A 72,089-nucleotide genomic window follows, 5' to 3' on the forward strand; every position below is an offset into this window, starting at 1 on the left:
GTAATATTTGTGAGTGGTTAACAAAAAAGGGAAATGTGTAAAAATATTGATTCGTTGAAATGTTTTCTGTTTGTGTCACTACATGTGACATCTACTGTATGCATAATGCAAATAATCCTACTCTGAAACATTTCCTCTTTCTATGCAACTGAAATAGGGGACAGGAAAAGCAATCTGTTTTACTGCATCCAGGAGTGAACGTTAGGTATTTTGTAGGGGGTTTGCAATATGTATTATCATTTGTTTACTTAAGTCACAGTGTATTGTTGTATTGCAATATGACTGTATTTTGATTGTGAGTTAATCATTGCTTGTTGCAAAATAAGGGCCGGTGAGTGAGGCTATGTGGTCAATGCAGAAGAGTGTCTATTATTATTACTGTTTATTTGTGACGCGCCAACACATTACGCACTGAAGAGGAGTACATTGATATTATACTGAACATGTACGAGAATGGCACATCAACCATTCGATTACATGAAGATGCAACCAAGATAAGGATTGGCAAGGATGTCTGTAGCAGAACAACTTTGTCACCAAAGCATTTAACAGCAACACTTCAATTGTTAGGCTAAGGCCCCACTGCACGCGCCCGCACGGCCGCCCTGCTTGCCGGCGGCGCGTGCAATTCACTGCACCGCGATCTGCGGTCTGCAGTGAATTTTTTTCGGTGCGGGGGGCGTGGCCAAAACAGGTGAGGGGGCGGGACCATCGCACAGACACAAACACAGCGCAGCACTGCAGACAGCCCCACAGCCCCACTCAGACACTCACACACACACACACTCAGACACACAAATACACACGGGGGAAATCGGAACGGGGGGTGAATCGGAGCAAGGGGGAAATCGGAACGGGGGGAAATCGGAACGGGGGGGAAATCGGAACGGGGGGGAATCGGAACAGGGAGGGAATCGGAGCAGGGGGGGAAATCGGAATGGCTGCTGGGATCCAATCTGTGATTGGTTCCCTTGCGTGCCACGTGATGCGGCACTCACCGAAACCACAAGCTCCTTGTAGCTCCGGCTGGCTGACTCATCACAGCACGCAGTCGGCCACACCGGAAGGAGCCAGCGGGGACCTCCAGACTGCCGGTAAGGGGCTGGTGGCGGCAGACGCAGCGGAACCCAAGCCTAAAAGACATTGAATTGGTAAGAAAAAGCAATCCAAGATCAATTGATTAATACTTGAGTCCCCTTCGATTTGCAGACAACATTGTTATTTTTGACACTAGTCCAAAAGACCTCACGCTATAAATAAGAGAAATCGCTGAAGCAGGTAACAAGGTGGGCCTCCATATTAGTCCCAGAAAGACCAATGTGATGATTGGCATATGTGTCAACTCTTTAAAGATTAAAATAGAACAAGAAGTCGAAAACTGTCTGCCTTGGCCAGCAAGTATCAATGGATGGGAACCTTTCTAATTAAAGCAATAGGAGAATGAATATGGCATGGAGCGCATGTGGAAGAAACAAGACAATCTTTCTAGGGAATCTTTCACTGTCCCTCAAGATGGAAGTGTTCAACCAGTGTATTCTGCTTGTGCTCACGTATAGATAAGAAACTTGGGGGTAGATCCTCAGAAATGTGCTAAATAAGGGCAAATAACATTAGGTAATGTAATTATATAACAGACAATATTTTTCTCCTTATTAACAGGTATCCTCAAGGCTAATGATATGTGAAAGTAAGGTCCGTTAGCAAAACGACCAAGGCAATGTTACCTGGATGAAAGGGGATTACTGTAGCCTAAAAGAAATATACTGCACATGCAGATTTGATAAGAACGTTATTATGGATAGTTATCACACCACATAGTAACTATCAGCATTGCCAAGTTGATGGGATCTGTTAGTGCCCTGACCTGGGCAATGCAGGAGAGCATGGACACATTGCCCGACACCTATTTCCCAACCACACCAGGCGTGCTTTGCAAATATGTTCATATATGTTCTCATTGTCTGTAATGTATATAGTTATGGGGGGTTTTTTGTTTTGTTTTTTTGCACACAGTCTCTGCGGATCTCCGTTGCTAGGTAAAGTGCTCATTACCATATGATTTGCATATGAAGGTCCGTTAAAATGTACGGTTCCCTTATTTTTAAGAAAAATGGCTGAACAACATTGCCTTAAGGAGCTTTGGGGATATGTGTTACGGATATGTATACGTTAAAATGAAATAACGTAACCTTAATAAATTAGTGACCTTGTGAGGATTTACCCCCTGGACTCTAAATGCAAAGGTAATTCAGAAGCTCCAGACAACTGGAAGTATGGAGAGATGTACGGTGTTCTGGGTGCTCAGGAAAAAGAATTAAAGCGTTTGAAAGCAAACAAAAGTCAGTGACACCACAAGGGGGAAGAAATTAAAACTGGCGTGGGCCAGACTTACCACAGGAAGAAATGACCATCGTTGGACGAAGATGGTGCTCAATTGCATTCTAAGGGATATAAAAAGACCAACATGATTACATTTAAGATGAGAGAATGAAATCAGAAAAAAAAATTAGGTTTGCAACCGCCCTAGTGTACATGGAACATCATTGGGGAGGGGGCTACATCCATCAGTGGATGCATATTGTACTGTATATTATTTATTTGTTATATATTTTATTTAGAAAAAGTCACTTGTCTTAAATCATAAGGACTTGGGCAATAATTTATTAATTGGTGCTATGCCCTTCGGTACTTTATGGCCCTTTCAAATGAATGATCTATAAGGTACCTTAATGCTTAGCACTGCTTAGTAATAATGGCTTTTTGAATATAGCACTGTCATTGGTTCCCTTCAGTGGGACTGGACCTTCAACATTTTCTTACATACTTCCATTGCTTTTCTTAGATAAAAATGAAAAATTGCTGCAGCTTCATTTTTATCCAGCTCTCTACTGGTTATTCATATCTGTGGATTGAGAACAAATAATTGATCTTATTGGTAGCTAGGCAGGGTTTTATTTTATTATTATTCTTCCTCATCCTCTGGATCAATATAGTGTAATAGAGAATTGTGATGTGATGTGGTCCCGATGACTAATCTCAGTACTCAAGAAAACTTTATTTTTTATTAAGTATGCTATACTATTATATAACACACAGACACAAATTTTGCAAGAGTTATAGTTTTAAAAAAAAAATTCAAAATTACATTTCTATCCACACAACTATTGTAAGCATAAACATTTGGGGACTTGAAAAGTAATTATCAGTTATGTTATATATCATTTTTTTAATGTGATCGTGTGTGTGTGTGTGTGTGTGTGTGTGTGTGTGTGTGTGTGTGTGTGTGTGTGTGTGTGTGTGTGTGTGTGTGTGTGTGTGTGTGTGTGTGTGTGTGTGTGTGTGTGTGTGTGTGTGTAAAAAAATATTTTTACATTTCATTTGATATGCAATGGCCTGCAAAGATACAATTGACATGAATAACACAGCTTAAATAATTTTACAGTCTAATAGTTATATAGTTACATGGATAAGGCTAAAAAAAAGACAGGTCTGTTGAGTTTAACCTTTGGTAAATGTAATTAGCTAAGATACTCATCCTATACGTATATTGATCAAGAGGAAAGCAAACAAAAAAAAAACCAGTAAAACATTTGCCAGTTAATAGGGAGCGAATGGTACATAAACAGTGAACATGTCTACACATAAAATGTAAGTAAGTGAAGCTATCCATTAAAGTGCTATGTAAGGCTCTTAGCAGTTAATACAATCTGAAAGTCTGAACTTCATTATGATAATGTAGTAGCTGAGTTAGCCCAGTAGTATATGTAGAAGACAATATCTTCCCATTTTGAATTGTCAATGTTTGGGATACTAATTATTTTTAAAAATATTCTTCAATTTTTAGGAAGAAAAACACACAAGAAAGAAATTAATACAACATACTTATTATTAGGATGTGCTGCTCTGGTAATAAAGTTTGATAACACAGATATAGTTCAACAGAAAATAATTTGATCCTGCAACACTGAAAATAAAAAGGGAGTTATAAATGTAAGAGTTTCCAATGATGTTTCTTCAAAGGCAGAAGGTACATTTACAGATGGCTGGTGGACTGTTTCCTCGAATGTGTAGAAAAAGAGGAAATAATGAGATTAGACGGAGTTCAGTAAGCACCAATGTGGGGTATTGAAACCGTATCCTGGGTTAGCTGCTATTGACTTGAATGGCAGTTCACCTGTATCTGGGTGCGATACTCCACATCAGAGCCCAGTGAACCCTGGCGGAAACTAGAGAAAACCATGTGAGAACCAGTGTGGTGAGTTATATATAAATAAATATACGGATCATTGAAAGAACATAGGCATTGTGGTAAATAGATTTCATTTGTAGATGGTAAAGTCTATGAACTCCAAAGCTGACATATGGGTTTTGCAATTGTGTTAGTGGCTCTTTTGGTAGCAAAGAGGTTAAAGGAGCATTCACTCTTGGGCCAAAATTGAGATAAAGGCCCATTACTGCTATACACATTAAATAACTGTAGAACTCATTTTGTTTTAATCATTTTTAAAGTTAAGCTAGAAACAAGGTTCTTCTTGTGGGTTAAATCATAGGATCTTTATTTTTAGTTCCGGCACCTTTTCCTTCGAATCAGTAAATAAAAATCTCACTTGTGAGCACATTCCTATGTCTCAGGCAGATCTGCAATCCGGCTTTTCACCGTTATCTCCTAGCATACAGTGCTTCCACTGCAGCCAGGGATTCTGGGAAATGACATGCAAATGAGCACTTTGGAATCAGTGTAATTCAGTGATTGTCATTATTAGGAACGGGGACGGAATACTATCTGGGATGAGCTAATTGCTTATTCTACCACATTTCTGTGTTTAAAGCTAATCAACATATAGAAGTGTAGATATTAAAAAAAAAATCGGTCCAACTTTCTCACTACAGAAACATCACTTTCTAAGGGACTGGCAGTTTCAATGGCAATTGGGAATGCTATAAGGAAATCTCCTCCCCCATTCCCTGCCCTCCTGCAAAGTCTATTCCAATGCAGTCACTGTACCTTGTTGCCACCCAGAACCAACAGAGCTAAGTGTTAGTTTAGCAGGAGTGTGCAGAGGAGGCGGAAGCTACTGTATGAGAGCCAGCATTTTATATGAGAGTTCAGAGTAGTACTGTATATAGTTTATGCTTTTAGCTAAGACTTTAACAACTTTGACACATAACAGTTGATTCAAACACACCTTCCAAACATTTATATACCTTGATTTACAAGCCCATTTGCAGTGACACAGGCAATGCTATGGAGAAATGGCATGATTTTAGCTGCACTTGTTTCAGTGCTGTGAGTGATGGTTTACTATGGAACTATTTTCTTTAAATTGCATATTCTTTAAATATGGCATTTCAGACAGATGTGTGCATGGCTGCCCTGCTGCCTGTAGGTTGTCCTTGCCACCCCTGACACAATATCCCCAGTATGCCCCTGCTTTCATGCTGGTAAGTGTGTCACTGTATGTTGACGAGCACTATTCTTTCCCTCTGGCTACAGCTGAGACAGTAAAGCGCACGCACAAAGACAGGCAGAGGAAGGCAGGCAGGTCCCAGATGGAACCAGAAGCTCCCTGACCTGTCACTGCTCTGCTTCTGCACCCTTTACACTGAACAGCTGGGATAAGGCTGTTGGCTTTTTCTTCCTCCTTCCTGGTAAGTGACTTGAAATGTTTCTTTTTTTTTTAACTTATTTTTCCAGATGGAAACCATCACAGAGACTGGGAAGGAGGAGGAGACACTTGCAATTTGTTTACTCTTCTTTTATCCATACACCTGTCATTGCAAATGAGTCAATCACAAGACCATCACAGAAGTGGCATTGATGTACAAGCTTTGTACTTGTTTATAGCGCATTTTGGAATATATTTATACAGCCTTTTTCCTGTTCCCTTTAAGTTGCGTGAAAATATTTGACATATAAATGCTCAAAAATACACATTGCATGATATTTGCATAATATTATACTGTAAGACTTACAGCAAGGGTTTTGCTGCTGTTTCCCATTAACACGAATTCATACACAATCTAAAGAGATATTCTTTCCTATGCTGTATATTAGACCATCATTAATACCTGCTTCTATTTTATTTAGATTTTGTTTTTAGAAGTGGTTCAAGTTAATCTGAGAAAGTAATGACGGTGCTAACCAATGCTTAAAAATGCTTAAAAATAAATAAATACATTCCTAAAATAAATATATATATATATCACAACAACACTATATAGCAGTGTTTATAAGAGTGATACAGTATCATCCTCTTCTGATTTTTCTTTCTATCACTTTTTAGTTGCAGGATACCCCTGTAGTAGGAGCGAGTCACGTTGGTATATGTGAATTTTATGTCTACCATTCTAAACCTCGCTAAACCTCTATGTTACTGAAATTGGGAGCTATATTTGGATTTAGTTAACAGCAGCTGCAGCAAATGACTTTCTCCTGTGTAGTAACGTTATGTGTGAAGAAATGCTGGGACATGGAAAAATAAGAGGGGCAAAAAGCATCTGCTCCTGCTGGTAATTGGCTTTACATTACTTCTCCTTGGAAAGACAATAGTGAGTGAGTATTTTAGCTGTAAAGCTTTGCTGTGAGTGCTAGGCTAATGGGGGGTTCAGAAAGTGTTTTTGTTTTTTGAGAAGTTGGTAGACAATAGATAGACATGGTCAGGTGTAGAACTGAACGTGGTACTTTCCAAATGGTTTTACACCTGCTACCTACAATATAACTCGTTTGTTTGGTATATGGTGTATAAGTGTTTGTCACACCGCTTTATATATTTTGCAGTTTGAAGATCACTATGACTCGCTGACTGATATTTTAAGCCTCAAGTATGATGTAAGTATCGATGAATGTAATATTAAATATATGCGTTAGTCCTATCTCTGATTAATGTTTAGTTATCTATTAATGTTAAATACATTGCAAAACATCTATAATACACACTGTGTGTGTGTGTGTGTGTGTGTGTGTGTGTGTGTGTGTGTGTATGTATGTATATATATATATATATATATATTTATGTATATATATATATATATATATATAATACACACACATCCCATCTTATTATTCTTCTAATTATCATTTATTTATAACGCGCCAACGCCAACATATACCGTAGTGCCGTAAAATAGGATTGGATGCTGAAAAATAATAAAATAACAACATTAACAAACATTGTAACATATATACAAACACATCCCATCTTCACGTTAAAGCCTATTTTTGCTGGGTTATCTGCAGTTTATGGCTGGCTTGCATGACCCCCAGCAATGAAGAGGTTAATTGACAGAATCATTCACTAGCCAGGTTGCTAGGTTCTGTTTTACATTTGGAGAATGTGACCTTCCTAATAACAGAGGAACTGTTGGGGCTTCACACATGCCTTCCGGAACAGGAAAACTCATTCCCTTTAAAATCCATTAATGCATCTTGCATGTGTTTGAACGTTACCCAGCTGCATATTCATTTCATTCTGTTCCTGACAGTCCCTAGGCAAGGCTAAGAAAACGTGATGTTGCCACAGGATCACTGTTCTAACATTATTTGCCAAAATATAATGTAAAGATGTATTGCATCAGTAAAAGAAAATAACAGATCATTTTCTTTGCGGTGCCAGGGATTAGGGTCACATCCTAGGCGACTATTTTGTTCAACTAAATGTACTGGATTAAGTTAAATTATAGCCGTTTGTGATACATGCTGTTCTTTTAGTTATATTCATAAATTAGATGATAGCAAATTTGGTTTCTCTTAATTATGTGCTTCTGGAGTCACAAGTGTACTATAATTCCATTGAACAAGGTTTATCATTTTGAAGCATAAACTATACAAATGTATATTTTGTACTGTTTATAAATGTATAATAATCATAAATATTAAAATACTGTACAGGCACTCTGAATTTGTGCCAGAACATCTCTTCGAGCTGAGCTAAAGCAGATTTGCCACTTGGAATGTTAAATCCAGTAACTCAAGAGTGCCCTCTACTGGTACAATAACATAGGTTTGTATGTATCTTATATTTTAAAAGCAATCAAGAAATATACTGTTTTCTGTTAACATGTTTGGTGAGAAAGACAGACAAAGGTTTCTTTATTGCAGTGTTTTGTTACCCCATAGGCAAGAATCCATGGACAATCCCCTGGAACACCTCTCATATTTAGTTGCTATACTGTGCAAAGCTGTCAGGTGCAAAGGGACAAACCCAATGTGATGTGTGGGTTTTGGACCAAACAAAATTATTTTAATTGAAAAGTAAATATAATATTTTTATTCTTATCAGTAAAACTCAATGGTATTCTACAAACCAGCGTATGCTAAAAACCAGTGAGACTACAAATCCGAGACTGATAGAAGATCAGGGACAGTTGACAGATCCTGCAGAGTAAAGGAGAAATGGGGGAAGGGCAAAGTGTGGGTTCAAGTGGCAGAAGCCATTCATGTAGATTAGATGCCACTTCACACTTACTGATAACAAACTCCTGTAATCTGTCTGCACTGTCACACATTGTGATTTGTGATATATTGTTCAGTGTGCATTTGCATATGAGGCAGTCAGTGTACACACTGCTTTGTGGGTGGTGAAAAAACACAGACCAGAGAAATAGCCACAAACTGTTTGCAACCTATTTCAGTTTCGTACAGTTCTCACTGTCCCTCTTTACTTACAAATTGTTCCTTGAATTCAAACGTTCCGAACACAAATTCATGCTAACATAATATTTTAACATTGGAAACCTCAAATTTACCAGGTGCCACATAAAACACTTTCATGTGTAATCTAACTTGGTATGTATATCTTAATTTATATAGCGCCCATAGTGTACTCAGCACTTTACAAAAGAGACAATACAGTGCAGGAAATTATAGTACAATAAGTGCAACAAACACGATTAGACAATAGGAAAATAAATCACTGCCCCGCAGATCTTACAATCTAATATTTCTTGTACTTACATAAATGATGGAGACATCACTCCAAAAATATAATATAAGGACAACATCTCCTGTTGGTTTTCACTGTGTGCAGAGGGCATTGTGGATGGGAATTATATACAATGAACTTTTAAAGCACTGGAACAACTGGAAGTTAAAGCGACTTTAAGTTTTGGATGGCTGAACATTTACAAGGTATACACATACCTTTTAAAATATCCCCAACCAGTATTAGAAATATCTCTTAACCCCACAACCATAGACATTTCTTCCTAAATGTATTGCAGGCTGGTTATCACATGGAGGGTTAAATGTAGGTGATTGACATTTACAGAAAAGTGGAATTATTGTATATTTAAACATATAGTGTTTCCCTGGCAAACACATGCTTGAAAGGAGTATAAACCATCTTTATCTAATCCCTTCTGGTGATAGCACATACAATCCTAACGATTAAAGATATGTGTGTGTGTGTGTGTGTGTGTGTGTGTGTGTGTGTGTGTGTGTGTGTGTGTGTGTGTGTGTGTGTGTGTGTGTGTGTGTGTGTGTGTGTGTGTGTGTGTGTGTGTGTGTGTGTGTGTGTTTTGATCTGTGTAAAGTAATTATTGTGCAAACATTGGTCAAACAGATAAACAGAAGCATGTGGTACACATTGATTCAGCAGACCTGAAAATAGAAACACATTCATTTTCACTGGATGTGATTTTTTTGCTGTTGTTTGATAAATTGGACAATCCTATATATCACTTCAGCAGTGCGTTTTATAATCTTTGGTATTAGACACCACTAAATATGGCACCTTCAGGATACAAAATCTGCAGTTAAGGGACACAATATATAGATTTTGTACAAATTTCAGGTAAGAATGAGGTACAGGAGGGGAGTATCTTTCTCAGAAACACACAAAATGAGTCATACTTTAAAACTGGAGAATTGTAGACTTAGGTGTTGCAAAACAGTTATTCATTTATGGAGTGAGTAGTAGATGCATGGATCGGCCTTCCTGCAGAAGTTATAAGGGCAAGCGCAGTGACATGTTTAAGACCATACTTGGTATAGACAAGGGGGTAAGAAGTTCTGCAAAAGTCAGAGATTTACTAGCATGTAGAGAAAATGGACAGAGTAGGTCGACAAAATGGTTCTTACCCACCATCAATGTCTATGTCTTTATTGCAACTCATTAAATCTTTTACTTTTTTACAGAAGATAAATGTGTAAAAGATGATAAAACATAATGCTGCTGCAATGGGGTGAAGATCTTAACGCAGCAATGCTACACCCCACCCCCTTTTCTTTTCTTTTCTTACTTGTATATGTAAAGCATGTGACAATGTATAATTCTACATGCTTACCTAAAATAGCCATCGTTTAGGTGCTCTCGTTATAAATGTGTACCAATCCTGACTGTGTGCCTAACATAATGGCTGCTTCAGTCAGTGTAACTCAGCAGCTACAATGTTTACTTATATATACACAAGGTAACATTATACCTTATTATACCAACTAAAATAACATTATCTATTGTTACAGTTTACAGCACAAACTGTTGTGAATATTTGCAACAAATTATCCCAAACGGGAAAGTGTTGCAAAGACCGTGCTCTGCTGGGGAGGTGGGCTAAAATCTGCTTAAAACTCATTAAAAATGGCATTAATAGTTGAAATATATATATTTTTTAAATGCAGTATTATCTAATACTACAGAACTGATTTATTTGGGGGGAAAAAACACATATCAGATTTCACATGTTTTCTGCTCTAAAGAGATATGTTTTAAAACGTAGATTTTATTTTAATTTTATTTATAAAAATATTTTACCAGGAAGTAATACATTGAGAGTTACCTCTCGTTTTCAAGTATGTCCTGTAGATATATGGCTGCTGACATCAGCAATAGCAGGATTGGCCTAGTTTTTATTCGTTTTCTTTAAACAAGTATAATGGCAGACAACCCTCTCCTATTTCTTGCAAACTGGGTTTCATCCTGCTAAAGCGACAAGGATAGATGACTAGCATTTCTCAGATATAACAGTTATACTATACACCCCCTTCCACCATATGTTATTTGTGTCAGTCAACCAGAGTGCAGGTGAAATGAGAAAAAATACCTTATGTGAATAGACACATTAAAAAATCCGATGTTTTCCTTGGTTAGTAAATATGCACTTGGCATAATAACATTAGTCTGTACTTCACGGTTTTAAGAGGAAAGGGACACATTGTAGGTGGCAGTTGTCAACACATTCCTAAAGCAGCGGTGAATGGCCACTATTATGAAAGCCATGGCCAAAAAAAAAATTGAGTGCATAGTTCAGTTCACATGGTTAATAGTGGCTTCCTCCTTGGATGCTGGTTAGCTTGTAGAAACATTGCTTTAAAATAGCTGGTGCATGCCAGAAATTTGTCAAAATAAAATGAAATGCAAGACCACCCATAAGTACTGGCTTTCATATACCACAGATTGGACCCAGCAGAGCTGGAAAGAATCCAAGCTATTACAGATTGGGTTTTCTATCCTATAGCAATCTGAACTATATATTGGTTTCCAAACCCTCCCTCTGCCACTAGAAAACATCCTATAATTGAGTAGGTACACGCACATATTTGAATTTCAGGAACATTATCATTGGGGAAGTACATGTTAATATTTTATTGTGGTAATCTTTATAGAAAGAAGAAGAATTGGCTTTCAAATAATAAGTACTGTTCAAGAGTCCCTATAGGCATAAAAACATAGAATTTAACTGCAGATAAGAACCACTTGGCCTATTTACCATATGTTCATCATGCCAGTTTTGCAGTTAAATGCACATATAAAAAAAGATCTGTGCGGGTGTGCTCTAAAGATGCAAAAGTGTTTGCATTTTTTTTACAATGCGAAGTAGATCTTCTCAACAACATGTAACTTTTTTTTAAGTATTCAATTCTCAAAAATGAAACCTTTGAACTTTCTAAATGATGACCACACTGGGAAAACCAATGAAACTACACAAAGCTCAGAAACAAATGTAGTCAGAATGTAGAATTGCAGACCATAGTATGAACTTTCATATTTTCTCTTGCCCATATTATCAATTGGCAGACCACGCACTGCTCCATAGACACGTGTGTGTGTGTGTGTGTGTGTGTGTGTGTGTGTGTGTGTGTGTGTGTGTGTGTGTGTGTGTGTGTGTGTGTGTGTACATGTGTGTATATAGATATATAAGAACTAAAAAACTAAAAGTAGGACAAGCACTCCAATTTAAAAAAAATGTGCATTTAATAGCTCAACGTTTCGATACATAAGCCTTTCTCAAGAATATATATATACACACACTAGTTTCAAATACTTGGGCATATGGTTTGACTCCTATTTAACATTTGGGCTGCACATTGAAACCCTGATATCCAAAACCTATGCCAAACTAGGTGTACTATATAGGAACAAATCCTCCCTAAGTCTGGTGGTAAGAAAGCGTATCGCACAGCAGATGCTGATGCCAATGATAGACTATAGGGATATAATATATGGCACGGCACTCCAAACTCACCTGGGCAAACTTGATACCCTCTACAACTCAATATGCTGCTTTGTTCTCCAATGCAACTACAACACACATCACTGCAAAATGCTCAAAAAAACTAGATTGGTCATCACTTGAGTCTAGGCGCAAAGTTCAACTCTCCTGTCTTGCCTTCAAATACTTTCTGGGCAAGCTACCCACCTATCTGAACAAGTTCCGCACCCCTAACACATGCAGCACTTATCATCTGAGATCTGACTCCAAAAGACTGTTCATGGTCCCAAGTTCAATAAAGTATCCGGCTGCTCCACCTTCTCTTACTATGTACCCCACAACTGGAACAATCTACTGGAGACTCTCAAAGCCGCCACCAGTCTAAGTTTTTTCAAAACTAAAGCTGTCTCACATTTTAATCTGGTCTGTAACTGTTACACACGTCTATAACATATACAGGTAGTCCTAGCTATCCAACGTTTCACTTTACAATGAATGGCATATCCAACGCAACCCTATGGGCCGTTTTTCAATGCTGGAAAGCGTTATCCAACACTCACGCCACTGATTTACATGGGACTCACGTTACAATGGTTTCACTATCCAACACTACTTCCAGAATGGATTCCGTTGGATAACCGAGGACTGCCTGTATTAACTTTAACTGTGCATGCAATGTCGTGTATATCATTTAAATCCCTGTTCACTTAATGTAACTATGTATTTGTCATCATAACTCTGTGCCCAGGAGATACTTGAAAGAGAGAGATAACTCTCAATGTATTACTTCCTGGTAAAACATTTTTATAAATAAAACAAATATATATATATATATATATATATATATACACACACAAAAAAGTGGAGAGAAAGCACACCATATATACAAAACAATTAGCTTACAATTGGCAAGCGCAACCGTCATAAATAGTATAAAAAAGATACTTCACCAAAATCAAATGACCAGGTAAGGAGACACAGCACTACAGGTAGATGAAAAAAAGGATATTTAATCCAAATCCAAATGTATCCAACGTTTCGGAGCCATCTCAGGGCCCATGCATCATCTAGATACTATAATACACACACACACACACACACATATATAAATATATATAAAATCAAAAACAAATAGTCGATACCATTCTGTGGCTTTTGTGTGAGCTTTCGAGATCCAGCACTTGTGGGAAGAGAGTTCTCTTGTGTAGTGGCTCATGAAGCCGCAGCTTCCGGTTTAGCTTTAGGCCACCGGTGAGTGTCCTAAATAGTGTCATACATTTGTATTCATGCGACTGTGTCTCTTTTGTGTGTTCTGAGATGATGTATAATCATTGTACTCCACCCCCTATTATTCACGATTGGGCAATACTGAAATGCTCTTTCGTCAGTCATGCCAATAGAAATGATTTGATTGATTTGATTACCAGGACTGTCTCTTGTCTCTTGTTCCACGTGTGATGCTGTGGCGATACAGATTCATTCTCTTGTTTAGCCCCTGTCCTGTCTCACCTATGTGGTAGCAGCCCCCTGGGCATTTCATGCACATGATAAGGTACACGACATTGCTGGAAGAACAGGTGAACCTTCCTCTGATTTTGTACTCCAGATTCCTGTGTGGTGTTTGTATTGTGCCCGCTGTGTGGAGCATTGCACAGGTTTTGCATCTTGCATCCTGGCATTGTCTTGTCCCGCATTCAGTTGTGCTGTTGAATACTTTACTTCTCACCATCATTTCCTTGAGATTATGAGGTTATCTGTATGATAATAAGGGTGTTTCAGGGAAGACCTGTGTCAGTGTTTGTATCTTCCCGGAGCAGGAGAGTTCCTATTGGACAGACAGATGTCCAATAGGAACGCTCCTGCTCCGGTCACATGGTTCCCTGGCTCACACTGCTTACCTGCTGCTGTGCTGTGTAATGGATTCCTGCAGCTCCCATGCCGGCTGAAGACACTTCTGATGCTGCCACCGCCACAGGACCTCTGCTGCTTTTCATGGATGTCTTCCGTCGCTGGCTGCAGGCAAATGATGTGATTATTTTCAGCTATCCTGACATTACCCGATGCCGGGTATTACCCAGCGCGGGGCCCACTTTTCAGTTGCCGGGTCCGGGAAATGTCCGGGTACTCGGCACATCACTAGTTTCTAAGTGTGGGTTATGTGACCACCAAACGTACCCTGTCGCTTCTCTCTTTCTGTATTCAAGGAGATCAAAAAACTTGTGCAATGCTCCACACAGGGGCACAATACAAATACCACACAGGAATCTGGAGTACAAAATCAAAGGAAGGTTCACCTGTTCCTCCAGCAATGTCATGTACCTTATTATGTGCATGAAATGCCCAGGGGTCTGCTACTACATTGGTGAAACGGGACAAGGGCTAGACAAATAAATGAATCTGCATCGCCACAGCATCACACGTGGAACAAGAGACAGTCCTGTCGGCGAACATTTCTCTGACTCTGGCCATAAGATGAATGATCTGAAGGTGGCCATAATCAAATGTAATCAATCAAATCAGCTTTATTGACATGACGAAAGAGCATTTCAGTATTGGCAAAGCGTGAAATAGAGACAGTTGCATGAATACAAATTTATGAAACTATTTGGGACACTCACTGGTGGCCTAAACTGAGACTGCAGCTTCACGAGCCACTACACAAGAGAACTCTCTTCCCACAAGTGCTAAGGCCCATGTCTATTAATACTGCACTGTATGAATGCACACACACACCTGCCTTTCACATACAAATGTACAATGTAATTCTATCCCTTTATACCAATAGGGACCACATAGTACCCACACACATGCACAGAAATGCAACACCCTCTTACATTTCAAAACCTACCCACACCATTGTTACACACTCCCCCTCTACATACACCTTTTGTAAAGCGCTGTATACACTGTGGGCGCTTTATAAATTAAGATTTACACACATACATACATACATACACATATACACACATACATGCTTACTCTAACATCACAAACATTCAGGGACCATTTAACACCTTAAGTCATAAATCGCATACTGCACAGGGGGAGGGTTAGGCTTCACCCACAGAGATAACATTCCTAGCTGTCCTGTTTGAAAGTAAATTTATTGGCTTAATCAAATATAACGACACCTGAAGAAGAGATCAGTGTATCTCGAAAGCTTGCACAAATAAAAGCATTTTGTTAGCCACAGAACGGTATTGACTATTTGTTTTTGATTATTAAGCTTGGCTAACACGGTAGATACCTCTACAAATATATATATATATATATATATATATATATATATATATATATATATATATATATATATATATGATAAAGAATCACTGGCACTCCAATAAAAATTCAATAATGAATAGGTGCATGTCCCATATAAATAATAAAAGTATATATTACCGCATAGCAGCAAAAAGGAGACAGCACTCAGGTGAATGAAAATAAATGTATTAAATACAGCACATAAATCCCTATGTTATATGCTGTATTTAATACATTTATTTTCATTCACCTGAGTGCTGTCTCCTTTTTGCTGCTATGCGGTAATGTATTTTATATATATATATATAATCAAAAAATAAATAGATGATACCGTTCTGTGGCTAACGAAATGCTTTTATTTGTGCGAGCTTTCGAGATACACTGATCTCTTCTTCCAGCGATGTTGAGATCAGTGTATCTCGAAAGCTCGCACAAATAAAAGCATTTCGTTAGCCACAGAACGGTATCATCTATTTATTTTTTGATTATTGAAGCTCGGCTAACACGGTACTGATACCTCTACATGTATGTGTGTGTGTGTGTGTGTGTGTGTGTGTGTGTGTGTGTGTGTATATATATATATATATACACACGCACGTACGCATACATACACACACACCTATTGCTGTCTGTTAAACGTTGATATAGTATAGTTATCATATTCAGCATATCCTCATCTATAACTTTTAAGGCAAGGATTTGCCATTAAATTGTGCTTTGATGTACATCACATTTTGTTTTGCAATCTGTTTGAAACTTCTACCAGAGTGGAGCATCTGGTCTGGGGAGCCTTTTTTCTCTTTTTTTTGCCAGTCTGCTTGCACCGCTTCTCAATCAAAGGGGGCCCTGGAATGTTGGCTGGGGAGGGGATCTGCATCAAGCAGCCCTGTAACCTCCCTCTCCCCTCTCAGCCAATCACCATCCCCGGCTGGCTAAGGCTAACATTCCGATTTGGAACGCTGGACAGCACGTCCCATGATTGTAGAAGGCCTCCCAGCTCCAGCTCCGGGGAGGCTCAAAGCTAATAGTTCATTGGTTGGGGGATCGTGGACAAAGGAGCCTTCACCTGATCTTACTGGGAGGTCAACACAGTGCGGCAAGGATGTGTGAGCAAGCAGAACACATGCATGCACTGTAGGTTAGTTCACAGACCACGGCCTACTTATGCTATTAGTAAAGGGACGTCAGTTTTTGCGGAATGTGCTATCAATATCAACCTACTGTTTATTAATGACGCTATCAAGCAGCGCCTCCGTGAGAAAATGACGGGAGTTTAGTCATATAAAAATAATAAATCACGAATGAATCAAACCACACTGTAGTGGCAGTCTGGCCCCCGCCCATATTGTTACCCTGGGCCTGTGCGGGCTCTGCGGGAAGAGTGACAGGTGACATTTTGGTGGGTTGCACAACAAAAAAAGTTACAACAAATCCCCCCTGAGCCCCTGCTCCCTGCCTCGCACTCTGTGTCAGTGAGTTACGGATGAGACTCGGTATATAATGTGCTCCCCTTGCTCTGTGTCAGTGAGTTACGGATGAGACTCAGTATATAATGTGCTCCCCTTGCTCTGTGTTAGTGCGTTAGCCTGGGTAGGGTTGGGGGATGCTGCACCCGGATCCCCGCTGTGCAGGGTCACAGCGCTGCCAGGAAGAGGCAGCAGGGAGCAGGAATGGGCAGGGAGCAGGAGCGGCTCTGGTGTAGGACAGCTTCACCCCGCCAATAGGGAGCGGCTAGCAGGGCGGGAGCTGGGCTCGCCCCGCGCTCTCATTGGCTGCCCGTCGCATTGCTGTGCACAGAGGGATGCGGGGAGCTGTGCACGGAGTGGGACACACAGGGAGACGCCCCATAGCCAGCAGCAGCGGCAGCAGTCACAGCCACACTCCTCCCTGCTGTCCCCTTCCTGCACACTCACAGCCGCGATCACTACACCGGGATATCTGCCACCATATAACCAATTCTTTTTCTTTCTTCCCCTCTCTCGTTTGTTTCTTTTACTGTCATTTCTTTATTTTATTATTATACTCTTTTTTTTTTTTTTCATTTGCATCTCTTCCTTTTCGCACCTCTCGCACTCTATCTGCGTTACTTGTGCTGCTTTCCGTTTGCCTTCGTTTTCATTCACTCCAATAAACTTCGCGGCGAACGCTAAAAGGAAGAAGAAGAGGAAGCGATTTGCCCCTCCTGCCTGCCACAGCAGCTTGTCCGTGAGCTGTCACCCCCGCTTCTGCACCGGCGCTGTGCACCCGAGCCCGGCATTGCGACCTGAATGGATGGGCATGGGGAAAAGGGCCGCACTCTGCTACCCCGGCGCTGATCGCCTGCAACAGCCCCGCCGCGGCACCCTCAGCCCCCTGCACCTCCTCTTACTGCTTACTCTCTGGGGGGACACAGGTAAGATCTACCCTCTCTTTACATATCATGCACAGTGCAGCGAGGCTCACACAACTTCCCTAACTCTACAGGGGCTGGGACTATGTTGTACATACTGCTGCTGTACATACAATCCAGTAACATACATTCCCATAATGTAACACATTTAGAAGCCAGGTCTGCAGCACCCCTAGTTCCAGCCCCCATGCCTGCTGTAGCTTTGAATTTGTAGTAAGCGAGACAGTGGTGTTTAGAGTTAGGAAGCAGCTGGTGAGAAAGGCAGTGGTGAAAATGTTCTTATGTTTTGTTTATTAGACACAAAGAATGATTCAAAAGGTTAATGCAGTTATGCAGGTGAATGCTACTTGGCTGAAGAATGGGGTGAGATATGGGTTATGGTCTCTGAGTTGTCACTTATATAAAGTGCAGTGCTTTGTGAACACTAACCTGCTGTAAGCTTTCAAATGGGCTGAACATGTCTTTATGGTGGGCTTTAAAATGAAGAGGAAAATGGCCCAGGTTTCTCTGCAAATAAGTGAATACAAATCCAACAGTTTAAACATCATTGGATACTTTTGAGTTGAGAAGTGCTGGCCTGTGCAATAGGGGGGGGGGGGGGGGTGACCTGTAATAATCATGTTCTTGCAGGGTAAAGCCATTCTGGACTGCTCAACAGTGCTGAAAATTCAGAGCTGTGCAACCACTGAGTGGTCCTTGAGTTTTCCTCCAGAATGACTACATCACTTCAAACCCCATTCTGCATCTCAGAACTGCTTACTGCCGCAACTGCTTTCTTCAATCCTAATGGATGTATGCACAAATACGCAGTAGCTGTACAGCACCCAGTGAGCCAATACCCCTTTTTGTGCTTACTTGATACAATACAATTATTGCTGGTATGTGAATAAGACCTGAAGCCAGTGGTTGGAACACATCCTCTGCCTAGATTACAGATGTGCAAATCTCTTCAGAAGTTCTTTGCCACATTTTTTCGCACATTATCAGGGATTTTAGCATTTCGTGACATTTTTTTCGAAAGGGCACATTGCTTAAAAATGAGCAAACTGTCCCCAACTTCGCCATTTTTCAAAGAAATATTACCAGAATTTGGGGGAAATGGCAGGATATAATGGTCTAACGCACCTTGGTTTGTAATGCTTGGCAAACTTTGCTCATTTATGAGGACCTTTTGTTGTGACAAACAATGGGCAAATTTCACTTGGTTCGCAAACTTTGGCGAAAATGGCTCATATCTGTGCTTGATCCTCTGCGAGCGTTTGCACCTATGATAAATATAGCAGTTTGTACACATGTCAAAGACCTGATTAACATATACAGTTTAATTGGTCAGAATGGGATTGGCCCATGATTTGTCACTGGCAAGGTACTTTAGTATTTTCCATCTAAAAGGTTTCCATGGCATTTGTCTTAATTAGTTGAATCGTTCAGCCGAGTGCATTTTGTAGTACAGGGTGGTGCACTGGTATTGCAATTTGCTATTGAGTGTATTTTACATTTGAAAATGAGTTTTACGATGACATCTTGGACATATGATGCTCCCTATTATGTACATCTGGATCCTTTGTGTGAAAGATCGGGTGTATAATTGAGCTGCCCCACATGTGCGCAGCTGGAGGAAAGTGTCATTAGAGATAGCAGTGATTTCCCCAAGGTGGGAATACATTTCCATGTCAATATGATGCTAATGCGGATGGGTAGAGTTTTCTCACGTGCACGTGTATTTGAATATACATTTTCGTTTTTATACTTTTTAAACTTTCAAACCGAATCCGCGCATAGTTAAAGATATGAGGGAGAAAGGTGACCATGCTTACTTTAGTTTTTAACTACAGGGGGCACAATCGTGTGTCGTTTTCATGGCACCCCGAGGCAGGGGTAACTACTTTGCAGGCCACTAGTGGACACAGCATTGCAAGGTGTCAACAGGGTTAAACTGCAAGTACTTTCGGGCAGCAGGTCAGAGAAATGTACCTTTTTGATAACAAAGGGAATTAACGACAGCATTTCTATAAGAATGAAAGGGTTAAATATTGTATGTTCTATACAGGGGATGTGGTGATCCAGATTACTTTTCTCCCCCCCCCCCTCCCTCTCCGTTTCTTTCCTGGTGTTTGCTGAAAGGGCTGAGATCAGGTTTCCAGCTCCTACAAGGAGAAAAGGGAGCCTTGTGCTGATTCTTCTGTAGATGCTAGTAGGAAAGAATTTAACCCCTGAGAGACATTTTTTTGTGGCTGGACTCATTACTACGACCAGTATAGTTTTAGTTATCACGTTTGCAGCATATTCGGCAGTGTAATGTAGTAAGAAATAGAAGATAACATCAATATAACATCGTTGAGCAAATACAATTAAGTATCACATACTCATTATGTGCTCTTTTCAGAGGATTGTCGAAGCTGATTGCGGCTGTTATTGTGGCGAGAGACTTCAGTGGTTGCAATAATATCATAGAGATAGCGGTTCCTCACAAAGTGGGTATCTGATAGTATTATATTAACTCGTGCCCTGAACCTGCATTGGTTATAAACATATAGGACTTTACTTCCTTTAAATACAAGTTATTCATAAGGGGTTAGAATGCAGACCAGAGTTCTTGAAACATGCCGAGTTCACATATGTGATTTGACCTTTGCATAACGTCCTAATATTTGAAGCTTGTGACTAATTTGAACAGTTTGCATGGGGCTGGATAGCTGAGAGGTGCTTTTGTTCAAGATCATTACCTTGAATAATTCCTCCAGCGATTTAGCTGGGAAAAGGTTGAAGCAGAATAATCTGGAATCTGATTAACAAAGCCTACTTATCTATTAAATGTTTAAATGTGGATTTAGATCCTCTGAGTTATTAAATAACCCCGCCGGCACTGGAGGGCCCTGCAGTTTAATGCAGAGCAATATAAACAGCAGTGAGAATATCAGATACAGGGATTGTACTCTTGTATTTTTTTCCATACAGTGTAGTTGTTTCGAACACTCACCTTTTTTATTGGCATTGTACTTCCCTTTGTATTCAGTGGTTTATCTCACTGATATTAAAGTGGTTTCAAATATGTAGTAGATGTTTTAAGTTCTATTCTCTAAGGCAGGGTCTTCCACTTGCAGCCCACTGGCTAGATCTGGGCATTGGAGTGGCCCCTGGACTGTGCATCTGCTAATTTAATTGTAGTTGCTCAGGCAGCTACAGTAAGGGCCTTTTGTGTAACATTAAAACATGGTACAGGTGTTTTAAAGTAGAACAATTTGTAAGTCTTAAATGTATCCAAAATGACATTATAATATTCCTGTGGCCCTTGTATGCTTACATTACTTTTGATTTGGCCCCTTTGGAAAAATAATTGGAGAGTCCTGCTTTAAGGTCTGGTATTGCATTACACATACCTGATTGTGGACAAAGTCATTATGTTTGCTTAAATATGACCAGGGTGACCTTTATTCTAATGCCTGGTTTTCAATAGAAACATTTAACGCATGCACAAGAAATATACCAATATGTTGTACGCGTAATAGTGTTCATAGCAGGACTGGATTGAACAGGAAATAAAGACTTGAATAGCGCGGCAGTTAGTAGGAAGACAATGAACAATATTATCTATGCATGAGTTTGTTATATAATACAATGGTAGGGTTCCTACTATCATTATACCACAATGTCTTCAGCCTGCTAATAATGCATATTAACAGGTTTAGTATTCTTTCGTTTTTTGTTTCTTCTATAATAGGTGTCACATATTAAATCTGGGTACAGGAAGTACATGTTATCTGTTAAGTAACAGCGCAGTTGCAGCTCTCTGCTGTTCTTTGAATAAATGGCCATGTTTTTCTCACGAGCAGCCACGTGATGCTTGGCTGTTCCGTTGTCTTGAAGCAACATCTACTATTTGTAGTGTTGGGAATCTGATGCGTATGATACATAGTTACATAGTAGATGAGGTCGAAAAAAGACGTACGTCGATCATGTTCAACCTATGCTAAATTTAGACAACAGATACTTCATCCTATATCTATACTTACTCATTGATCCAGAGGAAGGCAAACAAAAAAAACCAGTGTCATATCATCCAATGATATCTCATAAGTTGAAAAATAAATTCCTTCCTGACTCCAAGAATTGGCAATCAGATTACTCCCTGGATCAACATCCTTCCCATGAATACTTATTTGGTATATCCCTGTATACCTTTCCTTACTAAAAAGATGTCCAAACTTTTTTTTAACAAATCTATTGTATCTGCCATCACAGTCTCCATGGGTAATGAATTCCACGTTTTAACTGCCCTTACTGTAAAGAACCCTTTCCTTTTGTTGCTGGTGAAATCTCCTTTCCTCCTACCTTAAGAAATGCCCTCGAGTCCTTTGTACTGCCCTTGGGATGAATAGTTCTTTTGAAAGCTCCTTGTACTGTCCCCGAATATATTTGTATATAGTTATCATATCCCCTCTGATACCTCTTTTCTAATGTAAATAAATCTAATTTAGCTAGCCTCTCCTCATACGTTAGATTGTCCATCCCCTTTATTAATTTGGTGGCTCTTCTCTGCACTCTCTCTAGTTCCATAATGTCTTTTCTTAGGAGTGGTGCCCAAAATTGTACTCTATATTCAAGGTGTGGTCTTACTAATGCTTTGTAAAGGGGCATAATTATGTTTACTTCCCTTTCACCCATTGCCCGTTTAATGCAAGATAAGATCTTGTTTGCCTTTGCTGCCACAGCATGACTTTGGGCACTATTGCTAAGCCTGCTGTCTACAAGCACTCCTAAATCCTTCTACATCAAGGATTCCCCCAATGTATCCCCATTTAATTTGTAAGTAAACTGTTTATTCTTGCTTCCCAAATGCATAACCTTACATTTATGTGTATTAAACCTCATCTGCCATTTACCTGCCCAAGTTTCCAGTCTATCCAAGTCCTTCTGGAGAGAAATTACATCCTACTCTGATTCTACTACCTTACACAATTTAGTATCATCAACAAAGATGGAGACTTTGCTCTCGATGCCAACCTCAAGGTCATTAATAAACAAGTTAAAAGGCAGGGATCCCAGTACCGATCCCTGAGGTACTCCACTCACGACCTTAGCCCAACCTGAAAAAGTTCAATTTATGACAACTCTCTGTTGTCTATCCTTCAACCAGTTTTCAATCCAGGTGCATATATTTTTACTGAGTCTAATTTTCTTTATTTTGTACACCAACCTCATGTGTGGAACCTATCAAAAGCCTTTGCAAAATTTAAGTATACCACATCTATGTTCCCACCTCCTCAAAGAAACAAATAAGGTTAGTTTGGCATGATCTATCCTTCATAAATCAGTGCTGACTATTACCAATAATTTTGTTTCCATTAGGTATTCCTGAATATTAACCCATATTAAACCTTCAAGTAGTTTCAGGTCTGTAATTCCCCGGTAGTGATCTAGCTCCCTTTTTAAATGTAGGCACCACATGTGTTTGACGCCAATCTTGTGGTACTGAGCCTGTGGAAATGGAGTCCTTGAATATTAAACGTAATGGTTGGACTATTACTGAACTTAACTCATTGAGATACAATGTTGTAGAATATAATAGTGAGTTCTGCATTTTTACCCTTGGTCTCCATTGTGATAAATATACTGGTTATGCTGCCACTTTAACGTCTACGAGTATAACCCAGTGAGGTATATTAACCATTAAGAACTTGAAGTGTATTCTCTTAAAATCTTAATTTTTTTTATAGTGTAACGTATAACGCTTCTTACCCCTCAATCTCTCCCAGCCCCCCATCATCCTTATATATGCCCCAGCACCCCGCATCCTGATATATATCTCCCCAGCACCCTTCATCCTCATATCTCCCCCAGCACCCCTCATCATCATTCTCATATCTCCCCCAGCACCCCTCATCCTCATATCTCCCCCAGCACCCCTCATCATCATCCTCATCCCCCCAGCACCCCTCATCATCTTCATCCTCATATATCTCCCCCAGCACTCCTCATCATCTTCATATATCTCCCCCAGGCCCCCTCATCAACGTTTGTGACCCCTCTCTCTCACACACCCATCTCTCCCCCTCACCCATACACAATACTCACCCTCCACATCACACACAATACCCACCCTGCATCTCATACACCCCCTGCATCTCACATCACCTCCCCTGCACCTCACCTCACATCCTCCCCCTGCACCACCCATCACCCCCTGCACCTCACCTCACTCCCCTGCACCTCACCTCACCCCCCTGCACCTCACCTTACCCCCTGCACCTCACCTCACCCCCCTGCACCTCACCTCACCCCCCTGCACCTCACCTCACTCCCCTGCACCTCACCTCACTCCCCTGCACCTCACATCACTCCCCTGCACCTCACATCACTCCCCTGCACCTCACATCACTCCCCTGCACCTCACCCCCTGCACCTCCCATCATCCTCCTGCACCTACCATCACCCCCTGCACCTCCCATCACCCCTGCACCTCCCATCACCCCCCTGCACCTCCCATTACCCCGCTGCACCTCACCTCACCCCCCTGCACCTCACCTCACCCCCCTGCACCACACCTCACTCCCCTGCACCTCCCATCACCCCCCTGCACCTCACATCACCCCTCCTGCACCTCACCCCCCCTGCACATCACCCCCCTGCACCTCCTCACCTCACATCAGCCCCTGCACCTCCCCTCACCTCAGATCACGGCGGGATTGCGCGCGCTCGCAAGCAGCGGGCACCGGAAGTGCCGCACTGCAAGAGCGTGCAGTGCTGGGGGGGTGAGAGCGTGCTCGGCTCGCAGCGGTTGGCAGAGATGGAGAGCGGACTCGGGAGGGAGGGGGGGGAAGCTGCCGTGGGCCGCGTGTTGTGCAGGCCTGGTGTAATGTATAACGCGTCTCATTTTAAAAGCTCAGTACTGATAATCGGCTTCTAACAGCGCATTGCACTACTCCAATAATGATTACAAAAATAAAAAATAATATGATTACTGGTCAGCACACACCCATCTAAAAGCACTTTGTGTGGGCTAATGAGTGGTGTTTATTTCACATCCATTTGCAGTGTCACTCAGAGAATGCCTAGCAAAGAGCCAAACAGAACATACCTCTTCTCTCAGGTGGCAGAGTTAGCTGCAGGAATGTGAGTTTAAAGCTTGCTTGTAATTACGGCCCAGATTCCATTAGCGGTTTTACTCTTTAAATACAACGATAAGAGTCCATTTTATAACATTTTACTCCAGTGCGATTTCTAATTAATTACTGTGTTAGAGTTTCTCGTGAGGCTTCATAGCAATGTGTTACTGGTTCCTGTGGCACAGCAGGGATTAAAAAGTTGTTTCCATATATTGCAGGAACTTCAGCCTAAAGATCTCTGCAGATGGGCCAGCATATGTTTTGTTAGCACAGGCAAATTAATTAGCTACAACAGCCATATGGCTTTATTTGCATGTAATGTCGCTGTTTCTCGCTCACCTTCCGTATGAACTGTAAGATTCAAGAGAAAAACATCTTCTTTACTGAGAAATTCCCATAGAGTGCCAACGTTTGGTCATTCTGGGCTACTTACTCTGGGGAATATTGGGAGTAATGTATTCACAATGAGGTTTCCCATCATGCATTATCATTTTCTTACGCATCCAGACCAATTGTATTAGCACTTATTCCCACATGTCCCCCAAAAAATCTATATAGACCCAGATCACTGCAAAGCAAAATTCTGCGTTTTCTGCAGCTGCAATTTTAACCAAACACCAGGGAATATGATTCTTATTTCAACAACGCAGCAGTGTATGCATTTCCTGAATGAAGATCAAATGGGGCATAGCCTGCTTACTCATACACTTCATGGCCTTTCTTGGCTAAGTCCTCAAGATTGTTTTTACTCCGCCTTGGCATTCTGACAGGAGTGTTTTACCTTTAGGCACCCTCACCAACCAAAGTGTGCACTGTCATTATATATTTATGAATATTGGCTATTTGTGGGTGTACACTGCACAGGATGTTCCGACAGCAATAAGATAACGGTTGACATTGATGAGTCATCTGAAACATACATCCCCATACTGTACTAATAGAGATGCAGCTCGTGTTCAAAGGGGACACTGAATCCAACCCCCTGAAAACAGACCTGCGTATTTATATTGTTAAAGGGAATACTTTACCAAAGTGTTTTAGGCTTTAAAAAGACAGCACCAGATTTATGAAACAAATCCAATTAAAATGAATGCGATTTCTCCCTTTGATAAACGGGGTGCAATGTTTTTGTGCCCGTTTTCTTCTGGTTTTGCAGAAAGCAGGCTGATAATTAGACCCCAAAGATTCACCCACAACATCTGGTGCATATAGAGTAAATAATCACTGCCGTTCTATTACTTTTAATGGGTCAGTGTTGTGCAAATACAAATCTCACTTGTGAGCACATTCACGTCTCAGACTGGTCTGCAGCCCTGACTTTCCCCATTATCTCCAGGCATACAGTGCTTCCACTGCAGTCAGGGATTCTGGGAAATTACATGCAAATGAGCACGGTGTGTCACCCTTTACTTATCCATTTTAACATGGATCCCTTTGAGCTTATGCCTGCCGCATTACACAGCTTTTCAGGACAGCCTGGGTTAAGGAAGTGCATAGCCAGTAACCCTACTCACAGACAGCTGTTTCCACCTTTTTAGTCTCCACACTGTGAAGACGGTTATACTGGCATTGCACTGTAAAGCTGGAAGTGTAGGGCACATTTGTAAAAATATTGAAAAATAAATGTAAGTAAACAAAAGTGGCCTTATACCAAGTGTACTCTTTTTATTTGCAGTGCGTTTGTAAATAAGAATTCAGCATATCTTTGCAGCTACAGAAGACATACTGAGTGAGTCCTGTACACAAACCGGAAATACTTAAAAAGGAAAATATTAAAAGCCCACGTTACATTTCTGTGGTCCCAGAAACATGAAAGTTACGTTATTAGATCTCAAACTGCAAAAAAGATCAAGTTTTCTCCACAGCTAATACAATCCCCTATTGTTCTGTTTTTGTTTACTTATTGCTTTTTTTAGTTGCAATCTGTTTTACTTATGTCAAGTTTCTTTAACTTTTTATTCTTAGTGTTCACATGGAAATACCAATCTCTTGCTAAAGAGAAAGTTTAGTACTAAAAATGTAAAAAATTTTTAGCTCAGATGCATTGTAAGGAACCCCAACCCTCTCTAATAGCGCGTCTGAGATCAGATGCATTGTAAGGAACCCCAACCCTCTCTAATAGCGCGTCTGAGATCAGATGCATTGTAAGGAACCCCAACCCTCTCTAATAGCGCGTCTGAGATCAGATACATTGTAAGGAACCCCAACCCTCTCTAATAGCGCAGCTGCGAGCAGATGCATTGTAAAATCTTTGGTATTTGGTACAATTTTGAAATGTGTAGAGTCCATAGGCTCATAAAATCTAGGTTTTCAGATACACATTATTATTAGAGATGTGTAGTTTGAATTATTGTTATTGTTTTTATTGATTTTATACTCTTTACCAGTCCTTATATAGTCCACTGGACTGATTTTATTTTGTTTATTAAAGTTTTTTTGTATTTGATGATATCAGATACCCCTGCGTGATGACATTCGACGCATACGGAGGCTGCGCGTTGCTTATGCGTGACATCATCAACATGGGGGCCATATATGTGCTGGCTTTTATATGTTTGCACACCTTGATAAAGTGCGGTTGCGCGAAACGTGTAGGTGATACTCACCTTTTGTATCTCTCTCTTTTTTTCAACCATGTCATTAATAATAAAAAAAAACATTATTGGAGGTCCCCTCTCTTGATTGATGGATGTTTTGTTCACTGCAAACATTTTCCCACAATTTTCAAATGACCTGAAAATTGCAGGGAACCCTTTAGGGAAGTCCTAAGAACCCTGGTTGAAAAACATTGAAATAGGCAATTTACTGATTCTTTACATGTATACACACTTAAATTCCCTACAGTAGTGTATTTGGTCATTCTAAGCATGTGGTTTATCATCATTTTCTGTGGATGGCAAATGGAAAGAGTTAGTTTTTTATGGTACAGTATATGTCATTTTCATCCTGGAAGATGTTCATATTGAAGTTTTATTCTCTTAATCCCGCTCGCTCGTTAACACGTCCTACTGTACCTGCACTTTTATTAACTGGGCTAAATAATGTGCAGGACTGTTCTGCAGAACTTTGCCAAATTCTCTTAAGTGGAATAATCACGTTTTTCCATGTTTTAACATGGCCAAACTGTAGGGATTTGTTTATAATATGAAAGGGCATGGTTTCAATAAGATATTCACACCCTGCAAAGCATCAACATATTGTTCCCTTGGGAATAGCAAAAGTAAGATTTCAATATAGATTGTCTTTGCAATTTTGCTATTTGTTAGGGGAAAAAAACCTTCATAATCATTATCTAAAAACTAATCATATTTAAAAAAATAATGATGTCAAATTTATCCTTTCACTTTTATGTTACTTTATGCAGCTTAATGCGTGAAAATAATGTCTGTGAAGAAATCTGAAAACTGATTGTTTTGCGGTATTGTAAAAACATGCATTTCTTAACTCTCACCTCAATGAACGCCAGCGAGACCGTGTTTTGGGAAGAACTAATTATCCTCACAGTCACATTTAAGATAAGTGAATACATATGTGCTCAGTAATTTTGTGGCTATGCATAAAATCTGATGGGGCTGGCTTTCTCTAAGGAAAGGATTGAGAAACGTTTGTCCCTATGTATGTTATTGATCTATATGTTTTTAATTTGGTTCATAAATTCTCAGATATTTAATATAGAATTTTGTTTATTTTAATCATCTTAAACTATTTTCTATCTTGGCTTAAAAGCAGCTGGCCACACCATTGAAGAACGAGTGGCAAGCGCTTTTATATTTAAAAAATGAGCGTATTGCTCTGGCTATCTCTAATTATTTGCCTTACAATGTATATGTAAAGATCTGTACTTCTCACAGATCTTTCTTCCTTATAATTAAAAGTAGCCCCAACCCCCAGACCATTTTTAGGTATGCCATATTAATTCTGTGGCCCCCTGCTCAATCTGCCACGCTGGAGAAGTGTGCAGTTACATTCAGATGAATGGGACTTGTTCGGCACGTGCATATTAAAGTGGCAATTTTTTCAAATATATTTTAAGATAGTTTTGAGGCGGGGGGATGGGGGGGTCTTCAGAGCTGAACCCATTTATTCCAGCTCCAGGGACCCACTGATTCCGTAGATAATTGCCTCCGCAGGGGGTGTCTTTAGTCGCTCCGCTCGGTTAACTGGCTCACGCAATAGCCTCTTTTCAAATCTCCCGCGCCCTGCGAGCCAATAGGAAGCCATGAAGTCATCCCTGTTGACTCTTTGTGACACTGGAGCTTTAAACTTGCAGGAGTTACCCGCACACCCTACAGAGGTAAGATCTTCTGGAAGCAGGGGTGCCCGGAGAGGAAATTAATGGGATTTTGTTCCGGAGACCACCTGCTTCAATACTTTGTGTATATATAAATATGTATATATTTATATATGTATATACAGTACTTAACAGTGTCTTCTCATACAGTATTATATATATATATATACATATATATATATATATATATATATATATATTTTTTTTTTAACATTTAAAAAAAGAAATCGGTTTGTTTGCTCCTTTAATGAGAGGTCATTTGTATGTCCAACTTCGCTCTGTTTTCAATGGATGAGGTGCCAACCATTAATCCTGGCTGCATTAACTCTTTCACTTCTGAAGAACTTGCAGCTCGACGCATGCACAAAGCATAGCAATAAAAGCAAGTTGTTTTATACAGTAGATTTTAAAGAAGCCGATATAGAGAAGTTCAGAACGGTAATTACTGATCTGTGTGTAAAACACAACTCAATATGAGGCTGATTGTCCCATGCAAGCATTTTATCTTTTATAGTCAAATAGCCAAGCTGTGTTTTTGCAAAGGGCATCTCAGCCCCAGCAGGGTTTGGGAGGATACAGCATATCTACATTTTTACCGATTTTTTTTCCTTCTGAATCAGACACTGCTAATTGGTCCTGAGCTCAAAAGAACCGAACGGGGCCAAAATACACAGGTCTCCCTGAAGAGTAATTGTAAAGACATGTTTTGTGAGAAAAATATATCACTTAATCAGTGGCTGCTTGTTATGTGGCAGTTTTGTTTGTTTGGATATTGTGACCTTTTGAGAATTGACAATCTGTGAATTTTGCTTGTATGATTTCAGTGTGCAATGTTTTCTTTTCAGAACATCTTGTCTTACTCCTGATGAAAGCCATGTAGGCTTGAAATGTGATTTATTTCAGGCTTTAGCTAGAATTTGTGCCTGTCTTTGTGTGCAGTGGAGCTAGAATTTTATTTTGCATAGTCTGAAATTGGAGCTGTATTTTTTTTACTTCTGTATATACAGGATTTGGAATATTAACTTACCACCTGTGTTTTCTTGGCAGTATTTCCCAAGCTGTAAAGCAACATCAGGGTGGTCAAACTTAATGGCTACAAAACCCAACGTGTAGCACTGGATTTCTTGTACAAAGATTAGTCAGGGTTCTTTTCTGTTGTGTCTGGACTAAAGCAAAATGCTCATATAAATCATGGTAGGAGGCTGCCTGTATTGTGCTTTTAATTTTCTATCTTCATAAAAGTTTGGTTCATAACCGTTTAGGAATTTGATTAAGAAAAATATTAAGTATTTTTAAACATTTTATTTTGAACTTGTATTGTTTATATGGTGACTAAGGGCTGGACCCCGCTGGCTACTGCAGCGCCCGCTGTGGCGGACGCTGCAGGGACGAGAGCCCTCCCCTCAATGGCGCCGGGCCCGCTGCGAGGGGGGGCTGCAGCGCTGTGGCGCCAGTTGCTCCTGCTCTCAATAGAATTGAGAGCAGGACTCGCTACGGAGCGCTAAGCCACGCCCCCCGGCGGTTCAGCCAATGAGGGTGAACCTGCCGGGTGACGTCATGGCTGCGCCCCCGTCACTCCCTCGCCACGCCCCCCTCCCCGGTCTTTTGGTCTGCAGCTTCCTGCAGACCGGGGAATCGGCTGCACACGCCGCCAGTCTCGCGGGCGCGCGTGCAGCGGAGGTACTGAGGCCTCAGCCTAATGTGTTGAAGACGCCTGTGATCTGGGCTGCAGGAGTGACCCGTGAGTTAAAGCACTGACTCTGACACATGGGAGCCTGGTTTCAATTCCAGTATCAGGTCCTTAAGCAAATCCCTTTATCTCTCTGTGCCTCGGGCACCAACATGTACGGTGCGTGGCAGAGACTCATTGTGCCGCAATACTCCATGTACACTGTCAGCGCTGTATCTTACATAATGCTCTGATTTTTAATTCATCTCTTTTGCAATAACATTATTATAACCTATAAGTCAATTGTTGTTCTTTTGTGCTTTGCTTGTAAAGCAATCAGGATGCCATCATTATTTAAACAGTTAGAGGAGTGCAGCACAGTAATATCTAATACAAGTATTAGACCATCATTATCTAATAAGAGTAGGGATGGGGAAATCCCAGGCATCTGGTCGTCCGGGCACCTGCCAATTAAATCCTGGTTGTGACATGGTGCTGACTGACACACACAGAGGGAAGGGAAGAGGGCGGAATGGGACAACTTGCTGCAGCCAACTCGCCACTTTCCGTCTCTGCAGTATTCTGTACCACCATACATTTTTATATATATATATATATATATATATATATATACAGTGTTCGACAAACCTATACATTTGCTCGCCCCGGGCGAGTGGATTTAACCCCCGGGCGAGTAAATATTGGCCCAAGCAGCACACGTTTGGTACTAGGTGGCGAGTAGATTTTTTTGTGTGGCAACTAGATTTTTGGTGATTTGTCAACCACTGTATATATATATATATATATATATATATATATATATATATAACCTATTTTTCTTACATTTATAAACTGCAACCTGCAGCTTCTAACAAACCACGATAGTGTGTAGTATTACATAGTAGGGTTTTATTTACCACCAAGGGTACTCATGCCACATGTTGGGAATTCCTGTGCTAAACCACTGCTGCTGAAAAATATCAATTTCCAAACTGCTGAATACAATTCACAGTCAACGGTTTGTTTGATTTCACCCACACAAGCCCGATGTAGGGAGTTTAAGGCCCACCATAATTTTGCTTTGTTTTGCTATTATCTTTTTCCTCTTCAAATGAGTTTCTATTTGTTCTTTGCGGTGCTATCAGTTTGCCCCTATTTTGACAGGCCGGCCAAGTTGCAGTTGTTTACTTTGTGTATATTTTCTTTTCCCCACAGGGTATTGTCAGCAGCAGACACAGTGCCGCATCCAGAAGTGCACAACAGACTTTGTTTCGCTAACTTCTCAACTGAACTCTGGGAGTGATGGTTTTGATTCTGATTTCTGCAAGGCCCTGCGGGCATATGCTGGCTGCACTCACAGAACTTCCAAAGCATGCCGTGGAAATCTAGTGTACCATTCTGCCGTGCTGGGCATCAGTGACCTCATGAGCCAGAGAAATTGCTCCAAGGATGGTCCTACATCTTCTACAAACCCTGAAGTTTCGCACGACCGTTGTAGCTACCACAGCAGGGCAGCAACAAGGGAACTACGGGCAGGGGAAGCAACTCGGCCTAATTACCTCTTTTGTGGCTTGTTTGGAGACCCACATCTAAGGACTTTTAAGGATCATTTTCAAACATGCAAAGTGGAAGGTGCTTGGCCGCTGATAGACAACAACTATTTGTCAGTGCAAGTGACAAATGTGCCAGTGGTTCCTGGATCTAGTGCTACTGCTACTAACAAGGTAACCAGTATGTTCAAGAAACGTTGTCATTTTTGGACTTTGTGGGATGCAAGACACATTAAATCAAGCGTAACAATTAGTCGTGCATTACAGGTGGCAGCTGTATTTGTGCCTTGTGCAACTTTTATCTTAACATGAGATGTGTATTAGTATTTTTGTTTTACCATCTAATAATAAGTTCAAAAAGTAGGTAGAGACATTTTCTTTTTTGTGGGAGATCTTTTACCACTTGTCTTTTTTTTTTTTTGGCCTGGAAAAATAACAATTAATGATTAATATTTAAGTATTCTCAAACGGAGGCAGGAGTGCAAGCTATTTTGAAAAGAGGTTACACCTCAAACATACCAATAGTAAATGTCTGTGTATCATCTGAAGATATATGTATATGTGTGTGTACATATACAGTATTAGTATATACCCCATAGTTCAACAATAAGAAGGGAGTTGCCTAATATTAAAGTCGACTATTAAGTAATTAAAAAGATGTTATGCTGAACTAATTTCCCACCTGAATGTTAAAAAATGGTCAGTTACTTCTGCATGTTTTTTTTAGTTCTTTGTGTCTTTTTATATTTTTATGTAAAATCAATGTATTTGCTATTTTTTGCTTGGCAGTGAGATTTTTTTCAAGGGGTAGGTATCTTAAATTAATACTCATGTTATGAAAATATTATTTGAACTATATACAGGATGAGGTGATGTATGAAGATACATTTGTAACATAATTGCCACAAATTGCATCATATGTGTCTTATGTTGCATTGCATCAATGTTTCGAGGCCTCTGCTCCAGGCTTTGAGACTCGGGATTCTGGGAGTGGCAATAGGAGTGAGGGAAGAGTTACATGCCGCAGATTATAATGAGATGGCTCAAACTCTGCGTCTCTGTTCGTCACATTTTTATCTTGTATTTGCATCCAAAAAATGTACCAGGTCTCAAGGGGTGTAAACATGTAGACACAAACACAAGCAGAAAATGGAACAATACATGAAAACAAATTTTCAATTTACATTTTACGTTGATCCACCCCCATATTGCTTCAGCTATTTACCAGCTCAGCGATCAGTGCAGAATGCTGCTCTGTGTTGGCGTTATGGGAGGACTGGTGAAGATGGCAAGCACACGATTGCCTTCCTTAGTCTGGGCCAATAAAAGCAGCAGGTTTTTTGTTGTGGGGAGTGCGGGTGTGTTTAAAAAAAAAAAAGAAGTTGCCTGAAGTCATGGAGTCCTTCGTAGACTATCTGTGGTGCCCTGATGTCTGGGGACACACCAGTTCCAGAGATACAACTAGTTTTATGGACAATATGGCCGCTGGGTCAGGCTCACTCCGGTCATCGAAAGCTGTAACCTCATTGGGAGATGATGTTGCAACTTTGTTGCTGACCTGTGGTCAGATTTGTAGTTTTTTGTGTTTTGTGTCACACACTGAAACAAAGACAAGTTAAATATCTTGGGAACAGGAGGGTCTCTGGAGGTTGGGTAAATTGAAGAAAATGAAAAAACAGGGACTGCAGCATTACTTCTATTTGATCCCTGTTAAAGTATGATGTGGGCCGTCACCTGGAACAGAGATGACATTTGGCAGGTGCTACTTGTGCCCTTTCACATGGCTACGCGCTCAAGCACTGGGTAGCTGAGATGCTGCTTCTGTCCATATTGCTCCTGGCCCCCTTCTATCTCAACAGGTCCTCTTGGGGTTGTAGTCCAGCTCTTGATCCAATGCTAGAAAAAAAAGACAGCAGGACTACAAGTTCCAGAATCTATTGAGCGAAAGCCTCAAGAAGGCAGAGATCACATGACAGGCAGTGAGTGCAGAGGCTCTCAGAACTATGATTGTTCCCTTAAGTCAGAAGGAACTGTATTCTCTCCCTCTGTTCCCCCTCTCCCTCTCTCTCCCCTTCCTCCCTCCTGCACCCACTCTTCCCCTCTTCTCTCACTCCTCCCCCCCTTCTCTCACTCCTTCCCCCCTTCTCTTACTCCTTCCTCCTTTCTCTCACTCCTTCCCTTCTCTCACTCTACCCCCTTCTCTCACTCTACCCTCTTCTCTTACGCTACCCCTTCTCTCACTCCTCCCCTTCTCTGACTCCTTCTCTTACTCTTCCCCCCTTCTCTTACTCTTCCCCCGTCTCTTAGTCTTCCCCCTCTTCTCTTACTCTTCCCCCTTTCTCTTGCTCTCCCCCCTCGTTTCTCCTGCTATCCCCCCTCCTTTCTCTCACTCTTCCCCTTTTTTACTCACCCCCTTTTTCACTCTCTCCTCCTTTCTCTGATTCTCACTCTCCCCTTTCACTCTCTCACTCATCCCCCTTTCACTCTCTCTCTCACCTTTCACTCTCTCACTCTACCCTTTCACAGGGTCATGTGACGTCACCGGTGTCAAATGCGTGACCCCTGAGCGTCATTTGACGCAGCTGGCAGGTACGAGAGGGGGCGCGAGACAGGGGGAGGCCAGGCAGGGGGCGCCGCTTCAAAAGTTTGCACTCCCCTGGTTTAGCCAAGACTTGCTTGTTATAATACATGTTTGTTTGATCCGTTCTCAGACTGGTTGATTGCTCATTTAACATGGCTTCATAAAAAATAGTTTTGAGCATTATCTTTGTTACGCTTGATGCTTTCTATATACTTTTTGTAAAACTGTTGTAACATACTGTGGGACAAACGTTAAAAAGCTCTGAAATGCAGTAAATAAAATTATATACTGTCACGAACGGCACACCTGTGACCGAATGACAAGTGTTAATACACACAGCTATCCAGCTGACACATTTATCTCCCCACAGGGTCCATAAAAATGAGTAATGTCTCCCCTCAATCCGTCACAGATATAACCTCAAATTGCTGCCACCACCAAAAAATTGTTCCAGGCCTTACCTGCAGAGTTTTGGTCTCTATTTACTAAGCACAATCTGTTATTGTACCTGGATGGTGCTGTATAAATAAAGACATGCATACGTACATTGTAGCAACATGTTTAATCAAAGGTAATCACTCTTTAAAACGTAAAAAGTAAAATTAGAGCCTAAAAGACAACTTATTAAATATTGGCTTTAATATACAAAATAGTCTAGTGCTTAGTTTACAGAAAAAATGTTACAAGAAACAATATATGCAAACCGTTTCATCAAAATAATTTGGATAAACAAACAGAAGTTCCTAACCAAACACATTTAGGTTTATCAAAGGGTCTTGAGGTGAGAATGAGTTCATGTGTCATAGCATTGACACTCCCTTGGTTGAAATCTAATTTCATATCCCAAATACATGTTTTTTATCCTAAAACTCCCTGCATTGGATCCTTGATAACCCCACCTTCTGGGCGGGTCCTTAACCTTCCCTCCCTCATCATTCTGCAGGGACACTTTTACCCCTTCGTAGAGAAAAAGGCTTTCCTTTGAATTAAAAAAAAAAAGCTGTGTGTGCGGTGCACGCGCATAGTAAGTGAAACTTCTTTGACTTTTGTCACAGAAATTGACTTATAACGCGCGTGCTCGGCACACATGTGTCAGTCAGAGAGTATGTATGTGTGTCAGTCAGTGTGTGCATGTGTGTCAGTCAGTGTGTGCATGTGTGTCAGTCAGTGTGTGCATGTGTGTCAGTCAGTGTGTGCATGTGTGTCAGTCAGTGTGTGCATGTGTGTCAGTCAGTGTGTGCATGTGTGTCAGTCAGTGTGTGCATGTGTGTCAGTCAGTGTGTGCATGTGTGTCAGTCAGTGTGTGCATGTGTGTCAGTCAGTGTGTGCATGTGTGTCAGTCAGTGTGTGCATGTGTGTCAGTCAGTGTGTGCATGTGTGAGTGTGTCAGTCAATGTGTTTGTGTGTGTGTGTATGTGTCAGTCAATGTGTGTGTGTGTGTGTGTGTGTGTGTGTGTGTGTGTGTGTGTGTGTGTGTGTGTGTGTGTGTGTGTGTGTGTGTGTGTGTGTGTGTGTCAGTCAGTATTTCTCTCTCTGTGTTGTGTGAATGTCTCTCTGTGTCGGTCAGTGTGTGTATGTGTGTCAGTGTGCGTGTGTATCAGTCAGTGTGTGTGTGTGTGTGTGTGTGTCAGTCAGTGTGTGTGTGTGTGTCAGTCAGTGTGTGTGTCAGTCAGTGTGTGCATGTGTGTCAGTCAGTGTGTGCATGTGTGTCAGTCAGTGTGTGCATGTGTGTCAGTCAGTGTGTGTGTGTCAGTCAGTGAGTATGTATGTGTGTCAGTCAGTGAGTATGTATGTGTGTTAGTCAGAGTATGTATGTGTGTCAGTCAGAGAGTATGTATGTGTGTCAGTCAGAGAGTATGTATGTGTGTCAGTGTGTGCATGTGTGTCAGTCAGTGTGTGCATGTGTGTCAGTCAGTGTGTGCATGTGTGTCAGTCAGTGTGTGCATGTGTGTCAGTCAGTGTGTGCATGTGTGTCAGTCAGTGTGTGCATGTGTGTTAGTCAGTGTGTGCATGTGTGTCAGTCAGTGTGTGCATGTGTGTCAGTCAGTGTGTGCATGTGTGAGTGTGTCAGTCAATGTGTGTGTGTGTGTGTGTGTGTGTGTATGTGTCAGTCAATGTGTGTGTGTGTGTGTGTATCAGTCAGTGTGTGAGTGTGTGTGTCAGTCAGTATGTCTCTCTGTGTTGTGTGAATGTCTCTCTGTGTCGGTCAGTGTGTGTATGTGTGTCAGTGTGCGTGTGTATCAGTCAGTGTGTGTGTGTGTGTGTGTGTCAGTCAGTCAGTGTGTGTGTGTGTGTGTGTGTCAGTCAGTGTGTGTGTCAGTGTGTGCATGTGTGTCAGTCAGTGTGTGCATGTGTGTCAGTCAGTGTGTGCATGTGTGTCAGTCACTGTGTGCATGTGTGTCAGTCACTGTGTGTGTGTCAGTCAGTGTGTGTGTGTGTCAGTCAATGTGTGTGTGTGTGTGTGTTTCAGTGTATGTCTCTCTCTCTCTGTGTTGTGTGAATGTCTCTCTGTGTCGGTCAGTGTGTGTATGTGTGTCAGTCAGTGAGTGTATGTGTGTCAGTCAGTGTGCGTGTGTCAGAGTGTGCGTGCCTGTGTATGTGTATGTGTGTCAGTCGGTGTGCGTGTGTCAGTCAGTGTGCGTGTGTCAGAGTGTGTGTGTGCATGTGTATCAGTCAGTGTGCGTGCGTATGTATGTGTATCAGTGTGTATGTGTATCAGTGTGTGTGTGTGTGTGTGTTAGTGTGTGTGTGTGTGTGTTAGTGTGTGTGTTAGTGTGTGTGTTAGTGTGTGTGTGTGTATGTGTGTCAGTCAGTGTGTATGTGTGTGTGTGTGTGTGTGTGTGTGTGTGTGTGTGTCCTGCCCCCCTCTCTCCTGACTCTCCCCAGCACACTTGTCCTCCCCCCAGCACCCTTATCCTTTTCCTGCCCCCAGACCCTTTCAGCAGTCCGCCCCCCCCCCCCCCCTTCCTACCAGATCGCGGCACAGAGGAGATGGAGGCAGTGTCGGCAGGGGGGAGAGAGGCAGTGTAGGCGCGTCATCGTCAGCTGGAGCCGACTCGGAGGCTTCTGATGGTGCTGTGGGGGACATGGGGGACGCAGCGCACTCATCACCCCCCTCCTCCCCCCCCCGTTACCGGAGCAGTTCTATGCCTCGGCCGGGGCATGCACCGGGAGGAGAGGCCGCAGGAGATCAGTGCCTGCATAGGGCCCCGGGGAGCAGTGTGGGCTTCAGTGTCCCTGTGAGGAGAGTCATGGCGTCTTGAGCGTCGCCATGACTACCGGGCATGCGCAGCATATCAATGGGCGGGGAACGGCGGCAGTTAGAAGTGGCTGTATCTCCTCAGGCTGCGGTCCGGCACCGGGTCTCTGAGGAGTGGCGGCGGCGATTACATTTTAAGGGGGAGCGGCGCCGGTGGCTAGCACCGCCGTCGCCGCCGCATGTCAGCGGGTGGGGGGAGCAGCGCTTGTTAGGAGCTGCAGCGGCGAGTAAATGTTGAGCGGGTGGGAGTGTGTAAGCGGCCGTGTGGGGGGAACAAAGACGCTTAGGAGCTGAAACGAAACAGTTAGGAGTGGCGCCGGTGGCTATCGCCGCCGCCGCCGCATGTGATTTGCCAGAACTCAGCCCGGCCTCAACTGCCAGCACTGTGACGTCAGCACTTTGACGTCACATCCGTTTCATTTTCTATCCCCACAATCCATTTTTGTCCCATCACGAATGAGGTGCCACTAAAGAAGTTTCACTTCAAAAAAAATGCCTGAATATAGAAACATTCTCCTAACTGTATCCCCATATTTCCTCGAATCTTGTGACGCATCTCATGTTTGGGTGAGTAAGTCGCACGTAAAGAGACTATTTTTGAGGGGATTCATTCTAAGTTTGTGAGACAAGCGGATATCTGGCTGTTGCACCCTCACAATAATGGATTTTTTACCATCATTTTATTCGTCAGATTGCAAATGTTGCAAAGATATATTTGTTATTCTTGCGAATCGTTGTCAGACCCCTGATATTTTCTAAATGTACACAATCCCGTGGAATCTCTTCCTGACCACATCCTGTGGCGTTTCCAGAACACAGAGAAATTCCTTTTTAAGTTACATTAAGCTTTGCTTATTTCTATTGTCAGAAAGAGTCGTGACTTCAGTTTCCAATCGCCTCACTTTCCAAACCAGGCGTTCCCCCAGATAAAATCACTTCTAGACAAACACAGAATTCCAGGCTAGATCACTGAACCCAATAAAAAACACTGCATGTATTTTTAAACTGTAACTTAAACAAGTTAAATGTTTGTGTGTCAGTTTATTACAATACTTCGTTTTCATGGCCTTATCATGACATGTACAAACAAAAAACAAGGCTGCAGACTGTCTTGTGAACTGATGAAAATCGCCAGCTTATCTATTTTAAGGACCTGTCACCCTTTCTTTCCCACAGGGTGCACCAGTAGCTAGCTAGCTTGTGGTTGAATATGCCATTCAGATGGTTTTTATTGAAATAGTTGAATCCTTGGTACAGAATAGTCCAAATGCTGACACCAGACCAATCTTTGAAACTTTCTTTCACACAGGCCTTATTGAATATGGTGAGAAGCAGGGTAAAGTAGTGAAAATTAAGCATTACGTTGAATTCAAGGATGTCGTTTATAGCCACTTGTTTTAGCCGATTATTACCATTGTTGAGGGCCTCTGTGGTAGCAGAGGGTTTAATAAAATGTTACAATAGCCTAGCGGTAACAGTCAGCGCATTGAGTCACACAAGTCTCTCTCCTCTCAAATATGACAAACCCCAATTTGTAACTAAACAGTTTCTGGTCGCGAGGCGATAAAGAAGGAAGTTTCAGTGAAATGTGAGAGTAAAGGGTGAACTGTTACTTTCATTATTTGGCTACTCACACGAAGAACAAAATACCATTGCTTTTAAAGATCTTTAAAGCTGTGGAGTGTGTGTGTGTGTGTGTGTGTGTGTGTGTTGGCTCTAGCACGGCCATGCATTCAGCATTTTTGTGCCCAGTATGACCACTGCTATTGCCTCAAATCCCAGAGTATCTGCAGGATGTTGTGACTTCTGTACGCAGACAAGCCCACAAGTGCTTCAGCGGAGAGAAAAAAATTGGACATGGAATAGTGAAAGCTTTCATCCTAGGAATCTGTTATGTAACAGCTCTGCAATGTGTTGCAGGTCCGCCTGGCAGTGAAGGGGTTAGACCTGGTTCCAGCTAATAACATGTATTTTATTAAAGCCCCTCTTTGTAGGGGATGAATGCTGCATTCATGCTGAGCGGGCATCCAGCCCTCGCAAGGTGTGTTGTGTGTAAACTGTGGGGCATCTGTCTGCTTTGGATTACTTGTGCATTGTGTTTAGCAAACAGGAAAGTTGTTACAATATGTTCTTTATAACATATTTTAGTTTGTGGGCATGTGTGCATTTTAATATGCCGTGTATGACTGGACCTGAGAAACAAAGAGAGCTAAGTTGACGGGCCCAGCGTCATATTTGGGTGTAATCTGTTAACATGTATTTTTATTCAAAGAAAAGTTAAGCAAGTCTCTATATTAAGAGTAGATTCAGGCACTACCAGCACACCGACACATCCATGTGGAAGACTTCACCCAGTTACATAGTGGATGAGGTTGAAAAACAACATATGTTCTGTTTATCTCTCAGATGCAATCGGTGGTGAGGAATCAAAACAAGATGAGACCTGGTACTAATGTCGCATAAAAACATCATTTATGGGAAAATAGCGTAATAATGCACGAGGAGAGAGGCTTCTGTAACAAACGCGCCATTCTCAGGTCTCAGCAAAACATGGCTCCTATTGTATCACGTGTTCGCTTCTATTACACACATCTCTTTCAATAAACGTTATTATCAATCAACGTGTAAATAATTAGTACTAATATTCATATTCAATACTAATGATTTGCGCATTGCCAATTAAGTTTAGGGAAAGAGATGTATATAATAGGCACATGGTACAATAGGAGCCGTGTTTTGTAGAGACCTGAGAGAGGCTTCAGCAGCACTCGTGCCAATCTTCTGGTGCATTGTTATGCTATTTTTCAAGAAATACATTTTTCTGAGATATTTGTACCCCGTACTTAGCCACCTTTTTCTCTGATTCATCGCCACTGATTGCACCTGAGGGAGAAGCAGAACATGGAATGGGAGTGTTCCGCGGGTCTCTGGAGGCGCACTCGTGAGTGCCTCAATATAGAGACGCTATTTCCTTTTCTTTGAATATATGACCTTTAGTCTATTATTTTGCCAACGTTTATTTTTTACACAGCATTGCACGAGCTTATTGTGTTTTAAAAGTAGAATTAACACTATAAACCTTACGGTGTCATTGTTAGTACCGAGTGCGCACAGAGTAACGTGAAGCAGGCGCTGCTCCATTAACAATGCTTTCCAGTTACTTTAATCACTGTGCCACCCTTTCTCTATTGGCATACAATGCTTTGGTGACCATGATTTTATGTGCTGGTTATCACCCACACACTATGCACTTTGTGTTGATAATTGACATGCATGTTAACCCTTTGAGTGCTGTTATTTTGGTGAAACGTGAGTGCCACTGGTCTGCCTGATCTTAACCATGTGATCGCTAGCTGTAGCGCTCACGTGGTCATAGGAAGGCCCACCCCACCTCCCTGGCATTCACGGCACGTCTTGACGCACTCAAGGGGGTTAAGCTCAACCATATATCGTCTTACAGAAATTGAATTGGAAAGTACCTTCAACCAACAAATCTTTGCCAGATCTGTCATGTTAATTTTATGTTGTGATCGTACCACCGACCACACAGTAATAACAAACAGAACACTCCTTTATGGACTCTTGGGATTGACCGTTGTTGGTGGGCTTTAATAATGTGTAGATATTTTAAATCAGAAGAATCTTTACATAGCAGTGTATCGTCACCCAGTTTAGCTATATGTCACAGCATATTCTTTTTACGGGGGAGGGAACAGAAGGTATAATCTCCACACAATTCTTCTGTGTAATAGTTTTGTGTTTTATGTCTCTATGAGCACATCTGAATTATTTTTACGTTTCCTTTATTGAACTGGCTTGACCATATAGGATGATGTATAAGAACCTCGGAGTCCGCAGTGGTCCCTTCTTCAGATATGATGCTCCGGAATATGTCTGGTGCACATTGACACGTCCTATAGTTGCAATAAACAGTATCCCAATTTGTATGAGATTATGTATACAGTAATTCAGAGTTTATTTCCTCTTTAGACTCTTACTGTAACTGTTATCTGACACCTACATCCTTGATTTTCTTTTTAGAAGCATATTCACACATTTAACTTCTAGAATGTCATATTCAATTTAAGAGCAAGATAACACTCTGGGTATTACATTTAAAATGTATTTGACAGCCTAGTGGGCCAAATAGCCGCTTTTCCACAGTAACCATGTTTTAATGGCAATTAAACTCAGGATCTGCTTTTTTTTTTTTTTTTTTTTTTTTAAACCATGACTGTTCTGCAGTTCGTTTGTGCAATGTATTGGCTCTAACTGGCAGAGCAGATTGTTGTATCATACGGTTCTCTATAAGTACACAAGCTGTTTTCAAGAATTTATAGTATACTGTATGCATAGAACACCTTTTAACAGAACACACAAAAAACACCACATTATTTAATACATTCTACATTTAACTTTTGAAAGTGTCACTGCAATTTTGTTGGTTATATCAACAATTTTGATGCTGAATAAACCAACTAATTTATAGTTATTTTTTATGTTGCCCTGAAAATAAAACAAATATATTCCGGGCTGGAAAAATCCCAAACACCTAGTCGCCCCGGCGCCTAAAATGTCCCCCCTGGCTCCTGAGCTGTGCACAGTTAGGCTGAGTCCATGCTCCCTGCTGGCTCGCTGAGGCTCAGGGAAAGCGGGTGCTTTCCCTGGCCTTGCGGTTGCTTACTGCACGCGCCGTCAGCGGGCCTTCAGGGGGCGGGCGCGTCACTGGCCCGGGGGCGGGCGCGTCACTGGCCGGGAGCGGGCCTTCAGGGGGCGGGCGCGTCACTGGCCGGGGGCGGGCCAGGGACGTCACGGAGCTGGTTTGCCCTCATTGGGCGAACCGCTCACGTGACCGGCCTGTCTCGCCGGCAAGCGGGGGAATTTTAAATTCCCTTAAGACCTGCGCTTCCGCAAGCGCGCGGAAGCGCAGGTGAGCCCCTACTAAAGCCGCTCTAATTGCGGCTGTAGGGGCTCAGTGCTGAGCGGGAGCGCTCCTCAGCGCGCTTCCGCCAGCAAGCACGTAACATGGCCGAGGCCTTATGATGGACCTGGTTGACTAGTGAAGTTACTGCCACGCAGCTCAGTGAGGGGAGAGAGCAGGAGGATCGACCGTGTGAGACTTTTGGGCGGGGCTAAATGGTGGTCTGGGGGCGGGGCTAGTCAAATGGATCAGAGCTAGTCAGAATCCTCCTTGCTCTCAATGCATACTGTGAGAGAGGGGAGAGAGAGAGACTGACTGACTGTGTGTCACAGATACACACTGACACACACAGTGGCATAGCAAGCCGTGACATAGGGGCAGGGAGAGCCACCCCCCTCTCGGGACTAACAAAATGCTGGTTCCTAAAAAATCTTGCTGGCTCTTAAGTATTTCATATTTTTGTCCACCCCTGAAAATATTAACAACAAAAAGACTCACCTAACGTTTATATGTTGAATTCTCGCTAAATGCACCTCTATAGATCTTTTACCAAGAAGGCATTAATGAGTGTATAATACAAAATGGTAAAACTTGAGCAGATGTCTTGCTTAATGCTTCTAATTGTAGAAAATGGGCCCTGCTAATCATCTTGGGATGCAGCAGATCTCAGACTTCAGACTTTACAGCTGGCTTCCTATCCCTCCTGTTAATGTGTAAGTCATTGCAGAAAGGAGGCATTCCTTGAAACTTGTTGATCACTTATCCAATTGGATAATAACGACCAGATGGGGAGGACATTTCCTGATAGTTAATGACTGGACCAGCTTGTCTCAGGCTTCTCGTACAGGCGCCATTAACCCCTTCGCTGCTTGAAGGGACAAGCAAAGTGCATGGGAGAGTAATAAACATCTACAGCAACGAAAGTGTTAAATGTTTTCCAGCTTACCCCAAGAACCTGAGAGAGCATGTTAAAGTTTTCTTGGTCCTCTGGTTGTCCTTATCTCAAACAGTAGAAATGTGTTTGCGGTGGGTACATTTTCACCTTCCCTAACAGTATCTTTGTACTTTAGTTGGTATCATCATGTAGAAAAAAACTGAAATTTAGCCAACATGTGTATAACTTGCACGCGTAATAGTAACTGAAGATTTCTGACCCCTTGTACATAGAGTCCAAACTATGTCATGGGCTGAAATGAAAGAGGCCCCTTCTCAAAGTCTCGTGGCTACAAAAATCCAGGTTTGTTAGCCTCCTTTAGTGCCATATACAGCATACATCGTAAAGCAGTTTCCGGGGCCATTGTGACTTACGATGTCCATAATGAGATGTTGCTCGTTTTCTAAGGAGTGTTCGCGATCTTCTGCACTGATTGCATTTATATCAGCAGGGAGGCTGGGCCCTTTCCATTTCTGCTAATATAAACGGAAGCAAAGGGGATGCCAAGGAGAGCGGTCGCAGGAACGCTAGTGTTGGAGTGGCCGTGGTAATGGAGGTAGCAGGACCCCCTGGCACTGAAGAGGTTATAGGGGAAACATGCCATTAGTTACAATGGGAATGTTTTCCCTGACAAATCTGGTGCAGATTTTGGCCCCACTTTTGCAGTCAATAGACGTCGATATATAACCCCCTGTACTATCCTGTTCTTGATGTGGGAATTGTGGTGAGCCAGTGCGAGAAGACAGACGCAAAGAACAAAGGCAGCAATGAGAATAGGGAGTATGGTAGATGCACATACAAAAGCGTTCAACTGTTTTCCAATTACTTTGTATTTTAATTGACATTTAATTAGGATAATAGAAGATGTTCACTTTTTGATTAAAAGGGAACATGCAGCACCCTTGAGGTAATAACTGTATGCGCACACCACGGAAGAGGGATGGTTTTATCGCCATTCTTGAGAGGACGTCTCTTCAGCTGTCTGAAATTAGTCTGTTTTGCTCATCACTTGGAAATGTTACATAAACTTTTCCATTATAACTTGTGCCAAGTTTAACATTAAACTCTTCCCACTGTTCTCTGCAATCTCTGTGTGCCATTTTGTGTTTCTTTTGTTCAGTACCGTCGCCTGGATTTACTACTGCAAGGTGTCGCATTCCGATTCAGCGTTAACCTCCTGGACTTGAATGGCGGTTAACGCCACATCGGGATGCGATACCTGCATTGCAGTTTAGTTCATCCCGGGCATAGCATTACAGAGATCACAAAAACATACGTTATCGGGGAAATCCCACATAGCACGCAACAATCCATCGAAGGATGTAATCTCCCCGAAAGTAAAACGCACTTATCATCTTCTCGTGCAGACATGAATCCGTTTAATTCAAAGGTTATCTAGTAATTATTGTTCTTTCCCCATTATCTCTTTAAAGCAACAGAACATATTTTTGTAGTGGTTTTGAAGCAGGGAGTCTCTGGAGCTGGACCGCGTTGATTTAATCTCCGGGGATCCCCTGCTGTAGGGGGTGCCAGTAGCAGCACCACAGGTATATATGTTGCAGGCCAATAGGAAGCCACAAGACAAGACTTCACGACTTCCTATTGGGCCACTTTTAAGCCCCCATTTCGATAGCCCCACATAGCCAGCCAGCTATTTTTAGAGTTATAGATTTGAAGCAGGGGGGAAATTTCAGCTCTGGGACCCCCTGCTTTAAATCTCTAACTAAATAATTATAAAAAGAAAGTGGGATTACTGCTTTAAACTAATTACACATCCAGCATTAGCCAAACAAAACATCGAGAGGGAAAGGCTCTGGGTGAAAAATCTCCTTACACATACAACAGTTTACAAACAGCCTGATCACAATACGAGGTGAAGATTTTGAAAACGCTCCAAATGTTTTCATTGCTGTGGAGACCGTAACAAGAAAAAGTAAAGACACGTACACATCTGATTTTGTTTAAGAATGTGTCAACAACTTGCATGTAATGTCGTGAACATGGCAGTGCCAGAAGTTCACTGTGGTAGTACTGTAAATCACCTTAGGCCTTGCCCATGGTAAGCGAGCGTGACGGTGCGTCTTGTCTCGCTTACCTCTCCGGCGATTTGATGGACTGCATCCAAAGCGCATCGCGGGCAATAGGGAGGCGTGTCGGGGGAGTGGCCGTGACGTCACAGAGCTGGTTCGTCCTGATTGGGCGAACTGCTCACGTAACCTGGCCGTCCGCACGGCAGAGACAAACAATTTTGTCTTGCCACGCCTTGGTCGCCTCGGCATGCACTATGCCACATAGGCCTCCATTGGTTTCTCTTTGGGGCAAGCGTTGACGCTCACGCCGTTGGAACCCCTATGAACGCAGCCTTGGAAAAGAGGACATTGGCTAAGATCCCCATCTCAGGCTTATGCTGGTTCCGCAGCAGTTCTTTAAGGCAGCAGGTGGTTCACATTTCTATATATCTATAGTTTATTGACAGTTCAAGCAACAATAATGACCATGACCTGTTCAAAATGGCGGCTTTAACACTTTGAGTGCCCCCAGACGTAGCACAGCTGCACCTCCCAAAAAAGTCTCGTCGTCTTAGAGGAGATCGCGCCAGAGCTCAGGACGCCACCTGAACTGATGGCAGACGGAAGTGGGAGGACTCGGAGGGGCCATGGCACTCTGACCCCAGCGACCGCTACAGCACACAGAGGGTTACAGAAGTGTTTTAAATCACATTCACCAGGAATATATGAAATTAAGAATCATATTTACTAAGGCACATTACAGCTTCGTAAATATGACCCTAAGACCCATATTTACCAAGCCATGCTTTTCCATTCACATTCAAGTGAATAGGTGTCTTCTGGCTTATTCTAGATCAGCGAAACGGCCAACAGGGCTGTTTTTGGGCGAAATCCCAGAGGTCGATATTTTAAGCCTGGATAAAATGTTATACTCAGGGCTTGATTTGAGGAAGATCCTTGTAAAGCTACTCAGACCCTTACTTCAAATTGAGAAATATTAAATGTAAGGGACAGTACTCACATGGAACTGTACACCTTCCCAAAGTCAGCTGTAAGTGGTTACAATAAACTATTCCGACAATAATAGTACATTCAGTCCTGAAGGGAGGGTGCTTACATCACTTTGTATTCACTGACACATACGTGTACTGTAATTACTGCATACATTGTTTATTTAATATTACACACCATTACTGTATGTGAAGGCACCAGAAGAAGACTGTCACCCCTAAAGACAGCAGAAGCATCTCCAATCAAGTTCTCCCACATTCAGTGTGCAGTGTTCTTTGTGCACGATGATGGTCTAGTTCACTAATAGAGTTGAACTGTTCTTTAGTGTGGGGAGGACAGATTCACAGCATCTTGAATAGGGAAAATCAAGTCAAGTGACTTTACCACAAGGTAATTCCTTTCCCCCTCACTACTTTGCTCACTAACCAGGACGTGGTACAATTTGTGTAACATTTAATCAATAGTGGGGGGGGGGTAAGGGGGTTCCCCATTAACTTTAAAAAATATCCACCCCTTGAAAAAAGATATTGTGAAAACGCCCCGAAATTCAGCGTACTCTTAATACAATAAGCCTGGTTATTCATTTATGAAGCAAAAAAAGCAAGCAAACACATCAAATCATCTACCACCTATTTAAATAACAGAGCTAAATCATGAATGTCTTTTTTTTATACTCCCCAAAGTAAAAAAAAAAAAAAAAACCTTTGTAATCCAAGCAAATTTCAGGAGTGTGCTGTAATGTAAAATAAAGGAAAGAATCTTTGTAGACAGCATAGAATGACTTGTTAAGAGCAGACATGCTTGTTTATCAGAGGAGCTTGTAATGCATTGCCTATTAAACCCCCTGGCAGCCGCAGTTATCCTTCTGGGCAATGCATTACAAGTAAGGAAGTATTCAGATGCCTCATTCTGTTTGTTCCCATGCCTTGAATTTCTCTGGGGTGATGAGCAGTCAGGGAGTGAAATATTTAAAAATGGATGAGTGGAGTAGCATGTCCGGGAAAGAAGTTTAACGTAAGCATTGATGTTTCAAATGCACAGCACTACTATCTATCAATAATAAATGGTGTGGGGAGGGAGAAAACATGCCAAATTCTTGAGCGTGTTGCAGTGTATAGATTAGAAACAAGCACACGTTAAGAGACATTTTCAGTTGTCTTGTTTGAAGGTAATTAAAAGTCTGGTTTGAAGTGTTTGTGCATGTATTTATTTATTGTGCCGCTTAGTAAATATGGGCCAATAAGTCATAACAGGATATATAAAGGACAAAGTCTAATCTAGAACAAAAACGACCACTTGAATTCAGGTTTTCTGAAAACCTTGTAATAGTATCCTGATTCCATATAGACTTATCATAATTGATATTTATATACTGTACTGCCAATATCTCATTGCCAACTGTGCTGTACAGAGTCTTGTTATAACACTTTCTTATGCAATTATAATACACACAGTAGTACATATAATCAAATTAATTAAGAAATCAGACTTGCTTCCCATAGCCTAGTCCATTACTTTTCTGTTACACTTGGTGAATGAAGTCAAAAAGGTATTTGTAAACACTTTTGGTGTATTTAAATAGACATCCCCCCACCCCCCACTATTTTTTATCTAATATCTTGTCTTCTGCAGCCGATTTTCAGCCATCAAAGCTCTGGGGATCCCACCCCCGTTTCCCCTCCCACCCCCGTTTCCCCTCCCACCCCCTATTACAGATATGTTCATTTTTTTTCACTATTGCCAGTATTTCTAAGGAAAAACAAAGACGACTGCGAATTGACCCAATCAGAAGCTGCAATGTCATCTCCAATTATGTAGGAAAAGAAGGATCCAACGCTCTACGGGTTTGATTATAATGCTAATTTATTTGTGCCACACAACGTTTCGACCTAAATAGGTCTTTCTCAAGTGACTAGGCATGTAAATAGAAAGACCTATTTAGGTCGAAACGTTGTGTGGCACAAATAAATTAGCATTATAATCAAAACCGTAGAGTGTTGGATCCTTCTTTTCCTGAGTATTGCCCTGGAATTACTCTGACAGGTACTCCTTGAACCAGCAGCACCGGTAGACTGTATGTATATTTTTTTTCATTGTGGTGTGCAGCATACTCCTTTATTTATCTCCAATTATGTCACAGCTTTTATCGGCCTCCAGTGAGGCTGTCCCCAACACCCATATTGTTTGTGGTGTTTTAGAAATGATTGTTTTGAAAACCTTATATTTTGCAAATAAATTATAACAATTTCAGCCGCAAAAACAAAATTGGCACTTAATTGTATCAGTCGCAGTTGTCAACAGACAAATTGCAGAGCTTTGGAAGAAAAGTTTATTCTCTAATTTAGTATGCTATTGGTATGTTTGTGGGTTGATAAAGGTGCTTGTCATGTCTCCCCATTTAATATCTGTCCCCCCAAGATAGCTGCACCTACTATTTTCTCTAACTGGTGTGGAGAAAAATACCTTGAAATATTGCTGTCTAGTCCACTCTTGTGAATATGCAGAAGCACTGAAACGCTTACAGCTGATTTCACCAACATTGTGTCCATTTCACTTATCTTTATGAAACAGGCTATGCATAGTATCTGTTTTACACCAGAAATCTTTCTTAGATTATTAGCACTTCCACAAATCCGAGCACATTGTCACTCCAATTGCACTGAGTTGATCTTGATGTTTTAATTTCCTCTGCTAGGGCTTTCCGTGCGGATCAACACCATAACCTTTCATAGAATAAGGCCTTTTGAGTCCACCGTGAACCGCAACCTTCATCGTAATTGTTGATTCTTTCCTACTAGAGTTCGTATATTGAAGCAACAGTTGGGAATCATTAGCTGTAATTGTTAGCAGAAGCTAATCGCATTCATAAATCTCTTTTTTTTTTGGTTGGAAGATTCCTTATACAAGTAACGCTTTACACCCGAGGTTTTTCTTTGTCATGAACTACTACTATGTGTCTGAACAGGGTTTTGACTTGGTGTGCGTAGATGTTTTGTATATGCTAATGCTATCACCCTGTCAGGAGGGGCCAACACCAGTCCTCAAGGGCTACCAACAGGTCAGTTTCTCAGGATATCCCTGCTTCAGCACAGAACTGAGCCCCTGATTGAACCACCTGTACTGAAGCAGGAATATCCTGAAAACCTGACCTGTTGATGGCCCTTGAGGACTGGAGTTGGCCACTCCTGCACTAACTCTTCAGGAATGTTTGTCTTTCTACAAACCATTCTGCATCAGTCTCACAACCAGCCTTCTCATCTTACACTTTATTTGCCTCTTCTCTTCCAGATCACGATCATCTTTAAATCTTACCAAGATTGCACAGACCAGAAAGTGTACCAAGCAGTGACTGATGATCTGCCAGCAGCATTTGTGGATGGCACTACTAGTGGAGGGGACAGTGACTCTAAGACCCTGCGCATTATAGAAAAAGCCAGTGGAAAGCATGTTGAGATGCACGCCAGGTACATTGGGACAACCGTGATTGTGCGTCAGCTTGGCAACTACCTAACGTTGGCGATTCGTATGCCAGAGGATCTGGCAATGGCGTACGAAGAAAGTCAAGACTTGCAGTTGTGTGTGAACGGCTGCCCATCCAGCGAACGCATTGACGAGGGCGGCCACCTACGCTTACCAGTAACGGGCAACAGCCCGCCCAATACGTCCTCTATACAAGCTCGCTCAATGTACACACTGGAAAGTGCCATCGCCAAATGTCTTGAAAAGATACAAGTGAAGCACATCTACTTTCATTCCTGTGTTTTCGACCTGCTCACCACTGGTGACGCAAACTTTACTGCAGCAGCTCAGAGCGCCTGGGAGGACGTGGAGACACTGCACCCCAGAAAGGAACGCTGGCAAATATACCCAAACAGTGGAAACGGGGGCAAGACACATGCTATGCCTCTTGTTGTTCTTGGACTTGTATGCTTGGTCTTTGTTGCTTTTTTGTAGGCGTTTTTTTTGTGTATACACAAAATGTAAAATATATATTGTCATAATATATTGAGCAAAGATAAGAGTATATATGTATATACCGTGTATATGAAGGGATGTTTGTCTTGGGACCCCCATGAGATTGTACATATTGTGTAATTGTTTTTACTTATGTTGGATGTAGTATTATTTGTTTTCTTAATTCTTTTTTTTTTTTTTGCAGTTTGTGAAATATTTTATATGTTCCTTCATTGGGACCTATTAGAAAGCACTTTATTTTTTATAAAATATTTATGTGTGTATACCTGGGTACGAATATATATATATATATATATATGTCTAAGGAATACACACATACAGTACATATAAACACAAATACACTTTACGCACAGACCTTGTTCTGTTTAAGTATTGTGTTAAAAACCTAAGAAAGTTTTGTATTGTGTGAGTTTCCATGTTAGTCATATTTCCTACATAATGGCATTAGTGTTGCTATGACAGGTACACCATTGAAGTTACACTCTTTTTAAGAATACATTAAGTATTTTGAATATTGCTATCTTTTTTTGCTTTTCAGAACTGTGAATAATAGCAACAGAAGCCTTTTCAACTATAACTAAAAATTGTTCTTACTAGCATTAAGTTACACTGAAATGCAAATGATTCTGTTTTCCAAGCACATTGCTCGTTTTAATGCTGCTATACACGGTATTGCTTGCTCTTGCAAAAGCGGTCATTACAATGAAGCCAAACAAAAAAAAGCTTCTGTGCTAATTTGCCCCAGGGGTAAATGGCCCACTCGCAATTAAGGACACATAATTCAGTACATAACAAAGAAAGGGACAAACCATCCTGTGCTTAATTAAAGAAAATCCACCTGTATGTGGTGACCTGTTCATGCCAAAGGCAGATTATTAATTGAAAAACTTGGTAGGGGGCCAGCCTTTGTTACACGCTGTTACTTTGTAGCATAGCAATCCTAAAAGTATGCTGGTGTGGGGGTAGGGCACGAGGATTCGAAGCAAGGATGTTATTAAACTTCAATTTGTAAACTAAAAATGGACTAATTACAGAAAAATTGAACCATACAAGTATTGACTGAAAGCAGAAATGTGCCCAGAAAATATGTATGATACAACATCTTTTTTTTATTTTTTTTTATGTAGTTTAGCACTTCTTAAAAAACATTTTCAGTTTTCCACTCTTGGCCCAGCTCTGGGATTTGAGAAAATGTTATTTGCACATGTTCTTGAAGGCTGTGGTGGCTAAGAGAGCTTTAGGTAATGCCAAACATATGGATATTTAGAAGCTAGTGAATGCTCTCCGGGGAGAGCTAAAACTTTGAGGGAACATGATCAAAATGGCTGCCTTTGTCATGCTTGGAGAAACCCACAATGTGTCTTTGCAGAATCTTTTAGATGTGGTTCCTAGATATTCCAATAAGTATCTGTTTGTGTAAAAGAGTGACTGTGCAGTGTGTAAATAGTTTAACTTATTATTATGCTACAAGAATAAAGTTGACTACGCTAAAGCGAAATGTTTGAAATGTGGTGTTATAGTGACCTCCAGTGGGCATTATTCAAAATCAATTTCTTTTTGTGACTAATGGATCATGCATGCACACAATGTACTTTCTAGTCCATTAACCATAGCTGGCTTATAATAATGATTTATCTGTCTGTCATAGTCGTTGCAGATTGTGTGGCCCATATTCACCAAGTGGTGCTATGCTGTAAGACGTCTTAAAGCCTATTCGGGTGAATAGGCCCTAAATAGCCTTACCGCTTAGTACTGCTTGGTAAATATGTCCTTATGGCCCTTATGTCCCGGTTTGATCTGTCTTCGCTCTTCTTTGCCTTTTCCTTACCAGTGGGTAGGAACAAGAAACAAAGAAATCCAGTGTGACAAAAATACACAGTGAAATACCTATATATCTCTTGAAAAAGGGTCATTTAGTTAAGCCTTTGGCCAAAGCGTATAAGCCTGCGAGCCACGTTCAAGGCATGACCAGTTCGCTAGGTCCTATTCTATCTGGTTGTGACAGGTTCAATGCCAGGACCATCCTGCCTCTAATTATAGAGGTAAATAAGGATTTTAATCAGTTAGTGTTAGGACCTGCGATATCATGATCATGCCTTGAAAGTGGCTCGCAGGCTTATACGCTTTGGCCAAAGGGTTAACTAAATGACCCTTTTTCAAGAGATAAATAGGTATTTCACTGTATTTTTGTCACATTGGATGTTGCTCTGGACTTCTTTGTTTCTTGTTTTATACAATTAGCCACGCCCAGTAGCACTCCTTTTGACACTTAAATACATATATATATATATATATATATATATATATATATATATATATTGTGGTAATTTTGGGGGGGTTCTGAAAACTTGCTGGGTATCTGTGTGCCAGTGGGTAGGAAGCATATTTTCTAAATGTCACACTATAGTTATTTGCCTATGACCAATAGTTGCAAACCCATTGTTTAGAGTAGGGGTGGCCATCTCCGGTCCACAAGGGCCACCACTAGGTCAGGCTTTAAGGCTACCCCTGCTTCAGCACAGGTGGCTCAGTCCTTCTGACTGAGCCACTGATTGAGCCACCTGTGCTGAAGTGGGAATATGGTAGAATCCTGACCTGTTGGTGGCCGTTGAGGACCGGAGTTGACCATCCCTGGTTTAGACAGAACATTTAATTTACTGAAAACTGAGAAGTGACAAAAACAATAACTAATATAAATGACTCTGTTTGTATATTTCCCTCAAGGTAAAAAGCACTAACATAATCGATCACACTATTCTTTCATACAAGCATCTGTGTGAAAGACAATAATGCAAGTTGGTTTCATGCGCCGCACTGATGCTTAAACGTGACTTCTTTGCATTAGCCCCTAAATACATTGCCTCCTTTCTAGCCTCAAATCTAAACATTACAAGCAGAAATATCTGAATTGATTTATCACAACAGCATTGTCAACCTAACTCTGTCCTCATGAGACTCCCGACCTGTCCTGGTTTTCCAACTTTTTATCGTATTTTAAGAAAATGTTTTGGGGATAAAATCAGAAAAAGAAGCATAGATTGAGCTCTCAATATGGCAGCAGTGCTGCAGTTCCCCCTCACCCCTCAAAAAAAATTATATTTTGAGGCATTGTGTATATATAAAAAAATAAAGTATGATTAAATTAGTATCATATACAAACAGCTACACTTAGGTCCAGATTTACTAAGCCCCGTTAAGGCAATTTAGCACGATAATGTTATGTTAATTGTAATGTTGTGTTTACTAAAGTTAATACCGTAATGTTAACTCGGTTTCACTGGTAAAAAGCAGTGTGTTCATCATAATTGTGGTTAGGGAAAATGATATGCAAATGAGCCATTATTTTAAGCATGCCAGAGTCACCAAGCTCCGATAAGATCAATATGGGGAAATAACATGTTACTTAAATCATACCTAAATCTGGTGTTGGGTATGATTTGCGACAAAGAGAATACCTACAGTAGTAAATACAAGTTAATTAAATTAACTGCTTTTTTACTTTTTAATATATTAACTGAGGGATGGGAAAATCCCATGTCGGTCAGGGGCCTACAATTTCAATCCTGGCACCTGTGCTGCTGGCACTGCTAACTGACCTGTCAGTCACCGCTGCGACCTGCAACAGCTCGCTCAATCATGCTTTACTAGCACAAGCCCAAAGCAGGATTGGGAGCTGAAGCTGACAGGTCGGTCATCACTGCACCGCTTAGTCGGGCGAGGGAGTGAGGAAGTGCCCCGGGGTCCATAGTGTGGCCAGGGGGAAGGGTAGAGTTTTTGTGTCAGTGAGTCTGTCACTGTGAGTTAGTCAGTGTGAGTGAGGGAATCTGTCAGGGTGTGTATATCAGTATGAGAAAGTGTCACTGTGTGAGTGAGCGACCCTCTCAGTGTGTGTGTGTGTGTGTGTCAGTTTGTGTGAGTATATCAGTGTGTGTTAGTTTGAGTGTGTCTGTGTGTGAGTGAATCTGTCAGTGTGAGTTATTGAGTCTGTCAGTGTGTGTTTGTGAGGGAGTCATGTCAGTATGAGTGAGTATGTCACAGGGTTAGTCAGTGTGTGTGTGTGTGTGTGAGGGAATCTGGGAGTCTGCAAGAGTGAGTGAGTCTGTCAGTGTCTGACAGTTTGATTGAGTGTGGGTGTGAGTGAGTGAGAGTCTGTCAGTATGTGTTATAAGTATCTGTGTGTGTGTCAATGTGAAAGTATCAGTGTGTGCAAGGGAGTCTTTTCAGCGTGAGTGAGTCTTGCCAGTGTGAGATAGTGAGAATTGTCTTTGAGTTAGTGTGTGTGAAGGAATCTGGGTGTCTGTCAGTGTGTGTGTGTGTGTGTCAGTTTGAGTGAATATATGTGTGTGTGAATGAGGGAGTTTGTCTGAGTGTGTGTGTATGTCTTGTCAGTGTGACAGATTGAGTCTGTCACTGAGTTAGCCAGTGTGAGGGAATCTGGAAGTGTGTGTGCGCGTGTGTGTGTCAGGGGGGTGATGGGCACACACTATTTCCCAAACTAGCTATTAAACAATTTATCTGCTTCCTACATTGTTTATTTTCTTGTTAATTCTGTATTGACTCCTTAATAGTAAAAGTGACCAGCCAGCAATAGTCATCACAAATATGGCTAATAGGGCTGTAGACCATGGTAGAAATACAAGTGAACCTTAAACATAACAAACAAAACATTATGAAAATAAACATTTGCTCATATATAGTGGTCATTATTCCCTAGGTGGCCTCATTGGCAAAAAAGGGGTTCATAAAAAATAAACACCCCATCCATGGAGAGGTCTTCCATTATCTTCAGGGTCCAAGACACCCAGGAATTAGTCCATAAGGACAATCCAATGGGCTAATGCCCAACTATATAAAAAAAAAATTAAAAAAAAGACCAGCGCTACTGCAACTCACCGCCAGGCAGGTCGCTGCTGTACAATTTGCCGCTCCAAAAATTAACTTTGGCCGTCTGCAGAGGAATTATAGTGTACAGAGCTGTAGAAATCTCCTTAGTCGTCTTAAATACATTCTATTCCTCCAGACCGAGGTACTGAATGAGTATCCTTTTTTTTATTTGGAGCAAGTGTTTTCCTTGCACAAAAGAGACACGCTTTACTCTTATCTTTTTCGTTTCATAGTCTTCTGATTGAAATGAAGAATGTACAATGATGGTGATGCCATCACCAGGGTGGAGTCAAATGGACAAATACATGAAACCATTACCCAGAATCCCTGGCTGCAGTGGAAACACTATGCTAAGGCCTTGCCTTGCCGGACGCTGCACGGACCCAGAGCCCTCCCCTCAAAGGCGCCGGGCCCGCTGCGAGGGGGGGCCGCAGCGCTCGGACGAGAGTTGCTCCTGCTATCAATAGAATTAAGAGCAGGACTCGCGTCGAGCGATTAGGCACGCCCCCCGGCGGTTCAGCCAATGAGGGCGAACCTGCCGGGTGACGTCATGGCCGCGCCCCCGCCACGCCCCCCCCCCCCCGGTCTCTGCCTGCAGTGAGCTGCAGACCGGGGAATCGGCTGAACGCGCCACCAATCTCGCGGGCGCGCGTTACAGCGGCGTTACCGGGGCCTTAGCCTAAGAGATAATGGGGAAAGACAGAGTTGCAGACATGCAAATGTAATAAAAGTGGTATTTTTCTTTTTCTAATCTATTTTTTGTAAGCAGAATAGGAAGAAAAAAATAAAATAAAGTGGCTTAGTTGATTCTTATCCATGTTTAACTAGTTACAGTAGATTTTGTAATCTGCCAAAATGAATACTGGTTTATGCAGCATGAACAGCTACAGTTTCCTAAGAATGGAACTGAGATTGTTCTCTAAATTGAATGGGAAATGCTCCTTGGCAGGTAAGTTATAGCCTTGATGTGTAAGGGGTAGAATGTATTCGTATGAACAGAGATTTTAAGCATTTCCATTAAATCTGACATTGTATTGATAACAATGGCATCAAGATGCCCCATGAATTGATAATAAAAAAGTCTTGGTTTATTCTGCATTTCAGCAAGGTTTTACATTCTCTTTTTTTTCCATGCATCACGGCTATGAAGAATGAATACTTCAGAGAATGACAGCAGGCAGGTTTTCTGAAGGGCACGGTTGAATCGATTGCAGATGTGTTTTCAAAGGTGGGGGAGGGAAGATACTGGAATACGGCTCAGCTGCTGGATTTGTAAAGGTTATAACCTTCAGCTTCCCACGACTTTTATTGAAGCATTTTTTTTATTAATGTTTGGGATTTGTAGGAGAAATCACACGAAAAGCAATCACAGTGTAATTTTCTGCCACATGTCTCCTTTTAGGGCATGGCATACAATGGCTGCCCCGACTCCTTTATCATTATTTTAATAACCAGAAAAAGAATAAATATATTTATTGACTTGTTACATGTAGGAAACCCATATATTGCTAGAACATAACATACCTTCTTTGACAGTTCAGAAGCATTTCTGAAGTACAGAGGTAGTAGGCATTATTGCACCCGCTGGCGCAGTAGCCTCTCTCCTTTTTTGCACCCATCTAATGCATTCACAATTGTGGCTGCCACGTGTGTCCCGCTGCAACGCGCCAGCAGGAGCCTCAACGTCTGCTACATCTGTAAGCCTGTCTGATGGATGTATGCATTATTTGTTCTTCTTCCTTGACCCAATGTCAAATAGCCATGGGTGCTAATTCATTTAATCAAATAAAAATCTCACTGGTGAGCACATTTGCACTTCTCAGACAGGTCTGCAACCCGGCCTTTCCCCATTATCTCTTAGCATGCAGTGCTTCCACTGCAGCCAGGGATTCTGGGAAATAACATGCAAATGAGCACACAGTGTCAATTAATTTAATCTACCTCTAGCGGCCTTTCCTTATTTTGTGCACCTCTGCCTATCTGATAGACTTGTCTCCTGCCCTAGTCCCAACTCTCTTTCCCTCTTCTGTCAATGACACATTGCAGAATACGGAGCTGTAGATCTGCCCCCATGATGGTGAAGGGCCTTTTTCCAGTCTAAGGCCGCATCCATGCTTCACGGGGCGCAAACAAATGGCCGTACCTCAAGGAGGACGGCCATAGAGTGTGCGGGGGTGACGACCGATTTTTCCCACGACAAAACCATTTGTATTTGTCGCGCGACGGCCGGGTCACGTGAGCGGTTCCGCCAATGAGGGCGAACCAGCTACGTGATATCACGGCCACGCCTCCCCATCACATCTTCCCCTAGGCCAAAAATCGCCTCTGCTGCAGGCGCGCCCGACGCAACACGCGCCTAGTATGGCCACGGCCTAAGTCTATATTGGCTAGTATACCCACCAATCCATTGCTTTCTACGTGTGAAAATAATGCTTTGTCTTATCTTGTATGTTGTGAGTTGTGGTGCTTTAATAATGTCCTCCTTTTGCACCTGTGAGCACACGATAATTACATTTTACAAAGTGTTGAGTGGACAGTACGGGAACAACAGCATATAATTAGAGATTACGGTTTTAGGCTTTAATTGAAAAAGCGCACTGACTTATTCTTATCTTGCACTTCCGGTTAAACGAATAATTGGAAATGATGCCTCATTTCCGGTTCTTGATTTGCACCTCTCGTAGCAGCCCAGCCTCAAGTATCGGATAGAGGGAGTACAGAAACTAAAAATGCACCATACACCAAATTCAGGCGTGTCTCCATTTTCTTTGCCGACACCGAAACACTGTTTTTTAAAGAAGCAAAACGTGAAATCTTATATGGGGTTTTTCTTTTTCTTTTTTAAATAATTCAGTTCTGTAGTATTAGATAATACTTACTGCATCTTTTTATTATTATTATTCAACGCTTAATGCCATTTTGAATAAGTTTAAAACATCTTTTGATTTCTATAGCAGGTTTAAGCACACCTCCCCAGCAGTGCAAGATATTTACAACACTTTCCTGTTTGGGATCATTTGTTGCCAATGTTCCAAGCAGTTTGTGCTGTAAAGTGTAACAATAGACAATGTTACCTTAGTGATATAAGGATACATTGTAGCTGCTGAGTTACACTGTCTGAAACAGCCATTATGTTAGTCACACAATCTGTATTTTGACACATTTATAACAGGAGCACCAAACGATTGCCAGCTTAGGTAAGAATGTAGAATTATACATTGCCACATGCTTTACATATACAGAAAAGAAAGGGGGAAAAGGGAGGGCAGTGAATGTAGTATTGCTGCTTTAATAAAATGAAATCACCAGAAAAACTAAAAAAATAAACATGATTTTTCAAGATAAAAAAAACACAAAATTCTTGCTTCCTGATGTAGCAAGCGTTATTGTCCCCGTTAATGCATCAATGCTGTCGTGTTAATTGACTTCGGGCAGATTGTCATTTTGTGAGTGCCAACAATAGCGCAGCATCGAATCTTGCTTTAAATAAGGCGCCTGCGTTGAAGTCGTGTGTCGCGGTAACAGGTGCATGAATATTGTCCACATTTGTATAATGGATACAGTGAACATCTGCCCCACATACATTGGAATGTAGTCGCTGATGCAGTGAGAATGACTTGCCTAACATTACAAGAACATGACTTTGGGTCCCTCACCTCTACACCCAATACCTTCACCACAGTCTCATTCCTTCTGAATACGAATAGCTCTCAATGTTCTTTTGCCTCCTGGCACCACAATAGTCATGTAACCTTCAGTGGATGTGTTCGTTTTCCCATGTATCTCTTAGATAGCTGGTGCTATAATAACACAAGCAACCTACACAAATAATGACTCCTGAGTCCTAGGAACATATTATCTGAAGGAAGCAGGGGGGGGAAAGCAATTTCAATCCTGTGTTCACGAAACGGCGGAGGAAAGAAGCCGATAAAACATTTATTGCAGCCCTCAGAGGCCAGGAGTGGAAAAGCCAGCTATCTCCACTGAAGGTTGTCTGTGGAATTTCTGTCTGCTAAGCAGCAAAGGTGGAATGCCTGTTCTCTCCAATAAGGGATAAAGGTGGAATACCAATGTTACAGTATAAAAATGATGGTATAATGAAGACTTGCACTCTCAATTTAGGAATAGATGTGGTAGCTCATTCCAGGACGGATTGGGAGAGAAATGACAGCTCTCTTCAATTAGGATAGAAGATGAAATGCTAGCAGTTTCCACTAAAGACTGAGGAAGTAATAGTTTATTGTTTCACTAGCTCTGCTCTTTCCTACCTTTATTTCCACCTTCATTTTGATATAGCTTTTAGTCAATTAAAAGGTATCCCAGCCTATGATGAATCTAACTTTTTTCTGTGACCAATATGACTACATAGTTACATAGTTACATATAGTTACATATAGTTACATAGTAGATGAGGTTGAAAAAAGACACGTCCATCAAGTTCAACCTAGGCCAAGTTTAGACGACAGATACTCTATCCTATATCCTTACTTACAGTATATTGATCGAGAGGAAGGCAAACAAAAAACCCCAGTGTCATATCATCCAATGATATCTCATAAGGGGAAAAATAAATTCCTTCCTGACTCCAAGAATTGTCAATCATATTACTCCCTGGATCAACAACCTTCCCATGTTTACTTATTTGATATATCCCTGTATACCTTTCCTTTCTAAACAACTACAGGATCTCTTTATTTGAATTATCACTACACTGGCGTTCATATACCGGCACATAGTAAGGAGGGAAAGCAAGGATGGGAAGTTAGGCTACGGAAGGAAACTGATCATTAAAGTAGTTGTAGCTGATTGAGGAGGACAGGTGAAATCCATTGCCTGGGGGTAATTTAGGTCATTCTCACATGGTTGCCTGTCAATCACAATTAACCATTTTACATTCCAGAGTTTAAAAGCACAAGCCAGGGAAAAGATCACTTGTTGTGTCTTAAAAGAGTATTGAAAGCTATGAAGGTAAAGACAGTGATCCAGATCCCTATGGAATAGAAGACCTAGATTTCTGCTCTATCACCTGAATAATTGTTTAATAAATAGCCCCTCTGTGTGGCCTTTTTTCCCTCAACATGTCTTCTTTAAATCTGGTACAATACTAAAAAGTCATAAATATAGTGCTCTTTATTGCACCCATGTTGTACTAGTGGGAGATAAATTGCTCTCATGCTGCTTATTCTAGTGACATGCTGCTAGAAAAAGCAACTGAAACTTGGTGGGTATCTAGCACTTCCCAAAGCTGAGCAGGATATCTTCGCCTGTTCCATCCTAGGGGCAGATCCACAGAGCTCCGTTAAATCAGGGCAAATAACATGATGTTGCCTAAATAGGTATTGGATGTTTAACAGGTATCTATAAAGCTAATTATATGCAAACAGAACAGCCATTAGTTATCTCATTACAATAGGCTTAACTCCATGTTAAGTTAGCACTGTCTTACGTTTGCTTAACATAACTGGCGTTACTCCTGTCTTACCTTAGGCCGAGTCCACGGTCCCTGCTGGCGTGCTGAGGCGCGCTGAGGCGCAGGGAAAGCGGGTGCTTTCCCTGGCCTTGCGGTTGCTTACCGCAAGCGCTCTCAGCAGCCGTCAGGGGGCGGTCCGGGGGCGGTCCGGGGGCGGGCGCGTCACTGGCCGGGGGCGGGCCAGTGACGTCACGGAGCTGGTTCGCCCTCATTGGACGAACCGCTCACGTGACCGGCCTGTCTCGCCGGCAAGCGGGGGAATTTTAAATTCCCCCAAGACCTGCGCTTCCGCAAGCGCGCGGAAGCGCAGGTGAGCCCCTACTAAAGCCGCTCTAATTGCGGCTGTAGGGGCTCAGTGCTGAGCGGGAGCGTGCCTCAGCGCGCTTCCGCCAGCAAGCACGTAACATGGCCGAGGCCTTAGGCTGCGCTTATAGTGCCTTGCGACGTCGCTCCAAAACAAATGCATTGTCGCCGTCGCAAGCGCTTCTAGTAAGCGCGGAGCGACCACAAATTTGGTAACCGGTCAAATTTGATTTTTCAGAGGCTGTCGCTACATGTGACAGCCTCTGAACCAATTCGCTAGCGACGTCGCTGCAACGCGGAATTCAACTTTCACGGGTGACGACGGCGACGTCATCCGTCGTGTCGCCGGCACTATACGTGCGGCCTAAAGCTGGCGTTAGCTCCCTCCAGACACTGAAAGATGGGTTGATGGGTGGGTGAGAGGGTGAGAGAGAAAAAGAGAATTTAGGCTAACGCTAGGTTAATTAGGCTAACAGAGCTCTGTGAATCTGCCCCATACTCTCTCCTGCTTGTCCATTTAATCCGTTCCTGAAGTTGGCACGGGTGTAATATTGCTCAGGTCCTGTATCAGGTATATTGTGTGTATGCACTTGTAAGTGCTCCCAGTCTTTTTGTCATCACCAAGGTTTGTATATTGTTGTTTTTATAGTTTTTTTTCAGACTCCGGTCATTCTGCGCACTTAACACTATTTTCAAAATAACTGAATCATGTCTATACAGTATATTAGCAAAGGTGTGGGAAAGCAAAATATATAAAGGTGCTGCAATAGAATCTCACAAAGGGCTCCTGCTTCCAGCTCCAGAGATTTTTTCTTAAGAAGAGCTTCCAAGATAATATGCAATTGCAGATTCAATTCTTCTATAGTCCTTTTGCATTCAGCACAGAACACAGACAAATCATTTAGGCAGAATGATTTGGCCATGAAGTGCTTATAATCTATTGCTTGGTGACAGAAGCCCAGGGAGATGACCATGGCAGCAGAGGCAGGAACTGAACCTTCAAACTTGTGTGTAGAAGACGTAACACCTTCTACTACAATGCACCTCCTCCCTGTAGTAAACTTTGTGAACAGTGAATTTTAAGTCATGTATTAATTAACAACTTAATTAAGCACTAATATAAACCCAATTTTAGAAAAAATGCAAATCTGTGCTGCAATATTGCAGCCACGGCTACACGTCAGCTTGTTTGAAGTGCAGAGGTGCAGATGCACAAAGCTCCATTAAATCAGGGCAGATAACATCACATGAACTAAATAGGGAATGGACATTATTTTCCCTAATTTAATGGGTACCTGATAAGCTAATTATACAGTAAGCTAAATAGGGACGGTGCAACCAATAGGCGATCTAGGTGGGTTGCCTAGGATGGCACATTTTGGGAGGCGGAGCGGCGGGGAAGGCCATGTATGGGATGCCAGGAGCAGGGCAGACCACGCTGCTTTCTCACACTGCTGCTACACTCCGCTGCGGAGCAGCTACAACATGCTGTTCCGGCTGCACACCACTATTTAGGGTAAGGGGGTGAAAAATGGAAGGGGTGGGGGTGCATAAATGGAGGTGTAGGAGGAGGTGGGTGTGAAAAAAACAAGGGGATTTGGGGTGGGAGCAAGAGGGGTGGGGGGTAGTGAGAGAGGGATGAGGGGCATGTGAGAAGCTGGTGAGGAGGCAGGGCTGGTGCAACTACTAGGTGTCCTAGGGTGGCACATTTTTTGGGGGGGTTGAGGGTGAGATTGGTGATGGCAGTGCATTACTCATGGGTGACCGGGAGCAGAGCAATCACAGAGTGGGGGAGGAAGCATAGGATGCCCCAGCTCTCCGAGAGAACTTACGGTGCCAGGGAGGACCTCCGCAGCCAGGTAAGATGTTTAACCTGGCTGGGGGGGGGGGAGTGGGGGGTTGGAAGGGGAGAGGGGTGAGAGAGGATGAAGGTTCACCTATTGTGCCAAATAGCAGGATATCCTGTCCATAGGAAAGAAATCAGCGGGCACTGCTTGGACAAAAAATGGCAAGAAGGCTGGACTGTGCAAAAAATATAAATGCCTTTATTGATTCCCGGCAAACATGGATAAAAAAGGGGAGAAGGGGTTCCCCCTCAGCGCTCTGACGTGTTTCGTCCGCACAGGGACTTTGTCAAAGAGTGCTTTCACTCGTGTTGCATTATCTTGATATAGAAATCAAAACAGGAAGTGACGTCACGCTACTCACTCAGTTGTCCCGCCCACATTAATCAGTGGGGAGTGTATTATGCAATTGAGCCGACGTCACGCCCGATTGAGACTAATATATGCACCCACAATCTATCACAGAGAAAGGGAACATGTGTAAAGAGTGATGATTAAAGTAAAAAAGAAGGAAATAAATAAATGATAGGGCTCTATTGGTAAATATGCTCACCCACATGTATAAACATATGTGTAAGAACACCAAATAGCAATGTTCCTCTATCTGCAACAAATTCATGATGAATCATGACAAGTAATGTTTCTATGTTTGAAAATAATGATAATAATGGATAATATTAAAAACAAGTAAATGCTAAAGGGGACAAAAAAATATATGTATATATAGAAAATATATATAAATAAATAACCATAAAAAATGAAAATAATAAAAATCATATATGTGAAAAACGATAATGGTAGTAAACAATATATGCATTATAACAAATGAAAAATGAAAAATGAAATAATATATATCTGTATACATTTAAAATACATGTACACAAACAAATGATGAATAATACATATATAAATAAATAATACACATATGTCTCTAAATACCTTAAAGGAACCTGTACACATGATATGTAAATGAAAGGTAATAATAATAATCTTATTAATTATGACTACTGGAGTATCCCAATGGGTGATAATCAATCCAAAGGAATCACAAAATATCTGCAAGATGTTGAAACAACCTTTGAAAAATAGCTCTATGCAAAAGCTCCATATAAAAAAGCTCTGAAGAAAGCTCTAGAAAAGTTCTGAAGAGAGTTCTAATTGGAATCTTTCCCAAAAATATTTTCTAAAACAGACTTTAGAAAATAACATTTGAAGAGAACATGCTTTTAACGATATATGTTAAGAAAAAAAGATATCTACAAAAGATATGAAAATAATGCAAGATGTTGAAACAACCTTTGAAAAATAGCTCTATGCAAAAGCTCTATATAAAAAAAGCTCTGAAGAAAGCTCTAGAAAAGTTCTGAAGAGAGTTCTAATTAGAATCTTTCCCAAAAATATTTTTTAAAACAGACTTTAGAAAATAACATTTGTAGAGAACGTGCTTTTAAAGATATATGTTAAGAAAACAAGATATCAGGGATAGTAACTAGGAGGACCCTAGAGGACAACATTGCAAAAGAGCAAAGCAATGTTAGAGAATATATTAACGATCAGTCAAGGTCTCACCATATTGTGATCATCTGTGGATGAGGAAAGAAATATATATATATATTCATTGGAGGAAATGTTTTATCTCCCAATCGACATTCATGCCGTGGGGATGTAAACTGTCCAATGAATAAATCCAAAACATCTCTTTTTTTATTGAGAATGCCTTGGCGATCACCTCGTCTGATCGGAGGTGGTACATGTTCAATTCCACTGAATTTGAGTGGATTTAATTTACCACTCTCACATTCAGTGAAATGTCTCGCTACTGGGAGTTTTGTGTCTTTGTTTTTTATAGACCTAATGTGCTCCATGATGCGAGTTTTCAGTGGGCGTATATTTCTCCCAATGTATTTCTTCCCACATCCACATGTCAATACCCTGGGACTGGCCTTGAAGCTTAAAGTGTCTTCATATGAGAGGACAATGATAGAGGTCATTTCAACTGCTCAAGTTTTTTGAAGTGAAACTTCTTTAGTGGCACCTATTCTGATGGAGTAAAACGGGAGAGTTGGGGGCGAAATGTGAAACGGAAGTGACGTCACGGCTCCCCCCCACCCCCTGCGTCGCCGCTCCTAACAGCCGCCGCTCCCCCCCACACACCTGCTGTGACATGCTGCCCACACACCCGCTGTGACATGCGGCGGAGATAGCCGGCGGCGCCGCTCCTAACGGCCGCCGTTACCCCCACACGTCAGCTGCCATGGGTATAGCAAGATGGCTGCCGCAGAGCTTCTGGTGCTAGAGTGAAAGGTGTAGAAAGAAGGCAGGCACAGGGATTTTAAATCAGTCTCGGGTGTGGGCTGAGTGGACTCAGTGAGCCGCTGCTCAGCCTCTCTCCTCCCTCCGCTTCCCTGTGTCCCGCTGACTGAGCGCCGCCAGGGCCGGAGGAGGAGGAGAGGAGCCCGGCTAACCGGAGGAAGCAGATCGGTGTGTCGCTGACATGCCGAATTGCCGATGGACAGGAAGGGAGGAGGGAGGAGGAGGGAGGGGAGGAGGAGGGAGGGGGGAGGGAGGGAGTGATGAGATCGGACCTGGCAACGATGTCCACATTAAAGGATATCAAAGGAAGAATAGGCTGGGGAGAGGGACATCACATTGAAAACATCACAGACCTAGTGATTCTGTGTGTGTGCAGCGAGTAGCAGGACAGGGCAGAAGTGGATGTGCATTCCCTGCCCTTGCAGCCAGCCGTTCAGTGCCTGTGTGTGTGTATGAATCAGGTAGTCAGTGTCAAATGCTGCCGATGCTGCTTCTGATGGTGAGATATAGCTGCATGCAGCTCCTGGTGTCCTGTGCCTCTGCTAATATGCACTGAAGGAACCATCCAGACTGGCATGAGCCTTCAGCAGAACAATTAAAGACTGTCAAAACAGGACACACTAAACACTGGAAATCTCAGTGCTAGTAAATACTCAGTGTTAAGGAAATAGCAAGGTATCTGTATGATAAATCTCAACTGTCAACCCAAATGAAATATAACATTCTTCTGTGTACTGGAAATATCTGATCTATACAAAGTCAGCAATATATTAGATTGTAAAATGCAGTGGTCACAGTACTAATACAACCTCAGTGGTGCTGTGCTTGACTGCAGGAGAAAGCACAGTTATTTGAGCAAAGGACACTATAATAATGGTACTAATTTTACAAACATGGTGTATTCATGCAGAATATAAAGGGTGAGACTATTTGTAAAATACATCTCAGTCACACGCACACTCACAGTCACACACACACTCACAGTCACCCGCACACTCACAGTCACCCGCAGTCACCCGAACACTCAAAGTCACACTCAGTCGCCCGCACACTCAGTCACACGCACACACGAGGAATTCACACTTAGTGCAAATAGCTAATACAGGGGATGTGTGCCGAGCACACGCATTCTAAGTCAAATTTATTTGCGTTTTGTCAATGAAATTGTATTTCGATTTTTAATTAAAACATCACCAACACAAATACAATTTCTGTGACAAAAGTCAAAGAAGTTTCACTTACTATGCGCATGCACCGCACACACAGCTTTTTTTTTTTAAAGCATGTTCTCGTATAGCACTGCTAGTTTTACGTAGCGCTTTTACAGAGACATTTTGCAGGCACGGGTCCCTGCCCGTGGAGCTTACAATCTATTTTTGGTGCCTGAGGCACAGGGAGATAAAGTGACTAGCCCAAGGTCACAAGGAGCTGACACCGGGAATTGAACTCACTGAGCCACTCACTGAGCCACTCCTTCTTTCCAATAATGGGGGCCACAGGAAATCTTCCAAAGGAGCAACCTCGCAAGTTTCAAACAGAAAACGTATATAATACAGTGTACATTAATCTAAGGTTTAAATGTTATATTATTACCAAGATTGTCTGACATACATATGATTACAGTTTTAATTACACGTCACAAGACCACTGGTCAAAGAGAAGACAAGAACAGAAAAAGGCCCCTGTTATCTAGCACTCAACTCTTGAATAATTAATAAATTAAAATATGACCTTTATTGGGTATATAGTAAAATAATGTGACACATAAAACTAAAACAACAATAACAACACTGGAAAAGAGGAGGGTATCCTATGGTAGATCACTATACCCAATGGAGAATGAGGTAAACGTGTACCAAGTTAAGTATGTCTCTGTATGCCAACACCAAAGATCTTATCACATAATCATGGTGTATAATTCAGGCCTGCACAACTTGTAAAGTGAGAAGGGCCGAACTCCAAAGAAAACTGATTTGGGCCACACGGGTAAAATCATCACCATCATCATCACCATCACCATCACCATCACCATCACCATCACCATCACCATCACCATCATCATCATCTTTCCCCTAGCACCCATCATCATCAGCTAGACCCCAGTACTGAGGTGGGAACGGTATGAAACCACACACCCACAGCAGTGGGAGCAAGCCCGGAGTGTGGTATAGCGTTGCTAGGCCTGTTGGAAGAGTTGTTAGTGTATACTTGCAACGCTTGAGGAGTGTCCGTGAGCATAGTCATGTCCGTTTGCCAATGTTCAGGGATCCAGAGGGTAGAGTCGTCAGAGGGCAAGCCAGGTCCTAGGAAGCCAGAGGTCAGCGGAGTCGTATGCGTAGCAGGGTTCAAAGGGATACCAGAGAGCTGAGTAGTCCAGGGAGAGCAGGGGTCAAAGCCAGGGAAATCCAAAGTAACACAGGAGCAGGTAATCACAGGAGCACAGAGGGAGCACAGCATAGGTCAGGTACACACAGGGAAACAGGAACTATGCAGAGCGAGGAAGAGGTGGACAGACAGGGGTTATAAAGGAAGGTGCACCAATGACAGAGAGGGGAGGAGTAGAGAGAGAAGTGGGAGAAGCTGGAGATAGGTCAGGGAGAGAAGAGGAGGAGACAGAAGGGGCAGTCAGGGGAATGGCCTGAACAGCTTGGGAGGCGGAGAAAGGGGGAACCTGATAAGAAGAGTCTGTGCGTGCGCCCCCTGTAAACTGGGGATGCGCGTGCACAGGTTGCAACACAGGCGCGGCCTGCACGGAGCAGGGGAAGACCGCAGGAGGGGGACAGAGCCAAGAGGAGGGGAACACGCGCGAGGCCTGTGCCCGCGCGATGGCCAGCGAAGGCAGAGAGGAGCATGCACGCGCGTCCCCCGTGGGCTGAGGGGGTGCACGCACCGGACGCGTCACCAGGCGCGCGGAACTCTGCGCCGCGGGCAACATGCGAGGAGGAGGCAACGGGATGGATGGCACCACAGGGGAAGGTAAAGGAGCTACCGCGGGTGAGAGGGAGCGGGGAGGATTAAAGCAGGGGCTAAGGGAGCGCGTGAGTATGTGAGACTTGCGGGGAACGCGCTGGGGCAAGGGGAGAGAGGTAGAAGATGAAGAAGAGGAGTGGGAAGGAGTAGAAAGGGTAACAGAAAATGGGAGAGAGGGACAGGGAGAAGAAGGAATCTCCTGAGTCGTCACACAGACACAGCCACATTGACACACTGACACAGCCACTATGACTCACTGCCACTCTGCCACTGACACTCTGACACTGCCACAGCGCCACTCTGACACTGACACACATTGACACTGCCACAGCCACACTGACACACTGACACTCTGACACTGCCGCACTACCACTGACTCTCACTATTCCACGTGGTTTGAGATTTAATAAACTCCCCACGATTGATGCGACAAATGAAAAATTTATGTTGGAATGGAATAAGATTCTTGACCAGTGTTCAAATTCATTAATGTGCTTATTGGTCTCTCATCGTAAACAGATACTGGTTACATTAGATGAGAAAATTACTGATATTCAGATCAAACTTAACTCATTCAAAGGCAACAGTGAAATATTGATACTTGAGCCAGAAATGAAGAAGAGATTGGTAAAGTTGGAAAAGGATATAATTTCCACTAAACAGCAGAAATTTATTAGGGATAAATTGGACTATGAGTCGGGTAACTATAAGAACTGGAATAAAAATTCTAAAGAAAATACTAACAAGAAAGCACAAAAAAGGCGTTCAACAAGTAGGAATAAGCAACCTCCTCAGAACAACATTAAAAATTCTAATCGCAAAAATTCTAGTTCTTATGATTTTAAACCTGACTCACAGTCCCATCCTAATGTACCAATGAAACAGCCAGTACACAACAAACAACAATTTATTTCTCAGCGTATGTCTAAACCTAAAGTCACCATTCCATCTGTGGCACAGGTTGATGACACTATTAGTATTAGTAGCCAATTCCAGGTTCTATCTGAGAGGGAATGTGAAGATGATGAGGAGGTTAGTAGCTATGATTCATTACCATCGCAGGTTACTAAACCAGCATTTTCTTTTTTAGAGTGGCGAAAGGAAAGGGAGCACATATTTCCGGAGGTAAAAGTGACCACAGTATCCAAACCCCCTTTAGATTTAGTGCTCCTAGGCAGCAAGAAAAAAAGAAAAAATGACGTAGAGGACAGAGAGGAGGCTATAACAGACGAAACAGAGTTAGAGGAAATAATGTAGAAAACCAAAATATTTTTAACATCAGCAAATATACACTAACCGATGTTGAGAAAAAGGTTTTGGGTAAGGGTTTAACGTTCACACCAGTTTGTGGGCCGAATAGCTTCAACATCTATATAGATGTACAGAAGTTTGCCAGGAAACTGGCTTTAAAAAAGTATTTAATCAATGATGCTATTAATAGCATTAGCAATCAACCTGCCCCCACCCCTACTACAGCTCCATCTGCTAAAATCTTTAAGAAAAGTTCCACCTTTAACCCTAAACATATACAGGGACATTTCGTCAATACCTTTATCGATTTGGTCACTCAAGACTTAGAGACATCTAGATGTAACTTTAAGTTTCGTAAAGACAATTTGAACCAACATGAGAAACTGGCTTTGGTTCAGTTGGAAAATAACGAATCAATAGTGATCAAACCAGCGGATAAAGGTGGAGGTATAGTGGTTATTGATAAAGATTATTACATTTTAGAATCCAGTAGATTACTTAATGACATAACCACTTACCTCCCCCTGTCCGCCAATCCTACTTCTTGTTTCCTTGCTGAACTCACCTCATTACTCGACCACGGGTTAGTAAATCTAGCCATCACGAAGGATGAGTACGATTTTTTAAACATTACTCATCCCCGTATCCCTCTATTTTATACCATTCCCAAAATTCATAAGAACCTACAGTGGCGACACGATTTATCCTAATTGGGCTAGTTCCGCAAGCCGGGAGATTTCCCGGCTTGCTAGCCAAATCCCCTCGGCGTGCCGCGCATCACCGATGCGCGGTCACGCTTCATCGGGTGCCTGCACCCCATGCGCGCGTGCCCAGGGCTCCCCCAGGGAGCCCTGGTGTCCCGCGATGTGGGGGACGGCGGTGGGGGTTCCGGGGGACCCAGCGGACCTGGAGAGGGGAGGGAGAAGCCCCGATCGGAGGACTGCTCCTCCGAGGCTTCGGCGCGTGCACGGGACACCCCGGGGCGCGCGCCCGGTTACTGTCGCGGCCGAGACCGGGTAAGTGTTAGAATAAACTCGGCCGCGACAGTACAAATGCCACCAGGTAGACCAATAATATCTGGAATTGGTTCACTTACCTCCAATTTATCCCAATTTATTGATTTTTATTTGCAACCTCATGTTTTACTTCTTAAGTCCTATCTGCGTGATACCACCCATGTGCTCCAGGCATTGCACGATTTGGAGTGGTGCCCAGGGTATTTGTGGGTCACCGCTGATGTGACATCTTTGTACACGGTGATTGACCATACCCTTGGGTGCCATGCCATACGCCACACGCTAGATATGGACAGTAGTTTATCACCAGCGTTAAAAGATTTTATTTTAGATTCCATTCAATTCATTTTAACACATAATTATTTTTCGTTTAATTCTAAGTTTTATTTGCAGACTTGTGGCACGGCCATGGGAACCAGGTTTGCACCAAGTTATGCCAACTTATTTATGGGCCAATGGGAGGATAATTATATTTGGAACAACTGCCCCCTTGGTGCAAACCTGGTGCACTGGCTACGCTACATAGATGACATTTTGTTTGTGTGGAACGGCAGCATTGATTCATTAAATCATTTTATTTCTTATCTCAACAACAATCAGATGAATCTTAAATTCACTTGCCATTTTGATTCCAGCTCGATTGACTTTTTGGA

At 42.1% G+C, this 72,089-nt stretch overlaps 1 protein-coding gene across 5 annotated transcripts; it reads left to right on the forward strand.

Annotated features, from left to right (window-relative positions):
- Positions 1-5,476: 5,476 nt before the first annotated feature.
- Positions 5,477-52,892, forward strand: RGMB (repulsive guidance molecule BMP co-receptor b). Of its 5 annotated transcripts, none has more exons than XM_075593480.1 (6): positions 5,477-5,649; positions 6,442-6,510; positions 6,779-6,829; positions 17,844-18,082; positions 32,361-32,869; positions 50,699-52,892. In XM_075593480.1, exons 3-6 carry the CDS (start codon positions 6,825-6,827, stop codon positions 51,362-51,364), a joined length of 1,419 nt encoding a protein of 472 aa, XP_075449595.1. In that variant the 5' UTR covers positions 5,477-5,649; positions 6,442-6,510; positions 6,779-6,824; the 3' UTR covers positions 51,365-52,892. The 5 variants fall into 5 exon arrangements, with proteins under 5 accessions (XP_075449595.1, XP_075449589.1, XP_075449599.1 ...); XM_075593484.1 differs by lacking the exon at positions 6,442-6,510 and adding an exon at positions 7,889-8,000 and having other exon boundaries at positions 5,479-5,649; XM_075593474.1 differs by lacking the exon at positions 6,442-6,510.
- Positions 52,893-72,089: the final 19,197 nt, after the last annotated feature.

Source organism: Ascaphus truei, chromosome 1 (assembly GCF_040206685.1).
Source record: "Ascaphus truei isolate aAscTru1 chromosome 1, aAscTru1.hap1, whole genome shotgun sequence".
Taxonomy (NCBI): Eukaryota; Metazoa; Chordata; class Amphibia; order Anura; family Ascaphidae; genus Ascaphus; species Ascaphus truei.

What these genes read in the sequence shown, in the direction of transcription:
- RGMB (XM_075593462.1), top strand. Translation starts at nt 16,666, where the DNA reads ATGATTGTAGAAGGCCTCCCAGCTCCAGCTCCGGGGAGGCTCAAAGCT. An exon ending in TACTCTCTGGGGGGACACAG is followed by an intron (nt 18,083 to 32,360) that starts GTAAGATCTACC and finishes TTTTCCCCACAG; the next exon opens with GGTATTGTCAGCAGCAGACA. An exon ending in GTGCTACTGCTACTAACAAG is followed by an intron (nt 32,870 to 50,698) that starts GTAACCAGTATG and finishes CTTCTCTTCCAG; the next exon opens with ATCACGATCATCTTTAAATC.